The sequence below is a fragment of the Thamnophis sirtalis genome, unplaced genomic scaffold (genome assembly GCF_051295495.1).
Source record: "Thamnophis sirtalis isolate CommonGarterSnake01/CBP01778 unplaced genomic scaffold, rThaSir2_p1.2 scaffold_6, whole genome shotgun sequence".
Lineage (NCBI taxonomy): Eukaryota > Metazoa > Chordata > Lepidosauria > Squamata > Natricidae > Thamnophis > Thamnophis sirtalis.
In genome coordinates this window covers 15,968,155-16,040,243 of record NW_028261386.1, presented here as the reverse complement: position 1 = coordinate 16,040,243, position 72,089 = coordinate 15,968,155, and the positions used below count along the sequence as shown (strand labels likewise).

Here is a 72,089-nt window from a genome sequence, read left to right as displayed (position 1 = left end):
TGGTATTTATATAGCTTCTTCACTAGCTGACAATAACTTCAAGGTCACGTAAAAGGGCACTAGGTTTAGAGTTTAGAGTTATTTATTTATATGCCGCCCTTTTCCCTGGGGGGACTCAGGGCGGCTTACAACTCGAAAAGGGAGGGAAACAAACAATTGACACATAAGACAATACATCATTAAAAGCACGACATTCATACTATTCGGGTGGGTTACAGTCTTTAATCCCAGACCTGACGGGATAGCCAGTTTTTAAGGGCTGTGCGGAAGGTCTGGAGGGTGGTGAGGGTACGAATCTCCACGGGGAGATCGTTCCATAGGGTCGGAGCCGCCACCGAGAAGGCTCTCCTCTGCATAGTTGCCAGTCGACATTGACCGGCAGATGGGACTCGGAGGAGGCCTAATCTGTGTGATCTAATTGGTCGGGTGGAGGTAATCGGCAGTAGGCGGTCTCTCAAGTACCCAGATCCACTACCATGAAGGGCTTTGAAGGTGGTAAGTAGCACCTTGAAGCGTACCCGGAGATCGACCGGAAGCCAGTGCAGCTCGCAGAGGATAGGTGTTATGTGGGTGAAGCGAGGTGCACCCACAATCGCTTGCGCGGCCGCATTCTGGACTAGCTGAAGTCGCCGGATACTCTTCAAGGGTTTTGCTGCGTAGCTTTACAAATGTGACAGAAGATGCTTCCCAAAGATCTAGTTCCATTCATATGGACCTTGCTTGCTTTTGTACTTCTCTGCATGTTTGCTTGTCTCTCTTGCCAGCTTCAAAGCAAAACTATGTATCTGAAGGACCAATCGCAGTCACATGAATGCATCTGAACCTTAGCTCTGCTTCATGGGTCCCTGAGGAAAGCTTATAAACTGACGAAGAGTAGCAACAGTGACCCAATACTTTTTGAAGGCAGCCCCATGGAAGTCTTTCTGACCCTTTCTCAGCTAATTTCTCAGAAAGATTAAAAAGAAATCTGTGTGACTTCACAATGTTATACTTCATTCACTATTATTATCTCAATATATAAGGGTTATAAGAAATAAGCTCATTTTTGCACCCCTGTATTTTATTCATGTCAAAAAGGTGGCCTACTCCAGAATACATCTTCCAATAAGAACCACAACAACATCAGATTAAGTTTGTATTCCCCTTCCCCCATCCCATTGTTTTTTCTCCCTCTCTTTACAATAAAGAAACTTTCTCATATCTTGACCACAAAGCAGAACCATCCTTCTTAACTAGGCCCAGAGAAAGGAACCTCTACCTCGCTGGTTGCTAGGCAACAGCTCCGGCTTCTGGGAAACTGAGAAATAATATTAGCCTGAGGAGAAATAGTTAAATCCTTGCCGTTCAGCTTCAAGCAAATCTGTGTCAAGACATTCTGCATGTCTCTCCTCCTTTCTTGCATTTGCAAAAATGGTTAACTACAGCCATGTTACCATGATGATTCATCACAGTTCCTCTCCCACGCCCACTTGAGATCTTCACCTCTTCTAGCCTTCTAAGGGAGAGCTGAGATTAGACATCAGCTGGAGAAACTCTGCCAAGGTCCTCTCTTCGGAGTCACCAAGGAACCATCAGATGAGTCCAATTCAGTCAATCAAGGCAAAAAAGCCAACAGAGTTCTAGGCTGCATGAACAGAGGGATAGAATCAAGATCACACAAAGTGTTAATACCACTTTATAATGCCTTGGTAAGGCCACACTTGGAATACTGCATTCAGTTTTGGTCCCCACGGTGTAGAAAAGATGTGGAGACTCTGGAAAGAGTGCAAAGAAGAGCAACAAAGAAGATTAGGGGACTGGAGACTAAAACATATGAAGAACAGTTGCAGGAACTGGGTATGTCTAGTTTAATAGAAAGAAGGACTAGGGGAGACATGATAGCAGTGTTCCAATATCTCAGGTGCTGCCACAAAGAAGAGGGAGTCAAACTATTCTCATGGGCACCTGAGGGTAGAACAAGAAGCAATGGGTGGAAACTATTCAAGGAGAGAAGCAACTTAGAACTGAGGAGAAATTTCCTAACAGTTAGAACAATTAATCAATGGAACAACTTGCCTCTAGAAGTTGTGAATGCTCCAACACTGGACATTTTTAAGAAGATGTTGGATATCCATTTGTCTGAAGTGGTATAGGGTTTCCTGCCTAAGCAGGGGGTTGGACTAGAAGATCTCCAAGGTCCCTTCCAACTCTGTTATTCTAAGCCAGAAGGTACATGACTCCCAAGGCAAGAAGTGACACACCTTCTAAGTGGACACAACAGAACCAGCTCTCCTCAGGACGCAGTCTGTTCCTGTGTAGCCCTTTTGACCCAGTATATAGCAATAGCAATAGCAGTTAGACTTATATACCGCTTCATAGGGCTTTCAGCCCTCTCTAAGCGGTTTACAGAGTTAGCATATTGCCCCCAACAACAATCTGGGTCCTCATTTTATCCACCTCAGAAGGATGGAAGGCTGAGTCAACCCTGAGCCAGTGAGATTTGAACAGCCGAACTGCAGTCAGCTGAAGTAGCCTGCAGTGCTGCATTTAACCACTGCGCCACCTCGGCTCATGCAAATCACTCACTGGGTCTGCAAACCTGAAGACAGAGGTACAGGCGGCTGAAAACAAGTGTTTGCACTCTTTCTACGTCGGATTTGAGCCTGAGTGGTGAGACTACAGGCAGCCCTCCATTTACAACCATTCATTTAGTGACCATTCAAAGTTACAAAAGCACTGAAAAATTAACTTACAACTGGTCCTCACACTTACAACTATTGCAGCATCCCCATGATGATGTGATTGGCAAACTGGCATACATTTACAATATATGTATATATTTACAATATATGTATATATTTGCAATATATGTATATATTTGCAATATATGTATATATTTGCAATATATGTATATATTTGCAATATATGTATATATTTACAATATATTTATATATCCCGGGATCTCATGATTGCCATTTGTAACTTTCTCAACCATCTGCAAGCAAACAAGCAAAGTCAATGGGGAAATCCAGATTCATTTAACAACCATGGCAAAACAGATTGCAAAATTGGCTGTGATTCACTTAACAACTGCCTTACTTAACAACATAAATTCTGCTCCCAAAGGACTACCTGTACTGATTCTTGATTATTTAGTTTCTCTGTTCAAAAAGATTTGAACTAACACTCCCTCCTTATTTCAAGTCCTTGAGCCAAAACTACCCCAGTAACTCAAGTCTTCCCTATTACCCGAGAATCAATTTTCCCTCATGGATCACCTTTTTTCCATTAAAAAAAGCTCTATTCTCCCAAGAAAAATATCTGGATAAGCTACCTCCCTTGCTAATGGGAAGCAGGTAACCAACTGATAGAGAACAATACCAAGATATCACCACCTCTTTTCAATTCCTCCGGATACCAACTTCTTTTTTCCTTTTCCTTTAAATGGTAAGTTGCCGGCCAAAGAATTAATCATTCCTATCAGAGATCTGGAAGGATGCTTGAAATTATACTACAAGACACACTAAATTAAGCCAAGACCTACGTATGGTTCCAAGACCACATTTGCTCATCCCCTGGACTGGTCCTGAAGAAGGAAATATGACAGATGGACCCAGCCACTGGATCCATTCCACATACGAGTTAATTTTGTTCACTCTTGAACAAAAGCTACCCAAGAGCAGTGAAAACAAGAGAATATGTCCTTAACCAAGTCGGTAGTAGTGAAAAACCAAACAAATTCATTTGTAAATCCCGTTGGTTAATGTTTTATTCTTCTATTGGGGTGTATCCTGGTTGGAAACCCAACCTATTTAATTCATTTACTTTTCAATGTATTATGCAAACCCATAATATGATTAACTGGGTTAATCATGTTGTGCGAACACAGCCAGAGAGAGACAAATTAATTCCCCTTTCTTTTTTGCTCTTTTAGTCTTGCTGCAGCCATTCAGAATGAGTAATTGTTTTGTGCAGGAAGGAAGAGAGGGCAAGTGCTCTTACGCATGGCTGCACGTGCATTTCTTTTACTGCAGCATGCTTATTATTCCCACAGCTGGCTTTTCATTCTGTCTTTCAAGCTGATTCAGAAGAAAGATGCAAACAAGTAGGAAAAAGGTCTGGACGGTATCAGCTTTTGCAGTCTGTGAGAAAACCCAGATGGTTTTGTACATCCCCCCACCCCCACCCCATAAACAAGGTTCAAATTATGTAAGATGCCTGGTGTAAGCAAGAACAAGAAACCTTTAGAAGGCAAAGCCAATAAACAGCAATTATGTTGTGAATAGAATTCCTGATGTATTTGGGGTGCCACTTGCCTCAGAAAAGACAACCAGATTGTGTCGGTGTTTATCAAATACTAATTGTAACATATTAGTTTCTGGTATTCTAGTTGAGCAAAGCTGGCATTAATGTTTTCTCTTTCAAACTCATAAAATCATATAGTTTGATTTTATTTTAAGGCCATCAAGTCCAGCAACTTTTCAATGTAGGAACCAGTTTAAAGTGTCTCTGACAGATTGTTTGCTTCATATTATAAAGTGCCCATTTCAGATGCACTGATTCTTATTTTGCTTTGATATAATTTTCTTCTGCAAAAGTACAGTTCAGCTTCTTCTTGAAGCAAAACATCTTCCAAGGCAAGGAAAAACAAAGTCCAGTGGCATTTTGAAAAAGCACCTTTGGGACATCCATGGCTTGATGAACTAAGAAGAGCCATAAACTTCTGTAAAAGTGTATTTACATCTTCCTTGATTCATGCTACTTTCCTGTTCAAACCTTCTTTTAGGTTTTGTTAAAGTTGTTCAGTGGGTCGTCCCCATTTTATGACCTTTATTGCTGCAGTCGTTAAGTAAATCAGGCAGTTGTTAGCAAATCCTTATTGGCTTTGCTTGTGGGAAGGTTGGCTGAGAAAAATACAAATGATGATATCCATGGCCATAGAATTGCTGCTACCATCATAAATACATGCTAATTACCAAGCATACAAATCATAGGGATCCTGCAACAGGGACCAGTTGTAAGTCAATTTTTTCAGTCCTGTTGTAACTTCTAATGGTTGCTAAACAAATGGTCAAGGATTACGTTGATGGAGAAATGTGGTTAAAAAAATCAGGGAGAGAGATGGATGGAGAGACATTATTTGAAGAGGGGCTATCTATAGAAAAAGGGGGGAAGAAGATTCAGCATCACCTGCTTAGTTGGATTATTCTATGGCTTCTTATTTTTTCCAGCACCCACTTTCCACCTGAACCATTGGAAAAAGATTGAGAGACACTGCAACAGATGGTAAAACTCTTTGAATAAATCTGAGCAATCTTAAAGAGACTTTCCCCTTGTTCTGCTCCTGTGTAATCGTCTATGAAAATAACCTTGGGAGACAGGAGAAAGAACCCAGTCTAGATAAACGGTCTGATAAACAAAATCTGAGTCCAAAGGAGAGATGGGGGTAGAGAAGTAATCTTCAGACAGGACTCTCCCTAATTCACTGGAATGTAAAGGCGGGTGGGGGATGCTTTCAGACTTTAATCTTACAGAAAAGATGTTATTAGTACTCATGGTTTAGTTTCCTCTCTGAGCCACCTCAATGGGTTGACATTCCATAATATCCCTTCTCCATTTTCTCTTCCCTCCTTATATCAGTGCTGAATTTTATGATTACATACTGTTTCCCCAAAAATAAGACAGGGTCTCATTTTCTTTTGACCCCTGAAATAAGCACTTGACCTTATTTTTGGGAAGGTCTTATTATTTTTGAGGTGCAGGAGGTGGCGAGTATGGTCACGTCATGACGGCTGCTGCTGTGTTGCAATATTTTCAGGGGGGGCTTATTTTTGGGAATGCGCTCAAAAGCCCGATTGGGCTTATTATCCAGGGAGGTCTTATTTTCAGGAAAACAGGGTATCAGACTTTGGATGATTTGTTTTGTAAAGATGATTTGTTTTGTAAAGATGATTTGTTTTGTAAAGATGATTTGTTTTGTAAAGGTAGTTTGTTTTGTAAAGATTTATAAGCTTTGTACAGAAATCAATTCATCCACTGACATTTAAGCAAAGAAAGTGGGGGGGGGGGAATCCTTGGTCTGATTTGAAAGCCTCATGCAAAGAAAAACCCAAAGAGCCCTAATCTGGATGGCTAGGGCATGACTACGTCAGGTACTTTACATTTGGTGACACTGATAAATTCTGAGAACATGAAATGAATGGTCATTGATCAGTGGGCAGAAGACTGTTAGGAAATGATCATGAATGAAAATGCAAGACAGTGAACAGATCCAGCTTCATTCAGACTGCGCATAACAGCTTCGCTTCTGTTGAAGGCATCAAGTGAAGGAGAAGAACACACCATCTCTCTGGGTAACAATCTACACTGCACAACCAGAGTTACTGTTGTTTTCCCTAACACCCACCTAGGCTGCCTTCCTATGACTTAAATTAATTACTGGATGTCCTGCACTGAATAAAGAGATTTTAACCACCTTTCCTATGATCTTTGAAGAGTGTTATCACAACACTCTTGAATCTTCTCTTCAGAAGGAAAAACACTCCCAATTCCTTCACTCCTTTTGTGTTTGCTACAATCCTTCTTAAAAACTAACAATCTGCAACCAGGGTCAAACTCATGTTTGGACAACATAGAATACAATGTGGATACCACAGGTTGTCCACAATTAGGACCAGAATTTCCATAACTATGCAAGGCGATTGTTAAATGAGTTGCGGCGAATTTCACACCCATTCTTTGCACAGTTGTTAAGCAAATCACTGTCGTTGTTAAGTAAATCACACAATGGTTAAGCAAATCGGGCTTCTCCCATTGACTTTTTTGTTGGAAGCCATCTGGGAAGGTCACAAATGGTGGTCACATGAACCCCCGATGCTGCAACTGCTATAAATACATTGGCTGCTAAGCGACCAAATTTTGTGACCAACTACCATTTCATGGTTATCCCCCCCCCCCCCTCAAATACAGATAAATCGACTTATGACTACAATGGAATGATTGGTTTTACCTTATTTTATGACCTTTCTTGCCACAGTTGTTAAATGAATCTGGCTTCCCCGTTGATTTTGCTTGTCAGGTCACAAAAGGTGATCACGTGACCCTGGAGAACCGCAGCCATCATAAACACATGATAAATGCTCAGCATCCAAATTTTGATCACATGATCATGGAGATAATGCAATAGTCCTAAAGTCACTTTTTTGAGTGCTGTTGTAACTTTGAACAGTCCTGAAACAAATGGTTGTAAGTCAAAGACTACCTGTATTCTTGTGAGATCTGATTTCCCCTATTCTCTTGCAGTAGATAAGATTTCTGATTCATATCTTGTAGCTGCTCTTATTTTGGAAAAAAAAATCTGTAAATGAAGCACTGGTGCAAACGAAGGGAAAATACTTTATAAACTAGGACAATGACCTCATTTTCCATTTGTTGGTTTTTCTTTTGTCTCTGAGTTATCTGGTGCATTCTTTATAGTAGCTGCAAAGGAATGCATTTTCTCAGCAACATTATGTTGTGGCCTCAATCTACTCTTTGGCATAAGCTTTCAATGATTGAAATCCATCAGCTTAGTAAAAATCCATGCAGGTCACCATCGTACATAAAAAGGATCTGTAATTCAAAAATCTTAACTCTGCATCTCTGTCACTTTGGGGTCTCTTTATGCAGCATTAGAGAAGCAGAGACAACACAATAAAGCTGTGTTTGGACAACATAATAGGACTCAATTGTGACTCAATTAATCAGGATGTCATGTAAATATAGTTAGTGTGATTAGATTTTGGTTCAGTATATTATGAAACCTAACCAATGAGTTAATTTTGCAAAATAGCATGGTTTTTGCTAGCCATAATATAACCTAGTTGTCGGCAACCTGCAGCTCTGGAGCTCTTTCGTCCCTCTGCTCCAGCTCCGTCAGCACCACTGGCAGTCCCCTCCCCTCCCCCTCCTAGTCACTCCTCACCTGGGTAGATGTTGCTAGGATGTGTCATGTGACTGTGTGGGAGTGACGTTGAGTTGCCCACGCCCACCCAGGTTTTGTGGTTCCTGGTGTTTTCTGTGGGAAACAGGTCCAAGTGGCTCTTTGAGGGTTTAAGGTTGCAGACCGCTGGTATAGCCTGTTGTGTAAAGATATGTCTTAACCTAAAATCTATTCAGAGCAGATTACACATCCTATAACCAAGACATAGAACAAGGACTGAGATCCCAACATCTAGAGATAAGATACAAGAATTCATAACATTTGTGGGGTGGAAACTGTCATATTTTCCCCAGCTTTGTCAGGAAGGATGCTAGGAGAATTACTAATAAGCTATTTGTCGTACTAAAATCTTAGGCGCTTAGTTATTTAATGGTTTAATTAATGCAGACCAAATGCTTCCAGATGGTCCAGACCAGGAGTTGTAGAAGCTGTCTCCTCTATGGAGAAATTAATGCTCTGAAGGGCCAGAATAACTATAGCAATCTCACCAGATCCAGCTTTCAGTTTGTTCGCCTCTCTTTCCGCCCTCCATCAATCTGTTCTTGCAAAAACAGACTTCTCTGCAGTACTAACATATTTAGAACACCGACAACGGAGGATTGGTGAGAAAAGACATTTCTCTTTTGTACAATGGGCAGTCGTTCTGTTTTGGGTGGTGGATCCATTTGGTGTTTTCAGCAAGTGCTTTGGGTCTGCCCACAACATGGCTGCTAGAATGAGCATAGCCAAGCATGAAGAACATGTTCCCCAAAAGGCAAAATTGGTGAGATGGCTCTTTCACTTTTTCTACTCCTGCCATTCCCTGGTCCCAAACTGTTCCCCATCATCTCCATCTTACCTTTCTCCTTTTTTTCTGATCGGGAGGACACACTTCCAGTTCAAGCTCCAATTGGAATATCTACTATGTTATTCCTGAATGAGTTAATTTTCTAAAGAATGCCTGTATGTGTTATATGTTGGAGCTCTTTTTTATCTGCAGCATAGGCAGAGCCTCTCGCTAGAAGATCTAACAGACTCAATCACTCAATCAATCAGAATAGAGCTGGAAAGGACCTTGGAGGTCTTCTAGTCAATCCCCCTGCTCAAGCAGGAACCCCTATACAATTTCAGACAAATGGCTGTCCAGTCTCTTCTTAAAAACCTCCAGTGATGAAGCACCCACCACTTCTGAAGGCAAGCTAATTCCACTGGTTAATTATTCTCTGTTAGAAAATTTCTCCTTAATTCCAGGTTGCTTCTCTCCTTGATTAGTTTCCATCCATTGTTTCTTGTCTTGCCTTCTTGCTTTGGAAAATAAGTTGATTCCCTCATCTTTGTGGCAGTCCCTGAAATACTGGAATACGGGTCTCATGTCACCCTTAGTCTTTCTTTTCTCTAATCTACCATACCCAGTTCAGAGGTGAACTGGTAGTGGTTTAGTGGCCTGGCAGCGACCCAGGCCTGACACGCTCCCGAACCAGTTCCCCGGGGAGTGCTATCTTATTTTTCAGTTCTGCGCATGCACACAATTTTAATTGTACTGCGCATGCGCGCAAAGCGTGCACATGAGCAAACCAACAGTAATGCCTTCCGGAACCCACCCGACTCAGTTCCTGCAACCGTTCTTCATATGTTTTAGTCTCCAGGCCTTTAATCATCTTAGTTGCTCTTCTCTGCATTTTTTCCAAAGTCTCAACATCTTTTCTGTAATGTGGTGATCAAAACTGCATGCTGTATTCCAGGTGTGGGCTTACTAAGGTTTTATGAAGTGGTACTAATACTTCACATGGTTTTGATTCTATGCCTCTATTTATACAGACTCTCACAGAGTATTCGGGTATTTTGGTTTTAACCACAATCTCTAGGACCCGTTGCTTTTTGACTGATCAGCCCTGGTTTTTTTATGCCACAATTCTAGGCTGGTCATGCCAAGCTCGACATGTGGCCAAAGATGAACTATATTAAGGGAACGGGACAGTCTTCAAGAATTACATTTCCACAGAAGCTTAGATGTTCTCAGCCCAATATATTATTGTGACTAGGTCTGCTATCTGGAATCAGGCTGGATAGCATTCACAGAACTCTCCAGAGATGCTGGGGTTTTGAATGTTTAAATGGCCTTATAGTTTAGGAAATGGCAATTTAATGTTTAGGAAAACAATATTTCTATTTTTTCCCCCATTTTAACAACTGCTTGAGATATGTAAATCTTCCTGTGTTGCAGCAAGTGCTTCTCTGCATGGCTTTAGAAAACCACAATCTTCAAAGTATCTGTACTTTTGTTCATAAATCAAATAAGGGCAGGCAACAGGGAAAGAGAAAGAAGCCAAGCCAAGTACTTATGCTAAAAGTATTTAGAACAAATGTTCTTAGTTTTAAGAAGAATCTTCATCCATAAATTATAGGTTATAACCAGATGGTCTGGCCAAAGAGCTGAAGAATTCAAGGCAGGCAAAGCAACAAGAGGGTCAAAACCAGTGGTGGGTTCCTCCTGGTCCGGTCCGGGCGTACCGGTAGTAGCTGGGAGCAGCTGACAGCGTACCAGTACGGTGGCTCATTTGGCCCACCCGCCTGTGTTCTATACCTGTTTTTAAAGCAACTGGCCAATTGCGTATGCACGCACAGCCTGCAGCGCCTGCGCAAGCCCCAACAAGCAGCTGGGTGTCGCAGGGGCGGTGGATTGAGCATGCGTGTGCAGCGGGTGTGCATAAAAAGGACGTGAGGCCCCATGAGCAGTGTACTGGCAGCGACGGTAAGAGCAACCCACCACTGGTCAAAACCCAGGTTCAGCATTGATGTCCCTCACCAAAAGATTGAGGTGCCCTTAAGTTGGAGCTCGGAATCTTGTTTTGACTTCTTATGGGTCCTGCCTACCCATCTTGACTGATTGGTCAAGAGAGTAAAGTACTTCAGGGGTCCTGGGTGCTCTCTGACCTTGGATGTTTTCTTGTAGATTGTTCATTACCAAACTAGGTGATATCTTCAGTGCTGGTAGGGAGTGGGGTTTACTTTCATTTTATATACTAGTGGCTTGCCCTGTTGGCGGGAATGGTCTTGGTGGTTCCTTTTTGGTAATGAAACTTCTGCAAGAAAACAACCAAGTGTCAAAGAGCACCAGGGACTCCATAGTTCAACCCTGAGCCACAAATATCCCATCAGGTTAAAGTTAAAGTACTATGTACTTCCACTTCTGACTGGTCAAGGCCTATAGCGTACATGATCTGTTGTCATGACTCTAGCTTGTGATTGGTCATTCTTCAATCCACTTGTAGTATTCATGTCCATCCTGATAAAAGTTCTAGATCCATCTTCTTGGTCACAATTATTCCAATCCATCACTTCTGGTTCCTCTCAGATTGTGATGAATTGTTATTTTTGACTTTGCCTCCCACTTTTGAAGTTATTTTTCAACTTAGAATTGCATAAATGCAGATTACTCTTGCTAAATTGAGCAAATAAACTAAGTGCAACGAAGGCCTATAGCCTCTCTGTGTAATAGCTGAAGCCTGAACCAATGTCAAGTTTCCATTTTTGTTCCCAATCCTTTACCTTACTTCCTACACATATAAGATACCTTGCTTTCTACAACGCCAAGCAATAATTAATGTGAAATAATCCACAGCACAAAAGTTCAAAAACGTAACTATCTTTTGCATACAGGTAGTTCTCGACTTACAACCACAATTGAGCCCAAAATTTCTGTTAAGTGAGACATTTATTAAGTGAGTTTTGCCCCATTTTATGCCCTTTCTTGCCAGAGTTGTTAAATGAATCACTGTAGTTAATATGTTAGTAACCTGGTTTCTAAATGAATCTGGCTTCCTTATTCATTTTGCTTGTTAAGAGATTGCAAAAGGGGATCACAAACCAATTGTCAAGCATCTGAATTTTGATCACATGATCATGAGGATGCTGCAAAGGTCGTAACTGTAAAAAATGGTCACATTTTTCAATGCCGTTGTAACTTTGAACGATCACTAAATGAACTATTGTTAAGTCGAGCACTACCTATATTATGAGAGTATATCTGGTACCCCAAATATAGTGCTTTGGCTTTGCAGCATAGTACCGGTAGCTTTCTATCAAAAATAGAAACAGCTGAAATCTGATGAGTAACAAAGATAGCACAGAAATTACATTGTGCTTTTTTGCTGTGGCTCTAATGAAATCTAAACCTTTATTATCCCAGTTTGGTGCTCTACTTCAGTGTTTTTCAACCACTGTGCCACGGCACACTAGTGTGCCGTGACATAGTGTAAGGTGTGCCGTGGGAAAAACACCTGCCTATAGTCAATATAGGCACAGTTAAATTTTTTTAACATTTTCTAATGGTGGTGTGCCTCGTGATTTTTTTCATGAAAAAAGTGTGCCTTTGCACAAAAAAGGTTGAAAAACACTGCTCTACTTAATAACACATTTTGGAAAAATTCATATGGAGTTCATCCTCAAATGAAGATATCCGTTTTTACATTCAGCAAAAACAATTACACAAATATTTATCCTATCAATCACCTTTCTCCCTACCTTTAAACGTTACCCTTCGTCCTCATTCCTCGTGCTTCAGGGGTTGCTGCAGGGAAATCTGCAGGATGTGGTCAAAAAAGTCAAAATGGTGCTTGTAACGATGCAGACAGTCTGGATTTTTAACCTTTTGACGGTACCATGCAGATTCCCCTGGTTTTGCGACTGCTTAATCTAAATCCTCACTCAAACCAAAACTGGGCGAGAATCAATGTGTCTGAGTCAAAGGTGTGTTTCTTACAACTATCCAAAAGCTCTGATGGATGCTTGCTACTGAGGAAATGCTAAAAAGCAGTCCTAAGAGCAAAGGTGGCCTCTATGATAACTCTATGATCTATGGAATTCAACTCCCAGAATTCCTTGGAATTGGATCAGCAATTCTGGGAACTGAAGTCTACGGATCATAAAGTTGCCATAGTTGCCCAAACCTGTCTAAAAAACCCTAATATCAAGTGGTAACCTTGGGTCCCTTCTACATTTTCTTAGGTTCTAAGGTTGTTTTCCTTCTTTCTCTCTTCTGACAGCCCCCCCTTTCCCCCCTCCCTCTCCAGCTTTTGTTTTCCGCCCTCTTTACCTGGATAGGATCTTCTTCCTCATGCTGCTCATCATTAAGTGTTGCACCTTATGATTCTTGACGAATGTATCTTGTCTTTTTATGTACACTGAGAGCATATGCTCCAAAGATAAATTGTCCAATCACACTTGGCCAATAAGAATTCCATTCCATCCCATCTTTCTTTTGATGAGTTCCCATGCCTTCCAACTCCTCCACAGGCCTTCTTTAAAAACAGGCTTAGGTTGTCCTTAGTTGTTCCTGTAGTGAATGATTCCCCCCCTTAAGTCAGCTGCATCATATGACAGTTCCCACATATGCCAAGGATGACACACTTTGGAACAGAAGCGCTGTTGATGGGCCCTTGGGGGAACTAACTATTCTGGGCTGGTGCTGGCAGTCTCCCAACCTCCAGTGGGTCACCTACTGGTGCAGAAATGTTCTTCTCCTTCTCCATTAGACCTAGAATGAATGTACACTAATCGGCATACATTGAAATTTTCTTGCACACGGCTCCTGAGGGGTCATTCTGGCCTTAGCTAGCGAGTTTCTTACACCTACGTGGTTGATGCTGTAAGGTTTCATGATACGTTTAAGCCACAATGAGCCCCCAAAAAAGACTTCGACGGAGGCTTGGACAATCATGCCTTTAACTTTGATCAAAGATTAAACACCAATTGTTATTCAAGCCTCCGTTTAAGTCGTCTTTTTGGGCACATTGTGGCTTAAACGTATAATGGAACCTTTCCTCTACCCCACTCCCTTTTATAGCACCTTATTACGCTGAGCATAGGCTGGATGCTATAATCCTAGGCGTTGCATTGCAAGCTTATGCCAAACCCGTCAGCCTGCAAGCACCTCGCACGTTGTCTTCTCATCTGAGCCGCAAGACGGCCCTTGGCTCATGCTCAGAGGCCCCGCTCGAGCCATGACGCAGCAGCATTGCAAATGCTCGGGAATTGAACGCAGGTTTCTTCCAAACCCGCAACTTCCCGATACAAACATCCCGGGTTTTTTAAAAAAAATATTATTACTATTATTATTACTTTCCCCAGAGGCTACGAACAGCACAAGCCGAGCTGTGTTTAAAGGAAGCGGATTCCGCATCGCGCTTCAATGCACGACGCGCGCGCGCAACGGCTCTGCCGCCGGGCTTTGCAAAGAGCGCCCAGGGGAAGCGCGGTGCACGCAGGAAACGCTTCCCTCTCCCCCCTCCCGCTCCCCTCCCAGCTGGGAGAAGATCCGCCCCCTCCCTTTGCTTTTGGCCTTAGTAACAGGCCGGGGATTTGGCAGCCCGCTGCATTTCCCTCTGCCTCATTGGCTGCGAAGGCTGGGCAGGGATTGGCCGAGCGTTTGGTGGGTGGGTGAGCGTGTGGGCGCGCGCTCCCCTCCCCGCGTGGGCACACAAAGACAGACAGACGCACACACACACACACCCTGGGAGTTGCATCAGGTCGGGGACAAAGGGTGTGTGGGAGGGAAGGCAGCGTGTTGCGGTGATGTTGAACTGGGTAGTACAATATCCTACGGAAGGAGAGCCCGCTCTTTGTCCATTATTGCACATTGAGATGAATAAGCAGGATACAGCTTGCACACACACACACAAGCTCCAGGAAAGAGAGATGGCCTGGTGCAAGTCCAGTGGCTTGTCCACCCAATGCATTTTAATCAGGTCAGAGCTGGCTTCAGAGCTCTAAGATTATTGTTTTTTTCTTCAAAGTCAAGCTAGAACAATGATGATGATGATGATGATGATGATAACAACTCTTGGTGTTTGCAAACTGATCAGGAGTGAAGACGGAGATGGGACAAACCAGGGGGTAAAGCCCCTTACCTGGCCTAGCCACAGCACCTTTTTCTTTTAGGCAAGGCCCAAAACAAAAAGACTTCTTCCCATCTGTAATGTAATCCCCATTCAGCCACTTGGTTTCATGTATCTGTTAGGTTGGAGGTTGAAACATTGCATTTTTTGTGAGCGTCCTGAGAATAGAATAGAATTCTTTATTGGTCAAGTGTGATTGGACCCACAAGGAATTTGTCTTTGGTGCATATACTCCCAGTGTACATAAAAAAAACAAGAGTTGTCAAGAATCATAAGGTACAACACTTAATGATAGTCATAGGGTACAAATAAGCAATCAAATCATATTAAGAAACAATGCATATAAATCAAAAGTCAAGCAACAAAATTAAAGTCCAGCAGTTATAAGTGGGAGGAGATGGGTGATAGAAACGATGATAAGACTAATAGTAGTACTAATGCAGCCTTAGTGAATGGTTTGACAGTGGTGAGGGAATTATTTGTTTAGCAGAGTGACGGCGTTCAGGAAAAAAACTCTTCTTGTGTCTAGTTGTCTTGATGCGCAGTGCTCTATAGTGTCGTTTTGAGGGTAGGAATTGAAACAATTTATGTCCAAGATGTGAAGGGTCTGTAAACAGTTCCTAATCTGATCCACACTGAAGCAGGTCTTACAACTACTGTAAAGCAGAAACATTTATATATAGTTAAGAGGCCTAGTGCCCAAGGGACTGCATTCCACCAGGAGAATCCCAAAAGCATCTGCTCTACACTAATGCAAGAGAAGAAAGGCAGAACCTCAGTTTAGCAACCTGAGAGAGGGAAGTCAATCCTTAACTCTCTAACTACACCCTACTGCCTCCTGGTGGTCAGTATGTCATGAGGTGCAGAAAAGTCAAGAGCCATTAGATTTGCACCCCTAAGGGTATCAAAAACCAGATGTGAACTTCTTGTGTGGATGTGGCTAGACGTTTACCCATTGGGAGTATTGTAGAGTCCATTTCCAATTATCCCGATTAGCAGCTCTTGACTTTTGTGGTGATGGTGTTATCGCCTATTGCCTTTGTGTGTTAAATCACAACTTTGTTTCGCAGATCTTAGTCTCCTTTTTTTGCCAGGGTGTGGCAAAAACAAAAAGATGGCAGATGGCACAATGCAATATAGACGACTTGTTTTTGTGTGTGTACTGGATGTGCAATAGATATGACAAACAGATGGAGCGCCGATCACACCGTATTGGCATCACGTTGACTTTTTTGACCATACTCTGAGGAGACTCTTGATTTGTAGAGGAATATTAACTGATGATGAGCATGAGATTCATGGATAACTGGGGAAGGGGGGTCAAGTCCCTCAGATAAGCAGGTTATCTGAGGGACTGTCTCTTGCCGGTCACATCTACCCATCAGAGCAGAGGAATGCTGCGGGTTCCATTCCCGAGGGAGATACACCTGGCAGGACCCAGAAGAAGGACCTTCTCCGTGGTGGCTCCCTCTCTCTGGACCATCATTCCCACAGAGATTACAATGGCCCTTACTCTAAGACTCTTCCGGTTTGGCACTGAAGACCTGGTTCTGCCAGTGGACCTGGGGAACCCAGAGCGGGATGGAGCCCATTAAATGGCTCATGTGATCGGCTGTCGTTGGGTGGGAGGTGGGGAACCCAGAGCGGGATGGAGCCCATTAAACGGCTCATGTGATCGGCTGTCGCTGGGTGGGAGGTGTAAGGTGGGGGTGATTTTATTACATTAATTTATTTGATTTTTTAAAATTTGATTTATTCTATGTAGACATGGTTTTTATATCCTGTAAACCGCCTTGAGTTGCTATGGGCGAATAGGCAGCAATATAAATTTAATGATAAATAAATAAAAAATAAGTGACAAAATATGGGTTGCAACATTACAATGCAGACTCCATCCCTTATGTACTGCCCTCTGTAACACTGCAACTCAAGTACAAAAAGGGCAAAGCCGGAGACACTTCTGAAGAAACCTAAACTTCAGCAATTTGTTCTTAAAGATATCTGTTCATATACTGTCACAAGACACATTCACAATATCTTCCTTGAGAATACTATAAGGTGGATTTCTTTAGACCTGGCAACTTTATGATGTGCTAGCTGGGGAATTGTGAGAGTTGAACTCCTCACATCTTAGTTTGAAAAACGCTGCTTTAGAAGTTGGAGCTATGACAGGGCACATAAGGTCTTCAAACTCTTCTTTGGTTTTACTTGGTTTCCTCCTCCTTGAGATTCATATAGCAGCTGCTTATATCATAAATCTTTGGCAACTTTTAGTAAATTCTTTACACTGCAAACCACACATCTTTTCTCCTAGAGATCTACGTGTTCCTACTAGCTCTAGTTCCTGTCAGTCTGAAGTGATTTTCAGTTTGCAAACTGAAAAACCATTTCTCCATAATTCCGTTTTTGGCACATTCTTCTGCTTCCTCTAAGCACTTTGTGACCATCTTCATGAATGTTCTATAGGTAGTCCTCGACTTGTGACTGATCATTTAGCAACAGTTCAAAGTTCCACTGGTCCTACCAGGGAGTGCTTATGATGCAGAAGCAAAGGTCCAACAGTCACCCTCCCCTCACTGACATGAACGTACTTGGGGCACTCAGCCACTGGGCCACATTTACGGCCATTTGCAATGTCCCACAGTCATGTTACTGCATTTTACAATGTTTCTGCAAAAAAAAAAAAAGGTATTTATTTTCATTTTCCATCAAAACTAGTTCATAGCTAATTGACATGGCAATCACTTTACCACCACAGCAAACACATCGTAAAATTGGATCAGTCACATGGCCAACTGCAAGTTACAAGTATGATGGGCAGGATCTATTATGGTCATTGTTCTGACCTAGGCTTCCCCAGCAGCATGAAGCCGAGTCCACATCCCGATATAAACCCCTTTTATTACAGTGAATTCCTCTCCAGCAAAATCCCGGCCTTCAGTCTTTCAAGATAGTTCACAATTACTTACCTTTATCAGGTTTGGAGAGTGGCCAGGCCGATATTCTTCAGACGCTACAATACTTGGCAAGAATGAACTGTCTCCTGCAAACTCCACTCCCCTGTCGCTCCTCTTTTATTCCCTATGGGAGGGGCCATTCACCATCCACCTGTGGACTTACTCCCAAGTCTACCCTTGTTCCTTAGCTGTTCCCTTTGTCTGGCAACTCTGTGCATGGGCACACTGGGAACAGGCTCCAGCTGTTCGTCTGCCTCACTGATGTCTGACTCCGAAGGCAGCTGATAACTGTCAAAACGGCCCTGGCCCCCTCTCTGCCTCCAATGTAGAGCTCCATGGGAGGTCTGACCCATGTTCCTCCCTAACCTTCTCACTGTCCAAGTCTGCTGCCAGCTCTGCTGGCCACTGGCGGGTCACAACAGTCATAACTCAAGGATTACCTGAAGGTTTACATTATAATTAAGATGTACTAGAAATAATGTCAGTAATCAGTGAAATCTGATGTGATGATAATAATCTAAGAACACTTGTGGTTTCAGGAATTAACATGACTGGAAATGTTATATTGAAATCAATATAACAGAATTTTCCATTTTTTTTTTTTTAGTATGTAATGGAGGCTTCATCACTCTCTTCTCTTAATGAGAAAAGAAGTGTGAACTTGTGTTGTCAGTGAGTACTGTACAGTATGTAGAAACCAGAAGTTTCTCATTTTCATTTACAGGATATACTTTAATTGCAAAATGCCTTTTCTGTTCGAATGAAGGCCCTAGGCTATCCTAACACTGTTTCTCTGATTTGTTCTAGCAAATTATCCCAAATTTGGGCAACAGAAATAGAAGGAAATCACTACATAATTTTCACAACCACTGCATGATTATATTACAGATGGCTGTTATGTACAAGCTAGATTGACAAAATCAGAAATGAAGTGATAAGCCGCCTGGGAAAGCCAAGTCAAAACCAGGGGTCCTCAAACTTTTTAAACAGGGACCCTCACTGACCTTCAGACTGTTAGGAGGCCGGACCAGCTGGGTGGACGTGGCTAGGTGGTCATGTGACTGGGTGGGCTTGGCTAGGTCATGTGATTAGGTGGTCGTGGCCAGTTTAACAGTCCATTGAACAATGCACACAAACTTTAATTTGTTTTGCTTCTGGGGGTGTTTTATTTGCTTTTGTTTGCATGTTGCTCTTTTGGTTGCCTTTTCTTTTTACTAAATCATTTTTTCAGTTGTTTAGGAGTCTATCGGTCCACGTCAGGAAACTCAGTTTTGCAGCAATTCTTCTCAGCCCCAAGGAGCTTAAGAAATCTCTCTCTGTGTCTCTCTTTCTTTTTCTTTCTCTCTCTCTCCCCTTATCTTCGGGAACGGGGGAGGTGAAAAACAGGCAACAGTTTTTTGGCCTCCTGGGGTGTCTGTGTGCCCCATCCCCCCCCCCGGGTCCAGAAGCATTCCGCAGGCCAAAACCAGGCAAAAATGGCTCATTTTTTGCCCCCAAACAGGCCATTTTCGCCCGATTTTTTGCCTCCTGGAGTTTCTGTGCACCCTGTTTTTCACCTCCCCCGCCTCCAGAACGTGTCTGCAGGCGAAAATTATTGGCCTTACCTTTCAGTTCCAACCCACAGGGCTCCCGAAGGTAAGTCCTGCATTCAGCTGAACGGAGAGCAGGGTGATGTGGGTGGGGCAGCCTTGTCCTGCGTGGGCCAGATTAATGGCTTCAGCGGGCCAAATGTGGCCCGCAGGCCATAGTTTGAGGACCCATGATCAAAAACCATTAAAAAGCGAAAGTTAGAATATTTTGGACCTGTGATGCGACACCTGGAAAAATAGGCCATACAAACTTAATCCTCCAGGGAAAGATTGAAGGCAGTCCAGGCAGAAGAACAACATCATGGCTTCAAAATCTAAGGGACTGGTTTGGACAAAACTTAGCAGCACTTTTTCGTGCAGCTATCGATAAAAATAGGTTCCCCAACATGATCGCTGATGTACGATGACGGATATGGCACAAGAAGAAGGAGAATTATTATAAATTTCAGGATTGCCAATGTAATTTGGTTCCTAGTCCCTGTGTATGTGAATTCATCAGTTTGTAATTCTTTCCTCTCAGTTTCCAACATTATTGTTGTTACTTTTGTTAGAGGAAAAAGAAAGTTGAGCTTCTAAATGTGCTGATAATTACTATATTCTGTATTAGTCTTCTGATAATTTGTTCCATAATATATTCCTGGCATTGCTTGCGCTTATAGTGAGTTCGCTTTTCAGTAAAGCTCTGGATGATTTGTTATAATCAATATTTAGCAGAGTTTTATCAATCCTAAAAGACATGCAGGGGATAATCACTGTATCAGATGGTAGTCAGCCAGTTCTGACCGGTTCTAGCAAACAGGTAGCAAAAATTTTGAGTAGTTTGGAGAACCGGCAGATACTAGCTCTGCCCCCATCTATTTGCTGATTGGCTGAGTCTTCTGTTGCCCTGCATAGGAGAACGGAGCTGGAAAGCAGGTTAGTGGGGTGGGGAGGGAATGGGGATTTTGCAGTATCCTTCCCCTGCCACACCCACCAAGCCACGGGACGCCCACAGAACCGGTAGTAAAAAAAATTGAATCCCACCACTGCACTATATGTGAGGCAGACTCTCATTGCTTCCATTCCAATATCAATCGGACAGATGCTCAGAGCAAGAGGACAGTGACTTAATTATTGAAATACACATGCACTTGCCAAATGTATTCAGAAGAGATGATTTTGCTCGTGTTATTATTTATCCTTCTTAAGAAGCAAAGGATCAACATACATTTATATTTATTAACTGCAAATTTAGAGAATGCCTGCACTTTTGACAAGGGGAAGAGAAGGAAGCAAAGTGAAGAATATTGTCAAATCATCCTAATTCTCTTTCTTTTGGTAAAGGGTTTGTTAGCTGCCTATGCCAATTATTAGCCGTTCTCTAGCTTTCCAAGGTGATATTTCATTTGCTTCCTGCTGCCCAAAACGTGTGACTTCACACAGGATGTAGCCTTCATCCTGAGAGAAGCTTGATAATGTTTGGGAAGGGTTGAGAATAATTTTAATGCTGCAATTATTCATTAATTTCAGGTAGGATTTTTAATTAAGCTTTCAAGGATTTGGGGTGAGGGGGTTGCCTTCAAGTCAGTGTTAACTCTTGGGGATTACCTAGACCAGGGGTGTCAAATTGGATTTCTTCAAGGGCCAGATCCGTGACCCATCAAAAGCGCGGAGGACAAAATCGCGCTCGATGAAAGCGCGCATGTGACGTCATCACAGCGCGACGAAAAAAATTAAAAATTGAAATAAAATTAAAATTAAAGCAAGCCGATTCACATAAAGGTAAGGGTTAGGTTAAGGGTTAGGGTTAGGGTTAGGTTAAGGGTTAGGGTCAGGTTTAGAGCGTTAGCGTTAGGTTTAGCGTTAGGTTAAGGGTTAGCGTTAGGTTTTTCGTTACGTTAACGGTTAGGTTTAGGCTTAGATTTAGGGTTAGGTTAAGGGTTAGGGTTAGGTTTAGGGTTAGGTTTGGGGGGGGTTAGGGTAAGGTTTTAGCTTTATTTTTACATTTTTCGATCACAGCGCGATGTTTTCGTCGCGCTGTGATGACGTCAAATGCGCGCTTTCGTCGAGCGCGATTTTGTCCTCCGCGATTTTGTGGTGGAACCGCCAGATCAGCATTGTAGTTCTCCTCCACGGGCCGGCCAGAGTGGTGGTATGGGGGGGCTGCAAAATAGCAAAGGACCAGCCCATGGTGCCCCTGGAAGGCAAAACAGGGCAAGGGGCCATACACTGTCACCACCACCCACCATCCTATTTTCAACCTGGACAGCTTTGCCAGCCAAAATGGCCAAGAGTGCTGCAGGACATGTCCAGGCTGTAAATGGGGCACTTGGGGGCCATGTGCAGTCCTTTGCTATTTCCAGGCTGGCCCCACGGCCCAGATTTAAGCACCTCAAGGGCTTGATCCAACTCGCGGGCCTAGATTTTCACCTCCCTTACCTAGACTGTCCCTGCAGTTTTCTTGGCAAACTTTTTCAGTAGTAGTTTGCCATGGCCTCCTTTCTAGGCCTGAGAGAGTGACTGGTCCAAGGTCACCTCGCTGATTTCATGTCCAAGGAGGCTCTAGGGCATACAGTCTCCCAGAATGGATAAAATGGTTGGGAAAGTGGTGGCTTCATAATGGTAAGCAACCTTGAAAGAAGCAGAGTATCATGACTCACTCCAGACTAACTGTTGTGGCCTGCCAGTGGAGCTGGCAGCAGATTCGGACAATGAGGAGGTTAGGGAGGAACATGGGCCAGTCCTAGAGCCTGGGGAAGGCTCTGACAAGGGCGCTGTGTTGGAGGCAGAGATGTGTTGGAGGCAGAGATGGGGCCAGGGCCGTCTGACAGTTATCAGCTGCCTTTGGAGTCAGACATCAGTGAGGCAGATGAACAGCTGGAGCCTGTTCCCAGTGTGCGCATGCACAGAGCTGCCGGACGAAGGGAACAGCTAAGGAACAAAGGTTGACTTGGGAGTAAGGCCACAGGTGGATGATGAATGGTTCCTCCCATAGGGAATAAAAGAGGAGCGAAAGGGGAGGGGTGTTTGCAGGAGACAATTACCGTATTTTTCAGACTATAAGGCTTCGATTGTTGCAATGTACTCTACATGGGGGGGGGCATTTGGAGGCTATAACTGGTGCAGAGGGTGATGATCCAGGTAGGTCCTGGGCCCCCTAGGGTGGCACATGTTACACCACTGGTTCACAAGCTACACTGGCTGCCGGTTTGCTTCCAGGTGCAATTGAAGGAAGTGGTCATCACCTTTAAAGCCTTGCAAGGCTATCTGAGGAACCGTCTCACCCAAATGGGGCTGGCCTGCCCCACCTGTCCCAGAAGATTATCCTTTTCTGCTGTGGACTCTGCCCTTTGGAACATGTACTCCCAGCCTGCTGACCTTCCATAAGCGCTGAAGACCTGGATCTGTGCCAGTTGGCATGGGACCCAAATGGAGATATAGCACATTGTAGGTGATTGATGCATTACCTACAGGTGCGCATCCTGCTCACCTCCTCTTTGTAATTGTAATGTACTATTGTTATTAGGAACATTTATTGTGAAAGATTTTGTTGGATTTAAATCAAAGGTGGCATTTAGCAGTTCTGGGGAACCAATAGCAGAGATTTTGAGTAGTTCGGAGAACCGGCAAATACCACCCTTGACTGGCCCCACCCCATGTATTCTCTGCCTCCCAAGTCCCAATTGATCGGGAGGAAATAGGGATTTTGCAGTAACCTTCCCCTGGAGTGGGAAGGGAATGGAGATTTTACAGTATCGCCCAACAAGCCACAGCCACAGAACTGGTAGTAAAGTATTTTGAATTCCACCACTGCTTTTAAGGTTTGCAAGACACCCAGTCATCTTGAAATGATGGGCAGCAAATAAATTTAATAAATAAGTAAATAAATTATGAGTTTTGGTGACCCAATAGATAATTGTTTGTTCTTGACATCTCATTAGCTTTTGGTACAATCAAATATGGCATTCTCTGGATTGCTAGAGAGATTTAGGAATAAATTGTCTTTTTTTTTTTTACAGTGGTTTTGTTTTTCAAAATCTACTTGAAACCACTGGGATGCTATCGGGAGATTTGGAACAAGGGACCATTGCTATGCTGTTGACACCCAGATCAATTTTTCTGTGACATCTTCAAGAAATGGTGGGACTCTCCCGAATCTCTGCCTGCAGTCAGTAATAGCCTGGATGAAGAACGATAAACTGAAATTGAAGACTGACAAGGCAGTGGTGCTCATTGTGAGAGGACCTAATTCCAGACAGAGATAGATGTACCAGGCACAATAAGATGAGAATCTCGCAGAAGAAACAGGTAAGCAGTTTTGGATTATTTCTATTTTCCAGATTAAGGCAATAATCAGGAATGCATATTATCAGCTTTGGCTGAGATGTCAACCGCAAGATTATGACTTCAAAACTGCAGAGTATGCATTAATAATGTTGTTCTAGAAATACTAATTTGTGCAGAACTCCACACTGGAGCTAAGATCTTGTGGTAGAATTTCAATCTAACTGATTTTATACAGGCCTTATATGATCAAATGGTATTACGCTTTCATTCCCATTGTGGTTTGCTTCCCTTGGTCTGTGACTGAGGCAGCAAATACATTCATGAGAATAAAACATTACATGGTCGTCAGTTCATTTTGAAGTAAAATTCAAGGTACTGAATGTTCTCTTTAAAGTCCTACCCAGCTTCTCTCCAAGCTTAGCTGAGAGAACATCTTTCCATACTAACCTTGAAGCTTACTCTGATGCTGAGGCAGGTTTCAGCTACACGTCCTTTTGAGAGCCATTTGGAATTGTATTTTTATTTTAAATGTTATTCTTCACTAACTTTTCAAAGATCTAGATTTTAATTGAAGTGGGTTTTTCTGGACATTTGCAAAAAATATTTGTAATAAATTCCAAAAGTCCCCGCAAGCTCCACTTGTAGTTCTAGGGTTGTTTGAATTAATTTCAGTCCCTGTGCAAAGCAGGAAAGGCACAAGTGCTTTGTTCTTTTAACAGCCAGTGGTGAAGTTTGCATAGGAGAGGGAAAGTTGAGAAAAGTTGGAAGGTGCCTTCTTGGATGCAATACCAGCAGCGACCTGAAGGTGGCACCTGTGATGAGAATATGCAATGGAAACTTCATCTACCTGAACAAAGGAGGAAGAGGGGGGGTGAGGGTAGTGAATGCCTGCAGGACTCCAGAAAGCCCTTTGGCATTGCAGCACAGTTGTTTTTTGCAAACTACCTTAACAATATGAGGGTAAGGCTTATGGTTTAATAAGAGCTGTGATTTTCTGAATAAACACAATTGCCTGAATTCAGTCAACGTAGTCCATTAAATCTTAATTGAGCTGGGTATCATATATTGTTACTATCACAGATAAAGTAACACCCAGAGATATAGAATGTCATGCTGGCTGGGGAATTCTGGGAGTCCATACATCTTTAAGAAGTTGCAAGTTTGATAAACTCTGTGCTAAGATAAGGGCTGGGATTCTCGCCTTAAGATAAACGTCTAGCTACCTTCAAATAGCTGAAAGCAAGCCCTGTTTTCCTATAGTCTGAATACCAGACGTGGAAGAATGAATTTAAGCAATAGCAAGGGAGATTCCAGTTGAATGTAAAGGGGGAAAATTCTCTTTAAAATAAGTTCAGTTCAGCAGTGGAGCTAATTAGTCACATTCCCTTTCTGGGTATGTTTGAGGATACTAGGCAGTCATCTCTGGGATGCTTTAATCTGAATTCTTCCAGAGCAAGAAAGCAGAGTCTGTTACAAGTGTAGGATATGCCTACTATTTTAGGACAAATTTAGAATACATGTCATTTAGAATAGGGTTCTCCAACCTTGGCAACTTTAAGATTTGTGGACTTCAACTCACAGAATTCCTCAACCAGAGCATGCTGGCTGAGGAATTCTGGGAGTTGCAGCCCACCAGTCTTAAAGTTGCCAAGGTTGAAGACCCCTGATTTAGAAAGTAAGGTGATAACTTGGAAGAAAACACCAGAACCAGATATTTAAATTCAAATACAGTACCAATGAATTTTGACATGAACATTTTGCCCTGGTAAATTTGTTTGATGCTCAACGTACAATCTAGAACTTGTTGATGTTGGCTGTCTCGTGATTCACATTATTCCTTATAGGAAAAATGTGTGCATACTTATCATTTTTGGTACCCATTGCTCATCCCGGAACCAATTAACCATGAGTACCAAGGTACCACTGTGGTAATTTTTTTTACAGATATCAGATTAATGCCAACATAGGACAGAACCTGAGTATCACATATGAACATTCAGAGTGTTGTGGCCCATCAGCGGCCAGCAGAGCTAGCAGCAGATTCGGACAGTTAGGTTAGGGAGGAACATGGGCCAGTCCCGGAGTCTGGGGAAGGCTCTGATGAGTGTTCTGCATCAAAAGCAGAGATGGGGCCAGGGCCGTCTGATAGTTATCAGCTACCCTTGGAGTCAGACATCAGTGAGGCAGATGAACAGCTGGAGCCTGTTCCCAGGGTGTACATGAAGAGTTACCAGACAAAGGGAACAGCTAAGGAACAAGGGTTGACTTGGGAGTAAGGCCACAGGTGGACGGTGAATGGCCCCTCCCATAGGGAATAAAAGAGGAGCGAAAGGGGAGGGGTGTTTGCAGGAGACAATTACAATATAATACAATACAATAGCAGAGTTGGAAGGGACCTTGGAGGTCTTCTAGTCCAACCCCCTGCCTAGGCAGGAAACCCTATACCACTTCAGACAAATGGCTATCCAACATCTTCTTAAAGACTTCCGGTGTTGGGACATTCACAACTTCTGGAGGCAAGCTGTTAATTGTTCTGTCAGGATATTTCTCCTCAGTTCTAAGTTGCTTCTCTCCTTGATTAGTTTCTACCCAATGCTTCTTGTTCTACCCTCAGGTGCCTTGGAAAATAGTTTGACTCCCTCTTCTTTGTGGCAACCCCTGAGATATTGGAACACTGCTATCATGTCCTCCCCTAGTCCTTCTTTCTATTAAACTAGACATATCCAGTTCCTGCAACCGTTTTTCATGTTTTAATCTCCAGTCCCCTAATCATCTGTTGCTCTTCTCTGCACTTTTTCTAGAGTCTCTACATCTTTTCTACATCTCGGTGACCAAAACTGAACGCAGTATTCCAAGTGTGGCCTTACCAAGGCATTATAAAGTGGTATTAACACTTCACGCGATCTTGATTCTATCCCTCTGTTTATGAAGCCTAGAACTGTGTTGGCTTTTTTGGCAGCTGCTGCACACTGCTGGCTCATATTTAAATGGTTGTCCACTAGGATTCCAAGATCCCTCTCACAGTTACTACTATTGAGCAAGGTACCACCTATACTGTACCTGTGCATTTCGTTTTTGTTGCCTAAATGTAGAACCTTACTCTTATTAACCTTACTCTTATTAGTTCATTCCTTCATTCTTGCCCAGTATTGCGGCGAAAGATATCAGCTGGACACTCTCCAAGCCTGATATATTGTGAAGTATCTTGAAAGACTGTGGGCCCAGACTTTGCTGGAGAGGAATTCACTGTAAATTAAATAAAAGCGGTTTATCGGGACCAGGACTTTGCTTCGTGCTGCTGGGAAAGCCTAGGTCAGAACAGAAGGGCAATGGAGATGGTTTCAGAATGAGACACTAAGTTCTATGAAGTGAGACAGAGAAACCTGGAAATGTTTAAGCCTGACAGCAGATACCATTGGATACATAAAAGGATGCTGGGCAGAAGGTTAAAACTTTTGCTTTGCATTTCATGGCTCATGGTAGAGGAAGAGATTTCCCCTTTGCAACTGTTTACAACTCTATTGCAAACTGAGTGTCAGTTTGGTGTACAGGTAGTCTCCACTTAACAACTGGTTTGAAATTACAATGCATTTCTCCCCCCAATAGCTACTTATGACCTGTTCCAGATTTCAGATGACTACACCAGACCATTTTGGACACTTGGCAACCAGCTCACCTGAACAATAATTGCAGTGTTGCCCAGTCACATGACCATAATTTGCAAGACATTTTTGCCTGTTTCCAACCTTTTTGGCCCATTTCTGGCAACCCTTCCACAGGAAAACAGAAGTAAATGGCCATATTTGTGAGCCAGTTGGCAAGCACCCAAAATGTGATCACATGACAGGAAGGATAAAGCCAGAACTTCGAAACCAGGTCATAAACTCATTTTGGGAATTTTGTTGTAATTTCAACAGTTGCTAAGCAATTAGTATATAAGTCAAAGACTACCTGCGCAGCATAGAACTTGAAATAAATGCCAGGTTGAGATTGCCTGCATGAATTATATTTACTTATTAATCAAAGTTCCACAGCTGCCCATCTCTCCCCAAAGGGGACTCCATAGTTCTCACTTTTGGGATTATTATATTCCTAAAAACACGTAGATCAAGCCTTCTAAATCACATGATGACAAGCAGATAACTTCATGCTCTATTAGCCTTTGCCCTCTCTGTTGTACTTACAGCAAGGTTGATGTCATGAACCACCAGACCTCATTTGCAGAGTCCAGAGTCTACTGGGAGTGACATCAAACATTTTGGCTCACTTCCCATTCAGAAGGTTGAGAGTTCAATCCTAGGAACAGCAGATATCTCTCTCCTAAGGTGCAAAGAGAAAAATATCTGCTGTGAACTCCGCAAGGCATCAGGAAAAGGATCTGGCTAGTAAATGTTCACTTCCATCCAGTTGCCCCAACTCTACCACGAATTAAGGGTTTATAGCAGCGGTCCCCAACCTTTGAGGCTTGACAGCCTGGGGAGGGAGAGGGGAATTAGACTGTGTGGTGGACTGGCATACATGTGTGCAAGTCAACTTGCATGTGGCAGGCTGGAGCACGAGTGTCTGCTGGCCTGCTGCTCATGCCAGTTGAGCTGTGAGTGCACACACTCCAGCCAGCTACTCATGTGGCCCAATTCCAAATATGTCACAGCCCAGTAGTGAGCCACAGCCCAGGGATTGGGGCTTCCTGGTTTACTGGGTCGTAAAAAGAGCATTTTAGTTTGTTCTTGGCTCTATGGGATTTTAACATTGGCATTTTAAGTTTTTCAGATGGTTCCAAGATTCATCACATGCTTAAAGCCTCCCTCCAAAAACCAGGCTTCAGAATCAAAATGGATGCTTTAGAATCTTGCCTCCCACATTCCATTACAATTCCCAAACCTCTTCCAAACCAAAAGCAGAAATACAGAAATTTTGTGAAGTACCTTCACAAATTCTGATGACCTGTCTTCCCCAATCACATAACTCTCTTTCCAAAAGCAGGGCACAAGAGATGGGTCACTTTGATTGAGAGGATACTTTTAAGAGGCACCTTCTCTGCATTTAAATCATAAGGAAAGAGGGACAGTTAAAGTCACTTTACACTAGAAATACAGTCATCTGGACTGAGGTTTCATGCCCATCCGTGACCAGATCAGTCTGATTTTAGCTCTTAACTTTTTAACCTACAGTAGTTAGATACATGCCTAGTTTTGAATTTAACCAAGTTTTTTCACTCCTAGAAAGCAGAATCCAACCTTTGCTTGCTGGCTGGCTTCTTCCTAGCAAATCCCTCCTACAATTTAATAACAGCTGTGTCTGATAGGAACCAATTTACATGTTTGAAAACTGCTTAGCATTTTTTAAAGTTGTAACCTACTTTCACTCTTCCCAATTTTTCCAAGAATTTTAATCATCCAGGTGTTATGTTCCTACAAACTTGAAAGCTCTGTTATTCTGAAATCCTTTTAAGTTACTCCCATATTTCCACCCCTGCATCATCCATGTTTTAGAAGAGTCACTACAGAATTATAATCTTGGAAAGGATAAAGCGCAAGGGACATTCTGACACCTCCCAGTTTTGGGATGGCAGAGGTTGGTGTGTGTAGTATAGAAAAATCAGATTTTCATTCTTTGAGCTTGATACAGAGCAAGCAATAATGGTAGAAATAGAATGTAGAATCATTCAACACAAGCTAATCATTGGTTGAAGGAAGTTCCTTGGCTTAACTTCTTCTGACTATGTAGGTGTCTCTATTGATTGCTTGGCAACAAGTGGTTTTTCATTATCTTATAGTTTGTTTACTTACAGATTTATCCTGTGCCTTCAAGGCAGTCTTGGATCTACCTGGGAAAGTCCTTCATCTCCTTGCAATGTGGTTTGCCTTTGCTTTCTTCCTAGGACTGAAACAGACTGGTCCAAAATGATCCAGCTGGCTCCTCCATACCAAGGCAGAATTAGAACTCACTATCTCCTACTCTAGTCCTGTGCCTTTAAGCACTATAAACTGCCAATTTAATCTGGGAATTTCCTTGTGGTCTCTCACCCAAGTACCAACCACAACTCACCCTCTTTAGCCATTTACAGACCAATTAAGGTGACCTAAATGCTACCATCTTCCATGACTTCATAGATTTTGCTAGCACATCAGAAGAATGAATGGAGACCAATTATGCACAATTTTAGGTGTGCTCATCTGGTACTTTGGTCTACTATCCATTTCCACTCAGATGGAGCTCTATGCCGATTATGCAAGAAACGATTAAATTTCTTTTTTTATATAAAACCCTAAGCCAACATCAGAGAACACAGTACAAGAAAAAAGCATTTTTGTTTTTCACCCCAAAAGCTGAAAGCTAAAGTCAGTGGGGAAATTTACAACGTTACAAGGAAAACAGTTTAAGGAGATACTACTCCCTACAATTCAACTCAAAAAATACTTCAGAAAAGCATGGGATTCAGTAAATATCTAAAAATAATGTTAATCTCTTACAACTTTACGTCAAACAGGCCTAAGCTCTCAATACGTTTATGCATAATAGACAGGCCATGATGGTAGGGTCTGGAAGGCATGGGGGTTACTGACCACTGAATTCAGGCAGGAGTCAAGAATATAAAATCTTCAGCCACAATTAAAAAGTTGAGTTATGAGCTGGGCTCTTGGTGATCATCGTAGAAGAAGCAATGCAAGGTTCACAACATGTGACAAAAATAACTGTACCAACTTCTTCAAACTGATGTTTTCAAGATGTTAAGACTACAATTCCCAGTCACCGCCTTGTGTGTTGAGAATTCTTAGGATTAGAGACAATATATCTAAGTAACAAGAGATTAGAGTCATCTGTTAATTTTCCTAGGGTCTCTTTGTCTTGTAAATTTAAATGGCAGTTAACAGTGAATCAAAATGAGACTCCTATTTGCCAAACTGCATTTTTCATCTAGCCTTCTGGCAAGAGCTGAAATTTCACAAGGCTTCAGAAAGGGAGAAAGAGGCAACTGATGATGAACTATAACATGCTTACACATACCAAGTGTGCATCATGCACCGATTGAAATGCTTTTAAACCTTACTAAAACCCTTTTTGTTTTAAGTTTCCCCTTCCAAGTTTTCCTTGAGAGAATGTCAGTGGAATAAGGCTGTACAACCTCGTGAGAAAACAGACGTGGTACGAATTATCCCTAAGTAGGGTTCCATAACCAATCCCCTCCCAAACCCTTGGGGAATGGCATTAACTACAGAAATTGTTAGTCATCATCTTCATATAACACTCCTTCTCCCCTTTCCTGAAGTATTTCAGCCAGAACTCCAGGATGCCAGCATTAGCAAAACTTGCACCAGAGGACACAATGGCAGCCAGGCACATTCCCCAACCCCCTTGCTCATAGCTACCAAGAATAAAGCAGAGTCCAACACAAGACCATAGTGGAGTAGCATGGACATCAGATCTGTAAGTTTATTTGCTCAATGTACGACGGCTACATAATGACTCACATTCATGATATTCCATCACTGAGGAAAACTGCTAAGAATGGTCCGTGTGTGAAATAATTCCTTACAGAAACACGGAGTTGGAAAAATAATCACTGATTAGACCTTAAAAAGAGTTCACTGCATAACATGACAGAAAAGCACAAACAAAGGCTCATTCAAAGAACATAGTCATTTTTCTCCTACACTGTAATAGTTATAATTTCACCATGACAAACACCAGACATTAAGATTAAGCTAACACTGGTGTTTTCTTTGCTTTCCTTTTTAAAAAAAAATCATATATAATTGCATGTCACTATAGCAACATCCATAACAGATCAGTTTTGTTACGATCACTATTTGGTAGAGCAAACTTTATCCCCGAAAAAGGAAAAATAAAATAAATTAAAAAAATTTAAAAAATTGTTGAAGACTATTGTCATAGGAATACATAACATCTACAGTATAAGTTAATAAATTTCAAGCTACTTTATAGAAATACAACACCAGCATGCACAATATTGTATCAATAGAATAATGGAGCAGTTATTCATTTCACTGGAGAAACAGTTATCATAGGCAAGTGCATTTCTTTAACAAAAAATTGAAAGAAACCATTCAAGCTGCTCGCATCCCCCAACCCCCTGCCCCCCACTCCATATTTAGCCCTCTTGTGCGATCTTTTTCCCCTGCATAAAGTTTTCCTAAAGCAGCCAGAGCTAGAAGCTGGAAAAAAATCAAAAAAGGTTTTGTAATTCCAGTAAATCACTTCCAAATCAAAGCCAGGGATACGCACTGCTCACACATGACTGCAAATTAAAGAGAAGCCTTAAAATGTTCTTCCAGTCCACAATATTTCACTCAGTCACTCAAGTTGCAAGCCTCTCCTCCTTGGTAGAGCCAATGGGATGCACAAAACAGGCTACTGGCGTGGCACTTTACTGAAGTGGCCCTGAAGGGAAAGTCACTGAATGTTATCTTACCACACAGCAACAAAATACAATTTATGTTTGGTTTTTTTAAAGAAATGTATCTGCACTGGATGCATTGATGCTGATTTGCCAGATTTTTGCAATATCAACCCATCTTAAACTTTTACTTTCTTTGGAATTGCAGACCGTCAAGAAGACTCACCCTACTGTCCAAGTGCTTTGTAGCAAATTAAACAGGAAAAAGGTCTAGATCACCATTCCTTTTCCAATGAGGGAAATAAATCTATTTATACAATGGGAGTCATTAGAGCCCTGTTTCCTTCTAAGGTGCTTTTGATTAACAAAAGCTATATTTAAAATAAAAACCCTGTAATTTATGAAGGAAAAAAGCAATGATTTTCCAATCACTATGATTTATTTCCAAAGGTGGATGACAAAAAAATCATGATCAGCTGTAGTTTCCCCCCACTTCCAAGCATATTAGGTATCACAAATGAACAGAATTTTCTGTACATGTTTGAAATAGGCCAAGATCTTGTTAAATCTTGTTATTAGTTAAATAGGACACTGGCATCAGATACTTTTCTTTGTGAATGTTTCTACCTTGATAGATTCACTTATAATCACAGGCTTGCAATACAGAAAGGCCCTGCCTTCAATATGGGCAACAAAGGAAAGGTCAGAGGCATGGGGGGAAAAGGCAGAGGGAGATCTGCTGAAAATCTGTTAATTATACTAGAAGAAACATAAGATTATAAGCAAACTGGCAGCAGGATCCCTGAGGATGGACTATAACACCTTTCCTCCTTTGAAAAAGAAGAAATGGCCTTGGAAAATTCCAGAAACTGGATGAGAAAAATACAGGTCTGAATTAACAATTGTCAAATGGCATTATGTTTTAAGAACTTATCTTGTCCAATTTAAGTTCTGAATCCTTTGCTGTGAATTCTTGTACTTCATATAGTCAAGCATCTATTAAAATGTGGCAAAGAAATCAAAACAAGATGGATCATTTTCATGTAGTATTCAGACATCTGGAAAACTGATTCTCAAACGCAAGCTACAGAACATTAAGCCAGAAAGAAGCAAATTTAAACTCAAAAAGCTTGGTGTAAAATATGGCTGTTGTGTAGAAATACTGTAAACTGTAATGTAATGTTAATACTGCAGGCAACCTTCAGTGTCTCAATTCCAGTGCTTATGATCTTAGAATCTTGGGATCTTTTTAAAATTATGCCATAATAAATGGGAACTCAAATCTTACAAAATTTGAGGTGGACAATAGTGACAAGACAAAAACTTCATCTTAACATAGTGTGACATTTCATTGAGAAGAGAATGACTGGGAAACCTTACTGGAACCACAGAACAGCTTCTCAAACAAACAAAAAAAGAAATCAAACCAAGGGAAAAAAAGAGAGAGGGCCATTCCATTCACGTTAGTCATCATTAACTTCATGTATGCCTAGCAATTAAGATAACTTAAAAGACAGCTCCCCTTGAATTAATAATCAACTGAACAGTCCATATGCCATTGTGAGGCTGCTATTCTACTCCATACCACCACAGCCAGCCTGATTTTCCACTAGTGGTGTTTTGGCAAAAGTGTCCCAGAGACAGGTTGCGGGGAGCCTCCCTGGAAGATCACACCTCCTTTTTTCCCCTACCCCACCCCTGACCCCCTCCCCCCCACTTTTCACTTGTGGGAAAAAAAATAAAGACTGCAGTAGTAGCATCGGCGTGCGGCTGCCAGTCCATCCAAAGGTTCTAGTTGTTGCCTTCACCACCGTCATCATCTTGCTGGTCGCTTGTCCAGAGTGTTAGGTTATCACGGAGCAGCTGCATGATGAGCGTTGAGTCCTTGTAGGAATCCTCGTTGAGGGTGTCCAGCTCAGCAATAGCATCATCAAAAGCCGTCTTGGCCAGGTGGCATGCCTGTTCAGGGGCATTCTGGATCTCATAGTAGAAAACAGAGTAGTTAAGGGCCAGGCCAAGTCGGATGGGATGAGTTGGCTGCATGTGTTCCTTGCTAATCTCATGAGCTTCGTTGTATGCCTTCTCAGAGGATTCCACCACAGTTGCTCTCTTCTCCCCTGTGGCCACCTCAGCAAGATAGCGATAATAGTCCCCTTTCATCTTCAAGTAGAAGACTTTGCTCTCATATTGGGTCTCGCTGCAGTTCTTGATCAGGTAGTTGTCTAGGAGACTGAGTACATCCTGGCACACAGCTTCCAATTCCTTCTCAATCTTCTCACGATAAGCCCGTACCATCTCAATTTTCTTCTCATTGCCATCAGCAGAGGTCTTCTGCTCAATGCTACTAATTACTCGCCAAGAGGAGCGTCGGGCCCCAACTACATTCTTGTAAGCGACAGATAAGAGGTTTCTTTCTTCATTAGAGAGTGGCTCATTCAGCTCTGTCACCTGTATGAGACAAAGTATGACAAAATATATTTAATTAATAGTTCTGCTTTTTCACTCAAAACCATGCCACTTTTAAATTGAATTTAGTGAAATCTTTCTCACCAACCCACTACTTAAATACAACTTCATGACGTTTATTTAAATACAACACCATGACATTTTCACACCATTACTGACTTAAAATAATATGTCATGCAAAAATTGGGCAGTATGAGTTATGAACGTTAAGAAGTATGGTCCAGACCAAAGAAAGTTACTAGCAGTAATTAAAGTTAATACAGTTAGTCCTGGACTTACAACCAGTCCATTCAAGTTCCACCTTGGGGGGGGGGTGTATTTATGTCCCAAATTCAAAGTTACAATGCCCTCCCCTGCCATTTGCATCATCCCATTATTACCTGTGTTTTATGAACTTTTAATAAAAAACTGACATTTACTTCCATTTTTCAGCAAAACTCTCTCACAGCAAATGGTGCCATGGTGGTGCAGTGGTTAAAATGCAGCACTGTAGGCTAACTCTATATACTATCAGGAATTCGATCCTGACTAGCTCAAGGTTGACTCAGCCTTCCATCCTTTCTAGGTGGGTAAAATGAGGACCTAAATTGTTGGGGGCAATATGCTGACTCCGTAAACAGCTTACAAAGGACTATAAAGCCCTATGAAATGGTATATAAGTCTTAGTACTATTGTCATAGCAAACCATTGGTTCACTTAATGACTATAGCCGTTAACAATCATAGATTTAACACCAGTCACAAAAACTATCATGAAATGGAGTCAGTCATGTGACCAACACACATTATCATAATAAATTACAACTGTGATAAGCAGATCCCATTACAGTGGTACTCGAGGACTACTACTAGGAACATCACCACTCGAAGCAAATTTTGTTTTACATTTTTTTGGCAATAAAGAAAGGTAATTCCAAAATTAGATTATAAAGATTTATTAGGTTATAAAGATTTGATGAACGCTATTTTAAAAGGGGGTTCTTTAAAAATAAACTAAAATCACAGAAGTGTAGAAGTCAAGCCTGAAATGAAAGTCAGAGTGATCAGGAAAAAAGTACATAGAGGAAGCAAGCTAGGCAGCAAGATTGAAAATAATATGCTAATGAGAGATACAAATGTACTATACAGATAAGACAAATTGAGAAATTTGAAACTCAGAATGCTATTGAGGTCCTTAGTCCCCTGATTTTCATGTTACTTTTCATGGTCTACAAGACTTGGAAAGTATTCCTAAAAAAAGAATCTGATCCTGGAAGTCAAAATCTTCTTGTATGCTCTAATGACATTTTATGCTAAATTTAGCATGACCACTATGCTTAATTTTGGCAAGCAAGTACCCAAAGTTAGTCGTTTGCAGTCCTAAGCAATGGTGTCAGAATTACCACAAAAATGCCTGTATCTTGCCAATACAGGAACTCAACATCTACCAAAGCTAACCAAGTGAGAATATCTGTATTTGGCACACTGGCAATTATAAAAAAATAAACCTTGGTTATACCTCTTACAGAAATACACCAAACTAAGAAAAGAAACTATCTGCACAAATAGTGCTATTGTTTTCTAATACATTAAATAATTTCAGATTGCTGATGGAGGAAGTATTTAATCAGCAACATCTATTAACTTGGTACCAGAATTCCAAAGTTGCATATACTTTTTCAAATGAAGGACAGACTCAGCAAAAGCAGGCATGTAGCAGTCCTCAGCAAGAGCATCAAGATATTTGGTATTTATTCGATTTGTAAGCCGCCCTATTCCCCGAAGGGACTCAGGGCGGCTGAACAAAAACCAGTGGAAGGGGAAAACAAATACAGAAAGTAAGACAAACAGGACAGTGATACAACAATTTAAAAAAGCACAGCAAGGACAGCAAATTCGAGGGGGGGGGGACTCAACCCCAGGCTTGCTGGGACAGCCAGGCCTTAACGGCTGTCCGGAAGGCCTGAAGGGTGGCGAGGGTCCGGATCTCCATGGGGAGCTCGTTCCAAAGGGATGGGATTTTAGTGACAGCAAGGCATATGGGTATCATATTTAAGAATGCCACTCTTCAACCTACACAGCATTTTTCTATTTTAGGACACAGAATATTTTTTTTTTTAATTTTGATTTATAAAATATTCTAGAAAGCTATTTAAAGCTTGGCAGGCTTATTTTAGCTACATTTAATCATTCTTTAAAAGAAGACACTGTCTCTTAACAATTTTCCTAAGGTCTGGTATCTGCTGAGAAGTTAGATGGACAGCGTTGTAGAGTATAGTAAGTGATTCTTCTAATTTATGACAGATCCACAGACTGCTGATATTCTGAAACATACAAAAGACCAAAGCAGTCCTGAAACATCTCCTAGCAGAGAAGCACTCCTGAGGCAGCTGCTGCAGTTATACACCAATAACCGTGATAGCGAACCTATGGCACACATGCCACATGTGGTACACAGAGCCATATTTGGTGGCATGCCAGCCGTCAGCTCCGGCACAGGCCGTTTTCACCCTCCCCAGGCTGTTTCTGCCCTCCCCACCCAGGCTCCCAGAAAGGCTCCAGAGCCTGGGGAGGGGTCACGTGCGCATGGGCGGGGGGGTGGAGTGTCACACATGCATGCGCAGTAGGGCGGGGAGATTGAGTGGGCACATATGCACGATTTTGGCATGCCGTAAGAAAAAGGTTTGCCATCACTGACCTATAATATTGTATATATTACAAGTGATAAGCTTACCCACAAACAAGATCTGTTCCTTTGTTTAAAAAAGAAACAACCAGTATCCTCAACTAGTGTTACTTACCTGCAGAATGTTAGTAAATTAGGTAAAACACGAATGAAGCATAATATATTGGTAAGTTTGTGCAAAGTTCTGTGATGAAAAATATGACATAAACTCTATATTTATAATCTTATAAATCTATATAACCTTAACTTTGCTCTAGATCAGTCTTTTCCCAGAAAGCTCCAAATGTTTTGAAATGTATCAGCCTTAGCCAATATGATCAATAGGTACACAATTACCATTTATTTAAGGTTGTAAATCAATTATTATAGATACTAGTATTCTATTTGTAAAAACAAACCTGCAAGTATTGCCACATTACATTCATCCCAACTATTGCTATTAAGTGCTAGAAATTACTAAACTAACATACAACTTAACATATACCGTATCTTTCAGAGTATAAGACACACCTTTTTCCCTCAAAAAATAGGCTGAAAATCTGGGTGCATCTTATCACTGAATACAGCATTTTTTGCCTCCCGAAACCTCTCTCCCTTCACCAAAATGGCTGTGCAGAGCCTCTAGGAAGCTTTGAGAGAGCTCCTGGGAGCTGGGGAGGGCAGAAATGAGCAAAAAAGGGCCATGTTTTGTTCAGTTGTCCCCCCCCACGAGCACTCTGCAAGCCCCCTAAAGGCTATTCATGCCTTTGGGGGGGGGGGAACTGGCCATTTTTGTGAGGAATGCAGAGTGAGTCTTATATACCAAATACATTTTTTTTGCCTCCCGAAGCCCCGCCCCTTCACCAAAATGGCGGTGCATAACCTTATGGAGGTTTTCAGAGAGCTCCTGGGTGCTGGGGAGGGCAGAAAATTAGCAAAATATGGGCCGTTCCCCCCCCCACACACACACATATAAGAATGTGTATTTGAGACCTTTCAGGTGGGAAATTGTATAAAGACTGGCTTGCTTCTTAATACTAAGTTTTCAATCTGCAGAATTGCTATTGTAATTAGCATGACTGGGGCAAAGAAATGGTTTAAAAATAGGAAATTATTTCATTCCAAAATACAACTAATATAAATCAGTGATGTACAGCTATACAAATCACTGCTAAATTTATTTAAATTCCATTCCCTGCTCTATTTCTTTTTAAGTTCTAGAAAAATGGCTTAGACTAGGGATATCAAACTCAAGGCCCGGGGTCTAGATCTGGTTTAAATCCAGCCCGGAAATATCAAAGGACCGGTCTGTGGTGCCTCTGCCAGACAAAGTGGGCTCTATGTGGCCCCCTGCGGTCCATTTTCAGCCTCCCTGGCCTTCTGCAGCACTCTGCGGGCCAAAAACAGGCCACACAGAAGCTTCAGAACTACAATGCTGATCTGCTCCTAGAAAAAATCCAGTTTGATATCCCTGGCTTAGATATTAATAGATTTGAAGTTACAATCCTGGTACGGTTATTTCATGTATTTCATAATTCCAATCTTACCTTAATCTAAAATTTGTCTTCATAGGTTAGCACATATAAACTGGATGATGCATTTGAAGAGATCATATCTTATTTTTGTACAAAGCATACCTTTAAGGATCAGTCATCACTTTTAATGGAACTTTTAAGGATCAGTAATTTCACTATAAATGATATTACTAAGCTTTCTTCCTTAGTCAGATAAATATGACCTTATCAAGCAACAATCCCCGAATAAATTATTTTCATACTATCCTAGCACATCCAGCCTTCCCAAACCTGTTGACCCCTGAATGTATTGGTTAATTACAATTCTGTTTCAAAGGAACTTGTACTTCATCCCCATACACAATATAAATACTAATAAACAAACTACTGTGAACACATTCTGGAACAATTGGACTGAAGATCAGCTGATTTGAGATTCAATGGCCCAGTAGCTTCCTCTCAATAATTGTCATCTTGCAACCCTTCTAACCTTGCAGTATCTATTCTTCCTAGGACCTGGATATCTGCGAGACCGCCTCCTGCCACATACCTCCCAACGGCTGATAAGATCTCACAGGCTGGGCCTTCTCCGGGTGCCGGCTGACGACCCCTTGGGGGAGGGCCTTCTCTGTAGCTGCTCCGGCCCTGTGGAACGATCTACCCGCAGAGATCCGGACCCTTCCCACTCTCTCGGCCTTCCGAAAAGCCACTAAAACCTGGCTGTTCCGGCAGGCCTGGGGCTGTTGACCCCATGAACGAGGTCCAGCCCCACCTAGGTTGAGTGTATGGTGTGTTGCTTTTAAATCTGTTTTCTCTTTCCCTATATTTTAACTTTCATTTTTACTCTTGTACTTTGTAAGCCGCCCGGAGTCCTACGGGATTGGGCGGCATATAAATTTATTAAATTACAATTACAATTACTCTGACAACAAGAGATCTAGATTGAAATCTCTCTTCCCTCTTTAAGGTTTTAGTGAAAACTTGAAACTTCTTCCTGCAGGAAAATATCTTCCCTGAATTGTGGTTTCTACCTTAGTCTCACTATCACCAAATTCAGATGATTTTATTTCCCACAGAACACAGCCAATTATTTTTTCTATCTGGGTTACTGGCCCTTGAGAGAAAATGGTTCCATTTCAATGTTAAAATATACAGGTAATCCTCTATAACTGAGTCCAAAATTTCTGTTATTGAGATATTTGTTAAGTGAATTTTGCCCCATTTTACAACCTTTCTTGTCACATTGGTTAAGTGAAATCGCTGTGGTAATAAATTAGTAACCTGGTTGTTAAGTGAATCTGGCTTCCCCATGACTTTGGTTGTCAGATGGTCACAAAAGGTGATGACATGACCTTGGGAAACAGTATGAACCAGTTGCCAAGCATCTGAATTTTGATCATGGGGATGCTGCAACAGTCATAACTTTGAAAAACAGTCATGTCACTTTTTTAGTGCCGTTGTAACTTTGGTCACTAAATGAACTGTTGTAAGTCAAGGATTATTTGGGTTACACAAAGTATTGAAAGCCAACAGAAGTAATGTAACAGAATAGTTAAACAATACATTGCTGAGAATAGCAACATTTTAAAAATCTACACCATTTATAAAGGACTCTCCAAGAGTTTCTGACCAACCCACTAGATCTCATAGGAGGACTGGCTGCTCTAGAGCCTTTCTATGAAACAGAGCCATCTTGCAGGAGCCAGGAGATATTATTTATTAAATGTATATGCTGCCCATCTCACAATTCAAGGCAACTGAATGGTTTTTGAGACGTTTTCTATCTCTACACCTGCCATATGAAATAGCCTCCGCCCTGAGATTTAGATAGGATCAATCATGCTAGCCTTCTGGAAGGCCATGAAATCCTGGCTTTCCCCTCAGGCATTAGGACCAAGCTATTAGTGGAGCCTGACATACATATTTTGGAAGCTGAGTCATTTTGTGAGATGTCTTGGCTCTTACATTGTATTATGACAGTACATACCAATTCTACAACATTTATCAAGTCCCCATCTAGCAAGGCTCCATTATGAAGTCAGTTAGTTATCTAAACTTATTGCCATACAAAACAATACTTGGCATTTGATAGTATCTCACTATCAATCTCTTCAGATTGTTACATGACTTCATGGAAAGCTTTGAGTGTTCATTTATGGTGAATTATCATTTTCCAGAAAAATGATACCAAGAATATTTATCAGATTTATGAAATGTTGACTAATGTGAAAGATAAAATATTTAAACAAAGTAAATGGCAATAGCTTGGCAAGAAATTTGCTATTAGCTGAAAAATTCATTGGGCCTACTAAATTCCTCAGTCTTTTCTCAATCATTAAAGAAACAGCTATCTGGTCTACCAGTTTCACAATATGCTGTTTTCTCCCAATTTCCACTCATGAGGGTATAATGTACATGAAATTCATGTGTCTGAAGCTTGTGTAAGATACAGAAGCTCAGAGCCCTGAACACAGAAATAGTTATATATTTAAAAGTAGGGTTTTGTCTCATTTGGAATACAATTTCAATATGCCACTAAACAGCAAGCATTTGAGCTCATGCTCTTCAGTATGAACTCTTCATACATCACTTCCTGAACAAATAGAAAAAAATAAGTTTTTTAAAATACAGCAATAACTCTTATTTTTTCCATTTTTAACCAGTTTCATAACTGTTCTTCAATACTTTCTTTTAATCATCTTTATTTATTATTATTATTATTATGCAGAGCAATCAAGTGGGGTATAATGATGTACATTTATGTACACTAAAGAACTATAGTCCAATATGTAGCCAATTGTCATGCAATATTCAGGTTTCTAGTATTTTAAACTGTGCAATTACCCTTTTCTGAATGTTATTTCCATACACTCTACTTTCTCCAATTCTCTCTAATCTATTCCATCACCACTGTTCCTTTTTCATATCTTGACCTGCTTCTATAGGCAGTTGCCTATTCAATATTCTGCAGGTTTATTCATTCATTCATTTTCAATAGCTGCCCATCTTAGTAAATGACTCTCGGTAGCTTAAAATATATACATAGGAGCGAGATACTTGACCAGTTAGCTATGTTCCTCCCCTAGACCTAATAAAGTAGAAGAGCATTTTCATTCTCATTCTTTTTATGCAGAAAGCCTTTCATTTCTTAGTTTCATAAAAGTACTAAATTAATGTAGATACTTGAAAAAAATGTGCTAATAAAAAAGTTTTCCCAAATAATAATAATTTTCCCCCTAAAGGTAGAGAGTGTAGAAATTTCACTAATTGTTTACTCATCAACAAGTGCTCTATGTTAAATATATATACTCTGAACATGGTAAGTCAGAACCAACCATTCCACAAGTAGGCAATTATCTAATTTATGAAAAAACATTGTTTTTTAAAACAAATATTCTCAATTGTGCCTTCCCATCTATTATAGGGATGGAGTCTGGCATTTCTGCTTGCTTGTTATAGGAAATTCAGCAACCATTTCTAGGTGTTGCATCATTACAGTATAACATCTTTAGCTGTACAATACAGGTTTTATAATTAACCTTAAGATCCCAAGTTTTAACTAAAAGGTGGATATAATTATTTCAAATATTAGAAGTCAGTGTAACATCAACTTTAATACAATTGGAAAATTTCCAAAACTTTAATTTGAAAAGTTTTTTTAAGGCATCCAATATGGAATGTCCATCCAATGCAATGGAAGCAAACTGTGCAATATTCCTATCATTCAAGCACTACCAGCTAAAGGCAAATTTTATTCATACAAAATCTCTACTCCCCTAATAGGTAGAATTAGCTATGGCTTTTTAATATTATGACATTATCTTTCCAGAATCTTTTCTTCACCAGAAACATATAGTGTACATTATTCCTCTAATAATGGAGGTGATGCCTCATATTCCTTACAGTGTATGGTGGATGCAAGAATAATATAATACTAATAATGCACAATCCATACAAAGGTCTACATGGTTTCTCTTTGCCAATAGAATCATCTCTGCAATGCCATGGGACAAAGCAGATGCATTTTTGACCCTGCTTAAATAGCTACTTTTTATAATCTATTTTAGCTATACTGAAATCACAAGAAATAGAAAACTAATTCTCCAAGAGAAAAGGATTTTGCAAAAGCTCTAAGGAATTCATTATTATTAAAGTGAAACAGTTATTAGCAAAGAATCTGGGCACCATGTTGCACAAAAAAATTATCCATATATTTATAAATTCTTACCAGCTTTAGTAAAAATATAAACAACTAACTAACCATCACTTTTCTCACTTTAATCTATCCATTAGACAAAAAGTCATAAAGTTTCTGAATTTAAAAAAAATCAAAACACATGAGCACCTAGAAAGGTGGGCCAGAAATTTCTATAAAGTCCAAAAAATTCTATGGATTATTTTTCATCTCTAAACAAGGCTGCTGATTTTAGAATTGTATTAACATTTGCTTTTCAGACTGTGTAAAAAATTATACATTAAAAGTATTTCTAAATAGAAAACACCATTTCCAATATTCCATAAAATATATATTTCCCCATATAAAAATGGTTAGTTTCTTTAAAAGCAAAACTCTAATAGACCAATTTAATTTTTGTGTATCTTGCAATGCAGCCCAAATACTAGCATAGATGATGAATACTGAGATGAACATTCTAATCTGAATTGTTTGCATAGGAACATTTGCTGGAAAACACATCTTTAGCAAGCACTGAAGAAAAAGATGTGCTGTGATAGAAAAGAGGTAAAGACGAAATGCAGCAACATATTTGGTTCAAGCTGTAACCTATGCAGTACAGTTGCTATGGAGACGAAAGGAGAATATTCCCCATCAAAGTTCTCACATTTAGTGACCTAAAATATTTGCAACTGATGAATATTGGCCCAGTAATTGACTAGCTGAGCGCAAATCTGAGCCTTAATTGAAAAGTAATCTGTATCTCCATAACTAGGCAAATTCCAGATATCTGCACTTAATTCAATATTACTGCAGCTGCCTCAGTCAGCTGTTCAAAAAGATTGTCATTACCTAAATTGACATGGCCAAATTTGAAGAAATATCACTCCCAGAATACAAGCCAATTCTGAAAGCCATTTGTTTTGATAGCTGCTTCTATCAATTATTTATATCACTATGCACCAGTAAACAATTAATGAATTATAAATTTAAAAAAAATATGTAACCATGTTATATAAATATTCCACTACCAGTCACATGAGCATAAATGTCTGTTTGATAGTATCATGAAGTCTCACCAATTCTCATTTGGGGAACTGAGAAGATTGACTTGTTGCAATACATAAGTGCAAAATGTCCATTGCATGTAACAGCGGGATTTGGTGACATATGCTTAAACTGAAACAAGTATGTTTTAGTTTACATATGGAATGAAACAGAACGTTTTATTCCAGATACTGTACAAAATTCAGTTTTTACAAGTATAAGTGGAGGAGGAAGTCAAAATGGAAAAAAGCCAAGGCTGAGAGGTTTTCCAGGTGATGGTGTGTGCAACAACGGCAGCAAGTTAGTTAGATGAGCAGCTGAACAGACATTAAGAAAATTAGGGTGGGAAGGCCAGAGAAACAGAGACTTTGGTGGCAACTAATGGGCAGGGAAGGGAAAAGAGATGAGGCAACTCATATTAGCCTTGCCTACTTACTCCATAATTCAGGGATATTGTTTTAGTTGCAGTCTAAAACAAGCAAATTGTTATTTTTCTATTTTATTTCTGCTGATCTAAAATGGTTGAGCATAACTTCTAGGGAGCAATGATTTGTTCAGATTTTGTAACAAGATATGGTTTCCATTTTGTTCACATCCCTATTGCACATTATTTATCATAAGCTGAAAAACTACTCTTACATTGCTGCAGTGTCATCAGGAAAAAAAGGAAAAGGTGTAAATTGAAGTAAATATTTTCTTCCACTAAAAAAATCCCTAAACCATACAGGTTCTAGTGGGCGTGTAAAGCTTCTACACTGACATCTTTCATTTTCTAGCAAGCATATAGCAATTATGGAGAAGCCAACTTATTCACCTTGGAAATTCTAGGTTAACATACTAGCAGATGACTTTTCTTCTTCCTCTTGAAATTTTTAGATGGCAAAATAGCAGAAAATTACATGTCACAAGATATAAATGTAGGCAAAAGCTGAGTTTCCCTAACTTCACATGTTACCTGAAATGTGGATGGCCTATTATCTTAAAGATGAAAGGTAATCTATACATCTGCAACACAGGTCCAGATGCCTGAGAGGAACAAGTATGAAAAAAAATCTGATCTTATTTACCATTGACTACCACAAACAGGATTATCTACGCCAAGTGCCAGCAATAAATTAGATACAATTATATAGCCACAGCATCATATTGGCTGAAAATGCCAATTTCAACTGATCTTGTACAGTATAATTTAAAGCTATTTCTCCCACTAAATGGAACACCTGTCCCTACTATAGGGGGGAAAAACAGTATGATAATCTTTACAAACAAGGAAGCAATTAGAAAATTAAGGATTTAATCCGATATACTTACCTGAAATTGGAAGTAAAGATCCTAGCTCAATAAAGGTTAGTTCTGAGAAAAATACACAGCACTGTATTATACCTTGATTAAGAACTGTTTATGGCAACTAACACTAATTAATGGTTTAATAGCATGCAGCACACAATATAATTATTCTAAGAAAATACTCAAATGCAAAGTATCATGCAACACTAAAAAGCAGAATAACCCACACATTGTGTATAATTCCTTAGATCCAAACCTTCTCAGCTATGTGTCCTTGCTTAGCTTCTAAAAAGAGAGCTCAATAATTAATCTTATGCCCTTTTAAAAACCATATAAAAGTCCATTTGATTTTGCAATGTGCATTTTCATCAGAGTTTACATCTTTCTTCTAACATTATCTATTGTGCATTAACTCAGTAATAGACAATCTCAGAGGTAAATCTCAAAGTCCATCACTATTTGCTTTTTTTCATATGGAGACATTATCTGGCCAAGTAGATAGCCAACTATACATACACACTATCTGATGGATTTAGGGGCAGGTAAAAATGATGGAAGAACAACATTATATCTTGCTCCTGCTATCTTCAAGTTCTGTAACAGCTACCTCCATGTCCCTTAAATTAATTTAACAATTAACAGTTAAAGTATCTCACTATCTAATTATGACAGTATCTAAATACTAATCAAACAGAGCTTACCATTTACTATGTGCTGGTTCCTGAGTTAACAGAAACACTGTAGTTGCAAAGGGCAGGTTTCTAATCTATCTTTGTACAGTGATAGCCTTTTCAGTAAATAGTGCATGAAAGGTCACCTGTAATATCACACTGTGCCCTAATGCTCTTATTAAGTTTTGGACCCTTAGACACAGAGAAACATACAAAAAGGTTTACAAGATACTTCCCATTCTAAAGAGAAACAGAAAATTATTTGTTAGCAGCTTTTCCATAAATGTTCAAGATAATCGTGTAAACACATATTGGGTGATTTAAGTTTTGTTAACTAAGAACATTTAATGTTGATTTAAGATATACCATTTTCAAGTTCCAGAAGGCCCAATAATTAAAGATAGATGCTAAAAATAAAATCATACTATTTAACTTACCATGTCCTTCTTTATGAAATCTGAATTAATTCAAAATAATAAAGATGAAGTTGATAAATCAGGGGTCCAAAGGGATTGCATAATAAAATCCAGGCACTATGCAGTTCCTATGAACTGAGAATTGGCAAGCACTTTTATCTTCCAACAGATTGTTAAAGGGTTCCACCTTTGTTATAAATAATGGTTACTGATGTAGGCATCCTACAATAAGTTGTTGGATGACAGCTATGAAGTTGATCCACAAGTTCCATGTTGAAGCATCCATTTCAGAGATGCTGTCAGCACATCCTGTTGGACTTTACTTGCATGGAGTCCCCTAATTTCAGCAAGTTATTTTACAAATAGCTTTCAAAGTTCACCCAAGACTCTGTAGGACAATGTGTTCTTATGTGCATGCTACATACAGAACAATCAGAAAAGGAATACTGTTAAACATGTAAGAGTTAGGGTAAAATTTAATCTCAAAATTAGAATCAGTATACCTCTGAATGCCACATGCTTTGAAAGAGGAATAATGCATTATTGTCTTCAAATCCTGCTTAGTCCAGCTATCCTTCATGAGAACTTAAATGCTAACCATTGATCTGATGCAGCAGACTTCTTTTTACACTTAATATTTTAATGACATGTCTCCATTGCCAAGATTCTCTTTTGCAAGTCTTCAACTGTACTCTACTATAGGTATATCTATGTTCATTAGGTTAAAAGATAAACCACAAGTCACATTTAGGATGCAATCTAGAACATTGTATTTGGTTGTAGATATCAGTTAAATTGCAATTCTGCATTATCTGAAACAAAATGCTATATATGCAGACAGTCACCACCTGGGTGCACTGCAGCCTCTATTGTTATGTGACACCATTGCCTTACAATGGGAAATCAGTGAGAGGTCATAAGTCTTGCACACAGCTGGAATGAGATAGGATGATGTGAAATATGGCTATTAGGTCTGTAATGTCATTTCTGAGTATAATAGCTCAATTCTTTTGTCTTAGCCTTAATAGAGGGCAACAAGCAGACACTGTCAAAGATTTAGACGCTAACAGTTGAAGAAATTCTGTAACAGTGGGATGCTATAAGATTATATTTTCATTATTTTACACAGAATAGACTTCATACAAAATTGCTGATACTTAAGAAAATCACAGGAAATATAAAAGAAATTTGAAAAGCTTTTGGAGAAATCAGGCATCAAGTCAGAAAATATAAAGCATATGTTACAAAACCCAGGACTGAAGACTCAGATTCAGCTGCTCTAAGTGAGATTACTCTGTATGCAATGATTGGCATCAAGCCACATTGCAGAAATAGTCTGCCCAAAAATTAACAGAAAACTGCTATGCTACATATGGATCTCCATCTCATTTATATTGCTAGCTGAATCTTCCTGTTCTCAAAAAAGCTGTGGCAGTTCTATTTCCTTGACAAACGCAAGGTTAGGACAAAATGGTGCAATAAGATAAAGAGCAGCATCCTAGGCAGACTGCGACAATTCTAGTCTAGATCAGTATTCGCTATTCATCAGTGAGAGGCCATGCTGGCTTTTCTTAAAGGCTCAGACCTGACTAACAAGGCAAATATAAAGAACTGTTCTCCCCTTTAAAGCAACCCCTCCCTCCCTCTCTCCACCCAGTCTAGCCTCTCTGCAATATGACAAATGCAGAATCTTCTGGAATGACTTGATACTGCCTCCCACGATTGCTTTGTTTGCAAGATCAGATAAAATTTTTCTTTTTTATTTATTGGATTGTAAAATAATGAAATAAACAAATCCAGTTTGTAGTATTTAAGAGTTCTGTTCTACAATGATCTATTAACAGTACTAAAATTAATCTTAAATTCTGAACCAATCTTCAAATAAACACTTCTGAAGACAGCCTATATAAATATGAAGATTATTCCACAAAAGAAAAGAACACTCTCATCAGAAACTTAAGAAAATGATGCATTGTAATGGATAAAAAATACCCTAAGAAAGAAATTAAGAACTAATCAGTGTACAAAAATAATTTTCAATTAGCAATTCTCCCTATGTTATCCAAATCCCCCCCCCAAAGAGTAATGAATAGAAAATGGAGGTATTTAAAGATTTGCAGTTCAAAAGAAGAATTTGCTTTTACTGATCAAAATCATAATCTTAGCTCACTGTCTATCATGAAGCAGATTAAGGGATGGGTTGGTTTCCAATTGTGGGTGGGGCTGCTTGTGGGAGTTAGGGGGTGGGTATACTAGCTGAATTACTGGGAAAGACTACTAGGGAGTGGCACCGCCCAAGCACTAGAGAGGGGGAGCAAAAGGGGGGGGGGGCAAAAGACAGAACATCCATGCCACTAGGTATGCCCTCTCAACAGAACATAGGATTACTCATATTTCTGCAATATGGTGATACAAAGGGAGGGGCAAGCAGTAGTATAGCTTATCCTCAAAGTACTGAAACATAAGTAGCATAAAATCCCCCCTTCTCCCCTCCCCAATGCAGAAAAAGACTACTTTAACTAGGCCCAATGATAAGGCAAAAAAGAATAATTTCATCAGTCCACCCTTACAACTAATATTATAATGTAACTCCATTAAATATAAAGATTCACTGCAAATGCCGACAGTGACACACCAACAAGGAAAAATAACCCCTAACTTCAGTTCAGAACAGCACTTGAAAATGCCTGCTTAGAGGAACCAAATACTATTTAATTATTTCAAAGAGGGTCACATTTCTTTGAACTTCCAAAGATTATATTGCATAATATGACAACAGTAAAGGCAAAGTACTCCATTTTTTTTCTTAAAGGGAAGAGATATTTCTTCAGCATGGAGGAGACAATACTTGGGAGAGGTATTCCCTCTAGGAAAAAAAATCCTCTCTTTGTATGGGAACAAGAAATAATGGGAAATTTCAGTCCGAGAGACAGCAAGAGTATGCTCCCTTTCCAGCACAGAAAGGAACATGGTTTCTCTCTTTCCCACTAAGCAGGGTGGGGCATTGGCTCTGGAAGTTTGTAAGAAATAAGATTCTCCCCCTTACTGAATCAGTATCTGTAATGCGCTATTTCAAGTACTTTATAAAGACACACAAAGCAGTCATACAGGAGAAAGTCAGGTTGCATGCCAGAAGACATTTAGATGCAGCGGGGATGTTAATAATGAGATCTGACCCAAGGTGGAATAATCTCCTTTAGACACGTGCAGGAAGAAAGGAGCTCTTTTTCTCTAGGCGTGGCAGTCAGGAAGAGAAGAAAGCAATCTTTGCTCCTTGAAGCCATTTCCATTATTTAAAAGTGAGATAAGAAATTACAGCACCTCAGCCCCAAAGTATTTTATGTATGGGAACATTATGTATGTATGGGACAAGAATGTGTGTATATGTGTGTGTGTGTGTGTGTGTAGATATCCACACAGATACACAAAGACTGCATAGAAAGTCGAGTGTAGGAAATCTTAAATATAGTATCCCTATCATTCATTTCTTCCAAATAGCTGCCAATCCCCCCCCTCCGCCCTCCACAAAAACGATGATTCATCATGAGAAGGACATTTTCTACAGCCACTATAAGGAGGGGGCTTCAAAGTGAAACACATTGAAAAATTAGAGGGAAGGAAGAGAGTATTGTATTAACAGCATTTTGAAGAATCGTTTTATCCTATTCCTTTTGGGGAGACGACAGATGATAAAATACAAGGCTTTTCTCATCAATGCCTCCCTTTCCTTTCAACAGAGTGCATTTTCTCCCCATCCTCATCAGAAAAAGCGTTTCCCCGCAAAAAGGGAAAAAAAGCTACCCAAGTTATTAATGGGACCAAGGAAGAGCAAAAGAACAATGTTACTTTATTTCTGCATATTGTAATTATTTCCCCTTCTTTAACGTTTATTTCATCAGAGCCTCAGCCGAATTTCCTCACACAAATGAAAGAGGGGGAGGGAAAACCTACTGCCACTTTTTCAAAATTATTTCTCCTCATCTATGTTGGGAAAGAAAAGTGGAAATTATTTTCCTTCCTACTTCAAAAAAGAATCTCCAGACAAAAGCCCCCAAAGGATAATTTTCCTTCAGAAATAGGCAGCGGGAGGGCCCCTTTATTGCGCTACGGCGGGAAACGGGGGGCAGAAAAAGGCGACTTACGTTCTTCATGGCAGCCGCCATGTCGTCGTATCTCTCGGCTTGCTCTGCCAGCCGGGCTTTCTGCACCAGCTGCTCGCGGTCGACCATTTTTACGGGTTCAGAGGCTGGGAGGTGTTGCTTCTTTAAATGTTTTTGTTCTGCTCCCGACCGAGGCTAGAGAGAGAGAGAGAGAGAGACTGAAGAGGAAAGAGAGAGAAACACAGAAACAAAACCAAAAAAAAAAAAAAGAAGTCAGAGAGCAGGCGATTGGTTGGTCGGCCGGCCGGCCGAAGCGGGGTCGCGTGCGAGATAGGCTGTTCAACGGCTTTGCTTCCCAGAGCGCGAGACAACTCGTCTCTTTCCCCCTTCACGCTCACGCCGCTACTGCTCTTACGGCAGCGGCGACGGAGAAGGCGGCAGCTGTAGTAGCAGTGGCGGCTGCACCCAGGAGATATACGCATGCGCTTCTTTGCCTCGCGGGGATCCTCTCGCCCCGCCAAGGCCCTCCTTTTTCCTCCTGCCCCCGCCCCTTTTTAGAGCCCCGCCTCCTTAGCTAAGGAAAAAAGAGCGAGAGAATTGTGCACGGGAGCCAAAACTGCACACAAGGGCCGGGGCTACTCCAAGATGACGCAGCCATGAAAAGCACCATGGGAGCTGTAGTTTGAGGGCGGAGGGGATCAGAGTGAAGGTTGCCTCACATGAGACGCATCCGTTTTCCAGATGGCAATATTCGTGCCTCGTATTTTGCAGTCTCTTAGATGAAGAAGAAAAAAAATAATGCAGCCCATTAAAATTCTAATTAATTTGCTTTCAGAAGTGGTGGCTGCTCCATCACTGGAGATTTTCAAGAAGAGATTGGGCAGCCATTTGTTTGGAATGGGATAGTCAGTGTCTCCTGCTTGAGCAGAGGGTCGGACTAGAAGACCTCCAAGGTCTCTTCCAACTCAGTTCATTGATAATGAAGATAAGGTAAATGTAAAGGTTCCCCTCGCATATGTGTGCTAGTCGTTCCTGACTCTAGGGGGCGATGCTTATCTCCGTTTCAAAGCAAAAGAGCCAGCGCTGTCCGAAGACGTCTCTGTGGTCATGTGGCCGGCTTGACTAAACGCCGAAGGAACGCTGTTACCTTCCCACCAAAGGTGGTGCCTATTTTTCTACTTGCATTTTTACATGCTTTAGAACTGCTAGGTTGGCAGAAGTTGGGACAAGTAATGGGAGCTTACTCCGTTATACAACACTAGGGATTTTTGCCAACCTTTCTGATTGACAAGTAGTCATTGAGCCACTGCTTCCCTGAAGTGATAAATACCACCTGCTTTTTCACTGAAGGACTGGGTCAGGGATAGATCCCTATGAAGAAAATGCACATGGTGATTAAGAATTGGCACCAACTTAAACACCTTGGAAGAAATAGTCTGATGCAGTGATGTGTCTGTATCTACAAAGATCAGAATTATGCAGGCAGCATAATTGGGACACTGGAAATTAAAGTTGGATAGAAAAAGTTTTGATGTTTTTGAACTTTGTGTTGGTGACAACTCCTGATAAATACTATGGACAGCCAAGAAAACAAAATAATGGATTGTCAAACAAATCAACCCAGAGTTCTCACTGGAGGCACAAATAACCAGGCTCAAATTATCCTACTTTAGACACATTATGCAAAGACTCAGTTCTCTAGAGAAGAGTCTAATGCTGGGAAAGTTGGAAGGAAAGAGAAGAGGATCATCATTGGTAAAGTGGATGGACTCAGTTACAGTGGCAACGGATGCACATTTGGAAGGATGAGGTTAGGGACAAATTGTCATATAGAAAGTCTGTGTGGTTGCTAGGAGATTAATGCTGATTTGACAGCATATAATCCAGTCAATACAGGAAAATATTTTACAATAATACTGTAAGAATGTTTTAAGTCAGATTGACCTGATTAGTATGAACTTCTTGCAGGGATGATCTTTAGTATGACCTTGCAGTGCTACAGTAACTAGGATTTCTAACCTTATTAAACCAGGGCTTTTCTAGAAGGTTGCAGAAATCTGCTTGATTGGTAGATGATACTAAAAAGATAAAGCAAACACATCTGAATCTTTTTTATAATCTAGATATAGGAGTCCAAGCTATGTTCTCCTTCTCTCTTCCAAGTGGTCAAGATCATACTAACTTGCCCCACTAACTATTCTGTGATCACAACAATCTTGCAAGGTAGTTTCAGCTGAGAGAATTATCAACTTCCTCCAATATCTAGCCCAAGTAGTCTTGACATACATCCAATATTGAGCCCAAAATTTCCATTGCTAGGTGAGACATGTGTTAAGTACATTTTGCCCCATTTATGACCTTTCTTGCCACAGTTGTTAAGTGAATCACTGCAGTTAAGTTAGTAACATGGTTGTTAAGTGAATCTTGCTTCCCATTGACTTTGCTTGTCAGAATGCCATACATTAAATAAATAAATGCTTGTCAGAAGGTCACAAAAACTGAATACATGATCCTGGGACACTGCAACCCTCAGCCACTTGCCAAGCCTCCAAATTTCACAAGTCACTTTTTAGTACTGTTGCAACTTTGAATGGTGACTAAATGAATGGTTGTAAATCAAGAATTACCTATATGCCTTGATAAATTATATCCGAGAGCCATGGGCATCTTTTGGGGAGAGACAGTATGTCAAAAATCAAAACAGTTAAAACTGCATGATCAAAACTCTGCCCCTATTTATGTGCATTATTTGAGCTGCATGTCTGTAAAAATGAAACATCACTTGAATTGTATTATCAAGAAAGTCCTCTTCTTACTCTCACTTCTACCCTGTGGATACCTTCAGATAGGGCCCCTGGACCTGAAATGCCCAAATCTGGATAATCACTAAGTGGAAGGAAAAAAATCAGAAAAATTCCTTACTGACATATTTTTTTGGATTTTTATAATTTAGCAATGGAAGTTGTACTCAAGTTATTCCCAGCTCATGAAAGATATAGGCTTCAAGCGTCCCGGTCTTAGAACTTGTCTTGGAAACCTCTTTTTATTGCTGTGTCTTCATGACAATTACTATTATTTGGCCCAAACCTGTAAATGAGGCAGCCCTATGTTGCCTTTAAATATATTAAAGTTAAAGTAATGTTTCTGTTTTATCCTGACATAGGTTGTGCCATGAATACAATGGCATATGCTTCACTCAAGCATTCCGTCAATATGTAATCAGATGACATTACGAGGTGGAATTCAACTACATCTATTGATTGCTTTTAGACATTACAGTATTTTTATTTATTTGTATCCTGCCGTTATTATTTTACAATTAAATCAAGATGCCAACCATATCCAACATACCTTTCTCCTCCTATTTTCCCCACAACAACCCTATGAGATGAGTTGGGCTGAAGGAGAGTGACTGGCCTAAGTCACCCAGCTGGCTTTCATGGTTATAGTGGAACTAGAAGTCATGGTCTCTGTCTTTCTATTCTGGTACCTTAACTATTTGACCAAACTGATAGTGGACAGTATATTATTGTAACTTCTATTAAATAGACCAGACCAACTCTACAGGAAGGCTAAAGCTACTTTTGCTGAGATTTTATTTATTTATTTTATTTTATTAAACACATTTATATGCCGCCCAATCCCGAAGGACTCCGGGCGTAGATTGGCTGTATTTCAAATCTGCATATCTTGCAAATTAGATTATGCTATACATACTTACCCATTTTATGCACAATAAACTAGGGAGATGTCTGCCTGAGACACCTCTAAATATTACCTTGTTTCTTGCAACTTCTTGTCTAGGTAATGGTTCTTTTCATCATGCTTACTTTCCTCGCTTTCTATAGTTTAGGGCAGACTAATTCCTGATTTCCAGGACCATCCTGCTTTGCACAGTAGGAGACTTTGCTTCTTTCAGTCTGAGCTATCCTTGCATAACCCCTGGTTCTGTAAATCAGGGGTCACCAACCTTTCAGACCTCAGGGGGCACTAAATTCATAATTTTAAATCTCGCGGATCACTAATATGATCTGCCTAATGACCGGCTCGGTGGGCACGGCTAGGTGATCATGTGACTGGGTGTGTGTGGCCAACTCGATGTCTCTCAAGTGGAGGAGTTCCCTCACTGGCCTCTACTTCCCCTCCCCTCCCAGCCAATCCTCACCTGTCTACCCGGGCTCCTTAGGGCCCCAACAGGAAGCAGTTGTTGGAGCTAAGCAGCCACCTTGAGGAAGAGTTGGCTCAGTTCAAATTGGATCTGACCGAGAAGGAGGCTCAGCAGAAACACCTCACTGAGGACTATGAGCATAGGATTTCCAAGCAGAGGGAAGACTTGTAGGAGTGCAAGGCCAGGTACCAGCACCTGGAGACTCAGTGGGCTGAGATGGTCAGCCAGTTCCAGGCCATGATGCAGTCCCACTGGAACTATTTGGCTATTCACCACCAGCAGCACTTCCCTCCAGCTTTACCCAAAGCCCCATACCAGGATGCTGAGGCAGAGCCCAAATCGGAATTTCTGCCCCCCTCCAACCCACATATAAAGACTCCGAAGGGGGAGACTCTCTGTAGCAATACAAATGTTCATTGCACATATCCGGGCCAGGGGCAATAGTTTGAGGACCTCTGATTTACTGCAATATAAAAAATACAAATAATTTTTCTGTGGACCACCAACATTTTCTCATGGACCACCAGTGGTCCACAGACCACCAGCTGGTGACCGCTGCTCTAGATGGCCCCTGGCTCACAGACCTGGATCAATTTGAATAGCAGCTAACAAGCAGTGGAAGCAAAATGGAAGCTTCACAAAAGCGAGACACAACCTTCATTGCAACTTTCCTTGCACCTATCATTTGTTTTGCTTTTGAACACAGGTTTAGTGCTCTTCTGAAATAGCACTAAAACTCTATCCAAGAAGAGTTCAAATTTTGAAGGCAACCAAATAAAGTACTCAAGAAAGCCAGAGCCAATTTTAACATAATCAAGCTTGCTGGTTTAGCCACCAGCCAATATTCCTTCATCCTCAGCTTGAGTTCTGGCCCCGGTCCTAGCTTGGCTTTAAGGAGAATGATTGGTGAATAATGGCAACTGATATTTTTTTGCTTGTGCCCTGCACTCAGCCAATAAGAACAAGAATCCTTTACCAACATTGTGCCTGTGGTACGATAAGTCTTGGTAGGGCACGTAGCCCATTTCATTCCATTGTATTTTTCTGCCAGCAACTGGTTGGTAGCATTTTAACTTGACTGTGAGGAAGAGCCATTGAAATAGCACTTTCATCCTTATTCTGCTTCCATTCTAAGGCGGTCCAATGGTGTATAAAACATACTAAAATTTGACATCCCTTATATTGGAGGGAACTCAGGTAACTGTCAGTTTCTGGAAACAGCGGCAAAAGAGATTGAATGGGAATCAGCAAAGAGAGTAGCAAAATGTCAAGTGAAATAGGTAGCTTTTTTTTTGCCATTTGAAGGATGGATGGAAAACATTTCAATTCAGCACAGGGGAAAGGCCTCCTGCCCAAAACTAGCTGCATCAGCACTCGATGGAGCAACTAAAAGTAGATATTTTTTTAAAAAAGAAGCCGAATGACAAACCACAGAAAGAAAGAACTAAATTGAAACTCTATGGCTGAAAAAGAGTTCTTAAGTCTGCTATATAATGAATTTAGATATTTAATTCAGAACTCATTTGAACTGTATTAGTCCATGTAATAGAGGAATAATGCTATGAGAGAAGAGTGGCAATTACAATTGCTTTACATCATATGTGAGTTTATTGCCACCATTATTTAATTATGGTGAACTAGAATAAAATAAAGCTGTAAGGATTTGAAACCACTGGATTTTGTCTCAATCTCAGATTTCAGCATTTAGCAGTAAAAATATCTGAATGTAGGGGGTAACAGATATCTGCTGCAAAAAGATGCTCAATATATGGCAGCATAGATTATTCTTTGTCTCTTTTCTGCCATCAGTATTTGTGCAGTCCAAATATGGTATGCCTACTGAATAGGGCCCGGATAAAAAATAGAGGAAGGAGGAAGGAAGGAAGGAAGGAAGGAAGGAAGGAAGGAAGGAAGGAAGGAAGGAAGGAAGGAAGGAAGGAAGGAAGGAAGGAGGAAGGAAATATTTCTCTAAGAAAATGTGATAAGTAGAAAATATGTTCTTCCTCTGAGATTTACATACTGTAGCTACTTATTGTGATTGCAAGTCACCAAACAGTTCTACCAATATGAGGCATCTGACCCACAAAAATCAATGAAATCCACTGTTCAGTTAAACCAATCAGCAAATAGGAAAAATAGCATGATAACCCAGACAACAGAGCAAAGTATTAATCTGCAGTCAGAAAAATTCACATATATTAAGACCACTGCTGTTTTGCCTGCAATAGGAAGATGTTTCTTAAAACATATTTACAATATTTAATATTCAGAGTAAAAACACCAAACATACATCTATCAGAGTTGTCATTAGTGGGCACTTCAGCATTGCAGAAGTGACTAAGAAGCTTAATTTTACTTTCATGTCTACTGGCCAGGAAATTTAATCCATTTCCATGTTCATTAAAATAGTTGGCCATAATGACAGGGGATGAATAACCCATGAATGTACTTATTTTATCCTAGCTATTTTTTCCCATATATTCAAAGCAAAAAGGTTTCAAGAAGTGAAAGTCATCATTTACCATATTTAAAGGATAAAGTTACTCCTAAGGCCTGAAGATGATCTGGAAGGGAATAAACTTATACACAGAAGTCATATAGAAGTCTGAAAACCTTGCTACTCCTAAACTCTAAGGTTAATTAATACTTATGGATATAAAAATGCTAGAAATATGGTAAGAAGTTCTCAGATGCCATTGTGCCCAATAGTAGGGGCTATACTGTACTGAGGTTTTGATGGAAAATATTACCATCAGCTTACTGCAAGCATGACAAAGCAAACGTCTGAAATAAAGCAATTAAGACTTCTTATGACATTCATGAGAGGTGAGCACTACATGAGACACAGTTATGCGAGTCAGCACTGTCCCCTTGCTTAAACACATGATGTCAATCTGACTTAAGATCTAAAATTAGAAGCCTACTTGTATAAAAGACAACGTTTTCAAATTTTTTCCTCCGATAAAAGTTCATTTAATGAGGATGCAAAATTTAGATTTCACTCCTAGGAAGAGAAACACCCTCATTCAAGGAAGATATATGATAGCAATCTCTTTGACAGGCTAGTGGTGGGCTATGTGTACAAGGAAATACTATGGGCTCATGTATTCAAGGAGAAAAGCAATCTAGACCGTGACATTTCCTGACCGAACAATTAATCAGTGGAACGGGCTGCCTCCAGAAGTTGTGAATGCTCCAACATTGGAGGCTTTTAAGAAGAGATTGGACAACCACTTGACTGAAATGGTATAAGGTTTCCTGCCTGAGCCAAAAGGTTGAACTAGAAGACCTCCAAGGTCCCTTTCAACTCTGTTATTCCTAAGGCCCAATATTGTGGCTTGTAACAATGCTTGTGTCAGCGTTCCAAATATCATGCAGAATTAAATCAGAGTCCAAGGCAGAGCTATCCTTAAAGTTCCAATTTAATAAGACAGACATGTTGGCACAAACTCTGGAATCCCAAATCTAAAAGCTTCCTGGGATTCCACCCAGTTGAAAGTTCATGATCTTATCCCCACACCCACAAATACATCACATGGTCCAATCTTCTTCAGCCACGCTGGCATTTCCACCTATCTAGTTCTGGTCAGATGCAGAGGTGCGGAGACAAAAGATGACCTTGATTTCTAGAAAGGAAGGACAACAACACATTCCACAATTCTACTCCTTACTATTCCCCCCTCCCAATTGCCCACTAATGAAACAGCATAGTAAAGAAAGAGAGAGAAAGTATGGCAGGCTAAAGATTTTAAAAGGAATATAACTGCAGGCCTGACAGCTTGCTGTGTTAATACTGTTTTTGTTGATTGTTATTCTTTTGATATATTTCTAGCTGCTTCTCTTTGATAGTTATCTTTTAAATATTTCTGTAGAAGGCAATATATAAATAGAAAAATAAAATACCTGTATTCAATCAGAATACCTCAACAGGGATCGGTTTGCCCCACTGGATGGACCAGATTAGAAAATCAACTCCACAGGAAAGTTAAAACTACTTTTATTGAGATTGGCAATTGGAGTTTTGCAAATCTGATTCCGGTATGTTGTATTTCCTCCACCTTTTTATAGTTCAGTGAAGTAAGGAGTTCTGAGCTGTTTCTGAATGTTATTTGGGTGTTCTGGAAAAAAATGCTTCAGATTTTTTTATCTAGGCAACAGTCCCTGCATGTCTCTATCAGGGCCATTTTTCCTCTCTCTTTACAAAATCCTACATAAATCTTGCATGTATCAGCTATGGATGATGGTGTGAACAATGTCATTTGGAAATATACTCTACAAAAGCTCTTGATGGTTTTAATATTTACAAATAACTGAATAACAAATAACTTATTTAAACTGTTCAAATAACACAAAGAGAGCTATGACAACCATTGAAATACCATATATGTCTTTAGAAAAATGGTCTACATTTGTATCATGTTCCCAATTTAGCTCTGAGTTGCCACTCATTTGTATATAGAAATACCTCTTAAGTATTCTAATACCCATTTTGTCCCATTCTCATATTCTAGTTTGCCCTGCTATTACAGAAGCACATTTCTAAGAGCTTTAGAACAACATCCAAAGACTATAGATAAAATGTACAAATGGAAAGCAGGAAGGTCAAGATTAATCCCAAGGAAACCTCAAGTAATTCTTCTCCTCTGAACATACCAACTGCCCTCAGAGATGTAGAGTCATAAAAAGCCAATATACAATAAACACACTTGGTACCAGGAGTAGCTTCAAGTCTGAAGGCTAACTTACAAGCCTGTTCATAGGAGAATTATCAAGGAATTAGCCCCTTCCTGCCTCTCTACTTAGTCTAGATTAAGAATGGATGTGTCTTCTGTTCCTTGGTACCCTCATGACAGTACTGGCTTCATCTAGCCAACTGTACTTGTTAATGGCTTTCAGTAATGAAGCGCAAGGGATTCCCGAATTTCATTAAAATTCCATGTTAAAATGTGGTGGTCTCTAGTATTGCAGCTAAATGTGATGAAGGATCTACAACAGTGCTTTACTTTTCAGAGTTCTGGAGCATATCTAGAATTTGACAGGCCTGACAGCTCTTGGTAACCGTGAACAGATGTAATCTCATAAACTCTATGGTGGTTTGGAGCTACCATTTATATTTTCTATAGTACCTGCAAAGTAGGGGTGGCCACCTGCTACTCCAGGCTTACCAAATTTACTTCTTATCCCACTGTCTCCTGACTGTAACAATTATGCATTAAAACAATCAATCATCTTGGGACACAAATGTTGGCAAAGATACACTAAAACATACACATTCTATGGAACTTCAAACTGGATCTATTTTTTAATTCTTTTATACAGGGGCTTTGAAAAATGCTTGCCTTGTCTGCAAGTCACTGGTTCAATCTCCGGCATCTTCAGCTAAAAGCTTCTCAGCGAAAAGGGCCAAGAAAGCATTCTTCTTAAAAGCCACTGCCTCTTAAAGGAGCACAATTAGAGAGAAAAAAATGATTCAGAGCCTCATTTCCTAGGTCTCCAGCAATCGGTGATGTTTCCCATAAACCACATTGATGCCAAAATGGTAGCAAGCATGCAGTGATGGAATTGCACTGCATCATTGGCCACCTTTTCTCCCAGGGGCAGACAACCCTAGGCTTTTTATCATCCATTTTGCCCTTTCCCAGATCTTCCTTGAAGTAAGCGAGGCCCATGTTTTGGGGATCTTTTTTCTGTTAAAAAAATGTTTTAAAGGGTCCAAACTGGCTTTGAGTCTTACCCACACCTAATGTCAGGATTGTCTGCAAGTGGGGAGGGGGGTGTCAGAATGATCAAGCTGGCACTCACTGTCAAGTAGTCACTAATCACAGGTGCCCTTGTTTAAGGCTGCCATTTCGCTCCCTACACCCCCTCCAAATAAACCAAAATAGGACATGTTTTTTTTCCTCATTTGCAGACCCAAAACAAAAACCAAGCCTAAAATGTTTGTCCTGCCAATTCGGATGACATTGTGCTATTGTTGACTACACCTCCTGCAACTCATAAGATCAAATATCCCAAGAAAATGACCTATACTCTAAATCTGTGATGGCAAACCTATGGCACACGTGCCAGAGAGCCCTCTCTGTGGACACGCACACGGTCACCAGCTGCTCTTCTGGTTTCCAGCACGCATGTCAGCTGGTCTTTGCAGGTGCCCGAGGGCTGGAAAACGGCCCCAAAATGGGCAAAAAACAGGGTTTTTACGCTATTTTGGGGGCCGTTTTTGGCCTGAAAAATGGCCTGAAATTGGCCTGAAAACAGGTATGCATGCACCGGCCAGCTGGTCTTCGAGTTTCTGGTGCTCCAGTGTGCACGCATGCACGTGCATGCATGCATGTTCCAGTTTGGGCACTCGGGGCCCAAAAGGTTCACCATCACTGCTCTAAACCATAGTTCGCTTAATTATGGTTTCTAAAATAGGTACAAGTGGTTAAGAGCACACATTGCTGTGACCAAGCTTATGGATTGCAAACCACAGTATCTTGTTTCATACGAGAAACGAAGTCAAAATGAATAAACCCCAAACATAATTGAATGTAAAATGTGATTCTAGACTTAGACAAACTATTAGATCACGAACCTAATTTTGTGGACAAGCTCTGCTTGAATATAGAAGTTCCTTAGGAAGAAAAAGAGTGCAGTACAGCCATGCCCCATTTTTATATGATATATCTTCCTGAGGTTGCTCTTGTTTATCCTCTGCCCAAAGCCAAAAGAGCATAAAGTCCCAGTAGTACCGTAATTTAGCAGTGCTTTCCCTCTTCTTCTGACACAATTTCTACTGCAGATACAATCCCGGATGCTTCATTGATAATGTGACTGAGGACAGTCAAGATTGGGTTCTACTTAGCTCCATCCAGCTACTTTAGGCTAAAGTTGGCACATGGCCTCTAGTCTTGTGGCTGGACACTCCCCAACCCCCACTTCCACATAGCCATTTTGATTAGGGCTAGAAACGCGTCTGGACATCTGCAGTGAAGTGCCCCTAATGTCGGACTGGCACTTTCTGAAGCACTTATCAAGTCTTATATGGGTTTAACAGTCTTGAGAGTGTGTTAGTCCTATGCTGCACAGATGGTGGATTTAAAGTGGGAAAGAGAGATACTGTGGGTTTTGCCAACTGTGGGTTGCGGTTCTGTCATCATTGGATGCATTACGTTTTCTGCCACTTACAAGGTGCTTTGCGTGGCTGTACTTTTTGCTGTTTTTATTCCTGTGGGGTGTGTGTGTGTGTGTGTGTGTGTGTGTGTGTGTGTGTGTGTGGCATTTTGTCTGCTTCATTATGTTTCCATAGCTATCAACACGCTACTTCTGGATGCTGTCAACTACAAGGACAGAACTAGACTAGACATCAGCATTGCAATTCCCTAGGTCTAGGGTGGAGCCCATGCCCTGCTTCACTCCACCTCCTCTGCACTTGCAACCTTTCAGACAGATAGACAGGGCTCTTCTGAAATGTGCTAAACCCAGTGTCAGGGCTGCTTCACTCAGTAACCAAGAAAGAAACCACTCAACTCCATTTTGCAGAATTAAGAGTACTTTTACTGGTCATGAGTAGATAGTAGCTAAGCTAAGCAAGATCTGAGGCAAAAGCGCGTGTAATCATAGATATCAATATGTGGCCCATTCCCCTCCCCTTGGTAACCCTATCCCATAGTCCAATCCAAATACTCCACAGGTGTCCTGTGGGAGACATCTTCAAAAATCATCATCAGGTTGGTATGCCGGACAGTTGGCCTTGGCGGGAACTCCTCTCCCTGCCACATGCGCAGTAGATGGTGAGAACAACTCCCTTCTTACAGTCACTCCTGCACAGAATACTTCCCTCACCCAATTACCATGCCCCCTCCCCGTTTCAATGGCAGCCGAAAAGCAAGCAGCAAAACAGAGGCTGACACCCAGGTTCAGAAATAATCCAAATGACAAGTCACAGATCTATCTCTGTATCTATGACCTGTTAGGCAATTTGACAGGTGCTGAAACATGCTACCCAAGCATACAATTGCTTGACTGCAGTCCACCCCACATTAAGCCAAGTGTTGTTCTCCCCACTGTAAAATTAATGATGGGAGGGAAAGCAAAATTGGGGAAATCTATCAATCTCTTTCTTCTTCCCCTTTAAAACAGGGGGAAAAACCTTGTCGACCTGTTCTCTTTTAAAACAACAACTTCAGGAAAGGTTTCTGGCTTTAATATGTTGGCAGAATAATGCTTGGTAATCAGGGCAGTAAATGTTTTGCTGGCATACTTTTCGGTATCTCAAAGCATGGAGGATAGCACTTTTAACATCATTGTCTGGCTCCGCCTATGAAAGAACAACAATTTTGATTTTGCCCATCAATGATTACCAATTATTCAGCAAACCAAGCAATGTAATAAATCACCTGGATATAAATTACCCTTTTAAAATATGTTTAGTTTATGTGTATTTCATCTGCAGCCATTATTGCTATTCTTGTGTATCAGTGAACAACAGCAAATACCATACATATCTAATTATTGTTTTGCTCTTTTTTAAAAAAAAGATTTTAAGTCTACACTTAACATTCCAGCCTTTTGGGAAAAAAATTCTGATTCTATATTTATGGCTTATTCTTGTTTTTGTTTGCAATATTCAGTTCCTGAAGCTATGGGTACCCATTAGTCTACCAGCCAGTATAATGACACGCATGACATGTGCTTTGCATTGTTTTATTCTTCTTTAGTAGATGGTTTTATTGCAGAGATAGATCTCCATAACCACCTGTGGTGACAGGAAGGGGATAGATTTGTGGAAGGGTTACCAAAAATAACAATATCTAGAATAGAATAGAATAGAATAGAATAGAATAGAATAGAATAGAATAGAATAACAGAGTTGGAAGGGACCTTGGTGGCCTTCTAGTCCAACCCCCTGCTTAGGCAGGAAACCCTACACCTCTTCAGACAAATGGTTATCCAACATCTTCTTTGAAACTTCCATGTTGGAGCATTCACAACTTTTGGAGGCAATTGTTCTAACTGTCAGGAAATTTCTTCTCAGTTCTAAGTTGCTTATCTCCTTGATGAGTTTCCACCCATTGCTTCTTGTTCTACACTCAGGAGCTTTGGAGAATAGCTTGACTTCCACTTTTTTGTGGCAGCCCCTGAAATATTGGAACACTGCTATCATGTCTCCCCTAGTCCTTCTTTTCACTAAACTAGACATACTCAGTTCCAGCAACTGTTCTTCATATGTTTTAACCTCTAGTCCCTTAATCATCTTTGTTGCTCTTCTCTGCACTCTTTCTAGAGTCTCCACATCTTTTTTACATCATGGTGTCCAAACCTGAATGCAGTATTCCAAGTGTGGCCTTACCAAGGCATTATAAAGTGGTATTAACACCTCATTGTTGATTCTATCCCTCTGTCAACCTTGGCTGATTTTGAAAAAGCAAAGGCAGGTCAGATCCGCCTAACACTCGAAGGGGAGATTATCAGGAAATCTCAGCACTGAAGGGAAGTTGAAACAAGATCCGTGAAGATGGCCTGGGCAATCCTCTTCTGTACTGATGCCAGAAGAACGACATGGATGAATCCACAAAGCTCACTAGCACTTGAACTTGATTCATGAGAGGCTTTATTTTTAACCTACCGACCGAGGCTCAAAGAGAAGAGTGGTCAAGAAGAGTGTATGCATCTCCTCTTTCTCTATTCCCCTGCCCATCCCTTCTTACCGACCAACATGGTCCTGAGAGGAACACTTTGTTTCTAGAAGTCTCAACATCGGATTTGCCAATGGCTTTTAAAATGAAGGAAGAATCCCAAGAAATTGGATTGCTCGCTCAAATCTGCCCCTCCCCCCAAAAAGGCAACCCTTACAAATAATTGCTTATGTCCCTTCCTTTGATATCAACTCCCCCCTCCATTTGCAACATCTGCAGCAGTAGTGGGATTTTAAAATTTTTACTACCGGTTCTGTGGGCTTGGCTTGGTGGGCGTAAAAATCTCTATTCCCTCCCACTTCGGGGGAAGGATACTATAAAATCTCTATTCCCTCCCACTTCAGGGGAAGGATTCTGTAAAATATCCATTAGCTCCCACTTCAGGGGAAGGATACTATAAAATCTCCATTCCCTCCAACTCCAGGGGAAGGATTCTGTAAAATATCTATTCCCTCCCACTTCAGGGGAAGGATACTATAAAATCTCTATTCCCTCCCACTTCAGGGGAAGGATTCTGTAAAATATCCACTAGTTCCCACTTCAGGGGAAGGATATTGTAAAATCTCCATTCCCTCCAACTCCAGGGGAAGGATTCTGTAAAATCTCTATTCCCTACATTTCCACTACCGTTCTCCAGAACTGGTTAGAACCTGCTGAATACCACCTCTGATCTGCATTAGACATGTGTAATTCTATCATTGTACTTCACAAACATAGAACTAGAAATCTGGAAAACAGGGTCCATAAAATTAGATAAGTTACAGCAACTCTGTTCAGGGAAACACAGTATATTGTCTAGAGTTGCTTAGCTTGAAAGATCGGTAGGTGAAAATGTGATAAAACTGGAGTAATAAAATAATATAAAGTGTTTATATTTTACTGAAATAGTCCCCTAGGGGGAGCTATACCACGTGGTAATGGCGGAAAGAAGGAATATGTAAATACTTGATTGGAGGGAGGAGAACAATGAACTGTAAGAGGAGTGGCTATGAATTGAGCGGGAAAAATGTGATCGCTTGATTGGCCAGAGGGATACTGAGAGCTAATTGGTTAAGATTGTATTCCCAAATAAGGTAAAAGATAGGGTAATCTTTGTCTCTGATTGGTCTGTAACCACCCTCGTCAGGCTAGCTGACGAGGAGTAGGAGGAGTTAGGGAGACTATAACTACTGTTTCACTTTCGAATTTGGTGTGGCTCTCCTTTGTGACTCAGGTGAAGTCAGGGTGAGACCCACCACGCTTTGCAAACCGTTTTCAAATTAACTCTGATTTTTTGATAATAAAAAGGAACTTTATTCTTCTACTCCGAACCTCGTCTCTAGAATTCTTTTAAAATTCTACAAACAAAACCATGCATGGTATGGAAAAATTGGGATAATCCCCCCCCCCTACTTTTTCATAATGTTTTATTGATGCTCTATGTATTATTATTATTTGCATAAACTGCCTAAAGTCCATCTGGATTGAGGTGGAGGATAAATGGCATAAATAAATAATGTTGGGATTTGGCTCATCCCATTAAAGTGAATGACTAGAAATTCAGGCCTAATAAAAGCAAGCATTTTGTTATCCAGTACGTGGCTCAGCCACTTCTGTTGAGGAGCAAAGAAATTCATGGATAATTCTACTTGGTGGTTCTGGGTTACCTCCTGAATCACAAGCAACACACTGTAAGCTGAGAAGACACCATCTTCCTATGGCCCAGCCTTAAGAGTCTCCTTGTCTTTTAATGCTAACATCGAAGTTACCTGCCAGGTCCAAATTGTTTTAAATCTCTCAAAGCTCTTTGTTGTCCATGACTATTAACTTGCTTCCTCCAAAGAAATGAGAAGAATCACTTTCTTCCTGGCCTTGGCAGGGATAGAGAGAAAGAAAGAGGCAACTAAAGACTTAAGAACAGTAATAGAAGACTAAGACAGTGATGGCTAATCTTTTTGTCATCACATGCCAAAAGAGCGTGCACCGTGGCACGACAAAACCGCACTCGTCAAAATCGCGGTGATAAAATCGCAGCGCTAAAGCCGCGACGTCATCACCGCGCGTCATCACCACCGCGACAACAGCGCGGCAACAGAAGGGCGCTTTAAAATGGCGCCGCGGCAGAAAGCCAACTTCAATTAAGGTAAGGGTTAGGATTAGGTTTAGGGGTTTGTTTTAGGGTTAGGTTTAGGGTTAGGTTTAGGGTTAGGTTTAGGGTTAGGTTTAGGGTTAGGTTTAGGGTTAGGTTTAGGGTTAGGTTTAGCGTTAGATTTAGGGTTAGGTTTAGGATACTGAGTGCTTGGGAATGCGCGAATTTGCCCTCCGCGATTATGTCATCGCGGTAGGGTCGCGTTTTTCCTTAGCGCTTAGAACGGCGCGAATTAGTCTTCGCGCTTATGTCTCCGCGGATAAGGGCTTCGCGGATTTGTGGTGGAACCAGCGTGCACACCCATAATGCAATGCATATGCGACCTCTCCCATGCCCCATGCCCCCTGTGCATGCATGCATGACCCCCCCATGTGTGTCCTGCCCTGGAGCATGCACGTGTGCTCCACCCATTCCTGCGCATGCACACATAACCCCCCTGCATGCATCCCACCCCACGCATGAACATGTGACCCCCCATGCTCCCCCACCCCCTGTGCATGTACATATGATTTCCATGCACACGCTCCCCCGTGCATGTGCATCAGAGACCCAAAAACCAGTTGGCCAGTGGGAGGCACGCACACACGCGCAATGGAGTTGAGCTGGGGTGATGGCTTGCATGCCTTCAGAAAGGGCTCAGCATGCCACTTGTGGCACACAGGTATAGCATTGTTACATGATTTATATATTGCCAACCCAACCGTTAGATTATATTCCTAACAGGTTTGCCATCATCGGACTAAGGAGTTCAATCCAGCAGCATGGGAGAAGAAATCAGGAATTTGGTGGCATGTTTTCCAATCAACACATTTTATTAAAAGACATAAGCTTTCCATGAGCTGCAGCTCATGTCATCATATACATCCTGATTTTTTTTTTGCCACTGTAGATTAAGATAGCTCTTCTCCTGCTATAATGTCCTCAAGAGTGAGTTTCTTACATACCTTCTTCCAAATTAGCAACTGGTGTGGATTTTGCCACCCTTGGGAGTTTAATTGCTCCACCATGTTATCCTGTCCAAGAAAAAAGCTTCACCTACATTTCTACCAAGCAGGGCAGGTACTGAAAAGTTTATTTGCTTCCAATGAAATTATGCAATTTTCATTTCCCTGACCTGTATGTGAACCAGAATAGACTGAGGCACCCAGGAAAAGGAAAAAGTACACGTTGAAATATGCATGTGCAGAGGAATTGCTTGCTTACTGGAGAAAATAAGTGGTTAATAATTTTGCTGATGGGAATGTTTACCAAACAACAGAAACAAACAGAAGAGCAAACAAAAGGTGTTGAAAATAGCTTCCTTAGATCCTGGCCCCTTCCAATTTGTCTTGTGAATAATCTCATTCCATCCACAGATGCTTAGTTACAGGTTTAAATGCACATGCACATATATATCCCATGTTAAACTGGATGGAATTATTCTGCAGTTGACTGAGCACTGATAAAGCAGGGCCCAAGTGGGGAGTAGAAAATAAGGATAATTGGACTATCTGGCAGCTGCTTGAGTGGTAAGATTACAGGTGGGGAACCATACTGAGAAAGCGACAGCCACCTGTCCTCAGGACATTAACTCCAACTCACTCATCATCCTCAATGGGCTTTAAAAATACATGGCACCAGTCTCCAAGGGTGGGAAAGCAGATGCCCAATGAGCCACGCCAGAAGCAAAGCTGAAATAAAAAGATGGAGGGCATTTGCGGAGAAGGGAAAAGACTGGACATGCAACAAGACAGATTCCTCATTTATTGGCTAAAGGTTAACATATAACAGTTTAACAGAGTTGGAAGGGACGTTATAGGTCGTCTAGTCCAACCCCCTACTCAAGCAGGAGACCCTACACCATTTCTGACAAATGGCAGTCCTAGCTCTTCTTGAAAGCCTCCAGTGATGAAGCTCCCAGAACTTCCGAAGGAAACTTCTGTTCCATTGGTTGATTGTTCTCATTGTCAGGAAATTTCGCCTTATTTCTAGGTTGAATCTCTCCTTGGTCAGTTTCCATCCATTATTCCTTGTCTGGCCTTGAAGTGCCTTGGAAAATAGCTTGACCCCCTCCTCTCTGTGGCAGCCCCTAAAATGTTCTTTCTATCACCACTGCTCTATGGCTCAAATCTTGGTCACAGGTACGTAATTGCAGGAAGTTGTACATTGGGTCATAAAGGTACCAACTCTCCAGCAGAGGTCTAGGGTCCAAAGCATATTATCTGGTTGTTCCAGGAACAGCTAAAGCTAGACAGAGTAATTTTGTCTGTTCTTTGCACTTCCCTCAGATGGTATTAGGAATTTTATTCATTTATACTTGTTACATTTATATGGTCCCTCCTCCCCATTATAAATAAGTGATTCTGGGCAATTAACTTTTTTTTTCAAAAACAGCAAAAAATACCCAACAAAAATACAACAATCCACAGCTGAGATTTTTTTTAAAGCCAGTACACTGTAGATACTGTATACCGATCAATACAACTATTTCAACAAAATTAACACAGAGACTCCAACAGATGCTCTGATCTCCAAGCTCAGGAACGCAACCATGTCTTCAGCGCCTTGTAAAAAGCCATCAAATTTGGAACCAATCTGATCATGAGGCTTGTTGTTTCAAAGGAGGGGTGGGGAAGCAACAGGACTGGGATTTCTTTGGAATTGCTGTATAACCACGATCTCAACTTTGTTCCCTAAAAAGGAAAAATTAGATACTGGACAAAACGTGTCCAGCATGGTTGGGTCCAGAGAAGTCTTCCTGAAGAGGGGCTACCCTTTCCTTCAAGGAACAATTGACCATTGCCAGAACCCAACCACCTGTCACTTCCCAGCGTGATTTAGCCAGCCAGGAGGGACATGAGTCCAATATGCAAGCAGCCAAGGTAGTAGAGAATAGAATAGAATAACGGAGTTGGAAGGGGCCTTAGAGGCCTTCTAGTCCAACCCCCTCCTTAGGCAGGAAACCTTATACCATTTCAGACAAATGGCTATCCAACATCTTAAAGACTTCCAGTGTTGGAGCACCCACAACTTCTGGAGGCAAGTTGTTCCACTGGTTAATTGTTCTAACTGTCAGGAAATTTCTCCTTAGTTCTAGGTTGCTTCTCTCCTTGATTAGTTTCCACCCATTGCTTCTTGTCCTGCCCTCAGGTGCTTTGGAGAATAGCTTGACTCTCTCTTCTTTGTGGCAGCCCCTGAGATATCGGAGCACTGCTATCATGTCTCCCCTAGTCCTTCTTTTCATCAAACAAGAAGAACCCTATCTATTTCATAGAACTCTATCTACTTCATCAGAAATAGCTAGAGGAAATGCTTCTCAGATAATTAAGCCAGGCTGAACTGTCCCCTGCAGGAAACCTGCTTCAAGTTTACAGTCCAATCCTGAAGTGAATCTCAGCACTGTATCCAACAGATGCCAAGCATATTCCCCATGGCAGCCCCACAAGTACGTAAACCTACAAATCAGTCCTCCCTAAATGGGGCCAGATTATTTTAAATAGGGCAGCAGGGTGCCTATTCGCAGCGGCAACAAAAGTAGAGAAGTACTGGCCTTTCACCATCCTTACCATGGTAAGGTAGCCCTTAATGGCCGCCATAGCTTCTGCTCAGTCAAGTTCATTCCCCATTGTCCTCCAGTGGAATTCCAGGCATCTCTTCCATCATTTCATCTCCCTCAACTCCTTGGTAAATCAAGGAGAGTTTCAGGATCTACAGGCAAAGACAGGCACAATCCAAATAGCTCCCACTGCTCTCTTGTTTCATACAGTGACCAAGTCCTTAGTCAGACCATACACCAGATCTTCCGTGTCAATTCTGAGCTCTTTAGATCCTACTGGGTCCATTGATTGCCTGGGGCCAACCAAGTGATTAAGTCCAGCCTGCCTACAGCAGGGAGAGCACCCGAGAAATCCAGGGACAACCGAGAGTGATCAAATGATGACGGAGGATCGTTAGCTGCTTCTCTCAACTTCTGATCACTGGCAGCTTCAGTTTCACTGGATTTAGAAGACCACAACCTCTTCTATCCTTTCCAGATGGGCCGCTGAGGATGATGCCAGGGTCTTTCTGTCAAGGTCTGCTCCTGATGGAAGCTGATGAGTCATGTCACCAAGTCAATCGGCATCTTGATTGACCTGTTTGACACCGTGTTTCCTCCTGACATAGTTTGTCCTTTGACGCCACAATGAAAGAGCGTGTTCCCACTCAGTGAACCGTTTTATCCTCCAAGTTCACAGTCCTCCCATCAACAGTCGCAGGAGGAGGAGGAGGAGGAGGAGGAGGAGGAAGCTTAGAAATAAGGAAAACAGAGCGGAATAAGAGCACCTTGAACATTGTGAAATAGCAGTGATGCTAGTGATGGACAAATCATTTGCTTGACATTGCAAAATCAGGTGAACCCCAACATACGCTTTCAAGAAGAATACGAAAAGAAAGTAGACACCATAGAAAGAGAGACTCTTCTTAAAGAGGCCCCAATCTGCCCGTATCCAATGGTGCACAAAAAAAACAACGACAACAAGTAAGGTGTCAGAACATATCCAAAAACTGGAACTTGAGCTCATTTTCTCTCTCTTCCATTCCAACAGGTTTTTTTTTTAATGTTGTGGTGCCTGCTTGACTTTAAGACTGAGGGCATAAGGTAGGAAATGTTTTTATTATTTATTCTGTAAGCTATTCATGGAGCCATTTTCCATTAGAGAGCGAGCTAAAATGCTGAGTGTATAGCTACTGCATTAGCAGCTAGCAATCAAATCTGATGCAACTAAATTTAAGCCCCATGCATTGAATGGTTCTGACTTTTCAGTAAGCATTTATACAATCACATTGTAAGAGTCTGACCTACAAATCAGAAAGGTATCTTTGGGATATTTTCCTAAGTATGACCTTAAAGAAGAAATATATTTTCCAGATTCAGTTTGTCCCATCTGTAAGTGTGTGTGTGTGTGTGTGTGTGTGTGTGTGTGTGCGTGTGTATGTATGTATGTATGTATGTACAGTATGTATGTTTGCATGTATGTATGTATGTATGTGTGTACCAGGGGTGGGTTCCTGCCAGTTCTAACCTCTTCTATAGAAGAGGTTCCACAAATATACAGTGCTGTTTAGAACCGGTTCCAGCTCCCTCCCCCCACCCGTCCACACATCATCAAGATGAAGAGCGAGAGGAGGAATTCTGGGAGTTGAAGCCCACAGGTCTTAAAATTTGAACACCCCTGGGGTTTTTTTCTAAAGGGTTGGGGTGCAAGGGTCTTGTAACTTGACAGCTTTAAGATTTGCATGCTTTAAATGCCAGAGTTTCTGAGCCAACATTTTGGTTGCTAAGCAAGAACGTTGTTAAGTGAGTTTCACCACATTTTACAAGTTGGCCATGCCCACCCAGTCACATGACTGCCAAGCCACTCCCACTCAGTCACATGGCTGGCAAGCCACTCCCACCTGGTCACATGGCCGGCAAGCCACTCCTACCTGGTCACATGGCCAGCAAGCCACTCCCACAAAGCAGGCCACACCTACAGAAGAGGTTATAAAAATTTTTAAAACCCACCATTGGTATGTACAGTTTGTATGTATGTATCGGGGTGGGTTGCTGCCGGTGTTACTGCCAGTTCGCATCATATGCACGAATGCATGCACACCATACATTGCGTGCACATGCGCAGTTGCCTGTAAAATGACTAAAAAACATGCTGGCAATGAAATGGGCAACCGGGAAACCGGTTCAGGGACGTGGCCCAGAGGTGGGTTACCAATATTTTTACTACCGGTTTGGGTGCGCTCCCACTCACGCTCGCGCATGCATGCAACACTTC

At 41.0% G+C, this 72,089-nt stretch overlaps 1 protein-coding gene and 1 long non-coding RNA gene across 2 annotated transcripts; one reads left to right on the top strand and one right to left on the bottom strand.

Annotated features, from left to right (window-relative positions):
- Positions 1-23,601: 23,601 nt before the first annotated feature.
- LOC148044859 (uncharacterized) lies at positions 23,602-31,730 on the top strand. The gene is made up of 2 exons (XR_015696871.1): positions 23,602-23,668; positions 29,529-31,730. It is a non-coding gene; the product is annotated as an uncharacterized LOC148044859 (long non-coding RNA).
- On the bottom strand, positions 31,064-50,812 carry YWHAG (tyrosine 3-monooxygenase/tryptophan 5-monooxygenase activation protein gamma). Its single transcript, XM_014058658.2, has 2 exons — positions 50,367-50,812; positions 31,064-34,454 (listed from the first exon to the last, which is right to left on the bottom strand). Exons 1-2 carry the CDS (start codon positions 50,451-50,453, stop codon positions 33,798-33,800), a joined length of 744 nt encoding a protein of 247 aa, XP_013914133.1. The 5' UTR covers positions 50,454-50,812; the 3' UTR covers positions 31,064-33,797.
- Between the last annotated feature and the right edge of the window lie 21,277 nt (positions 50,813-72,089).

What these genes read in the sequence shown, in the direction of transcription:
- YWHAG (XM_014058658.2), bottom strand. Translation starts at nt 50,453, where the DNA reads ATGGTCGACCGCGAGCAGCTGGTGCAGAAAGCCCGGCTGGCAGAGCAA. An exon ending in TGGCGGCTGCCATGAAGAAC is followed by an intron (nt 34,455 to 50,366) that starts GTAAGTCGCCTT and finishes TGTCTCATACAG; the next exon opens with GTGACAGAGCTGAATGAGCC.